Raw genomic sequence first — 72,089 nt, forward strand, 5'->3', positions numbered from 1 at the left:
GAAAAAAGTGACTATCCATATCTCAGGGTTAATTATTTGCCTATAACTCTTAGTCTATGGGTGAGGTCTTAGATTTTCTCCACATATGTTGACATGTTCACTAGTGTTGTTATTGTAAAATTCCTGTTTAGGCACCCATATTATTGAGATTCCATGGGTTCAGCTTCCCACCATAAAAAGAAGACACTATCATGCAGCAGACAATCTGTTCTCCTGGCTCTTAAATTTTTTCCACCCCCTGTTTTTCAATGTTCCCAGCATCTTACATATAAAGATTGCAGAGTAGATATATCAGATGGGGTTTGGTACTACATGGTCATTTGTTTTCTCATTTATTATTAAATGAGATACAGTGTATAAGTAAAGTCCCAAGTAAACATAAATTAAGGTTAGAGGTCTGCTTCTTTAATTTATTCAGAAAAAAACCTGATGATTTTCTTCAAATTACTTAGTAGAGTTTTGTTCAATTTAAATATTGTAAACTTTAGCTTACTTCCTTGTAAGATAAAAAGTACTATTTCTTAAGGATAACATGAAACTGTGGTTTATTGATAATATTCTGGCATGGTAGATTTGCTTTATGCCAACTCTGGTGGTTTTTATTTTAGTTAGAAAATATCTAAGATTTCCCATAACACAGCAGTAGATAATGTGTCTTGTCAGACGTAAACCACAAAAGGGGACAGGTTTGTGTTGGCGTTCATGGACTCAGAAGACTGACATCTCCCTTCTGGAATGTTCCCAGAAACTGCACCATATCAATGTGGAACTGGCTTGAACTTACAGGAATTTTAAGTAACTGTTGTTTATTAGAAACAAGTATGAGGAAATACATCAAAGCCTATTGAGATAATGAGAATAATTGTGAATTTAAGTTTGCACATGAGTTCAGTAGGGAGATATGTGGTGGACAGATAGATATAGTGGATAGATCGATGGAGACTTCACATGTACACTGGACAATAGGGGTGTCTATGGACCATCCTATGGAAGTAAAACTGAGAAAATGATGAAGGACATCACACCTTTGTTAGGATCAGTGAAATTATGCTTATCTCTTCTTCTTAGGTGTCAGATTTTTAGGATAATTTTAAAGATGATGTTTTTATCTGAAAGGTGGACTCGGGGTTACTGAATTACTTCATCTATTTCATTGTGATTATAGTTATTAAATCTATTTTTCTCTGCTCTCTATATTACCCTTTCTCTTTAATAGGATGTCGGAACAGTTAGCCTAATGTAATATTTTGGTTTGCCGGAGCTTGTGCTTATTATTTCTTAGCACAAAAGTTGCAGTATTAACTAAGGGGAACCTGAACTTTAGTAATTATTACTTTCTTTTTAATTTTTTTATTTTGTACACTTCTAATTAAAATCTAATTACATAGTTTTCAGCCTTCCCTTTCTTCTCTACATCCACTCCCAAGTCTTTTCCTCTCCAACTCCTTCCATGTCCCCTTGCTCTTAATTTGATAGCCTTTTCTTTCCTGGTTATTTTTGTTACATATGTGTGTATATGTATGCACACATATGTAAATAAAACTGGCTGATTCCACTGTAGTCTGCACTCTTAATTGATAAATCAAATCTCTATCTCCAGATATTCTTACTTTTTTAAGAATTTTTTAAATTATTCTACTGTCATTCTGCTTAAAGAGGAAGCATATCTTTTTACATGACCTAGAATAAAAGATTCAAGTCTTGTAATAGTTCTTATATTTCATCACGCCTAAATCAAATCCCATCGCAAGCATGTTGACATGGAGCTGACTTTGAGATTTCCCACTGGCCCCTGGAAAATCTCAAAGGGTTTGATATTTCATCTAGGACAAGGAGTTTACTTGCTGTCCAGCTGTAGGAAAATCTTTTAAATAGAAAACACTCAGCTGTTTTGTGGTCCATTTTTATGGTAAATGTTTCTATAAAGAAAATTTGTGAAGGTCATAGTTATGGAAGTACTCACTCTGTATGGTATATGGTATGCTTGTTATATAGTTTTATCATGATTTGAAGTTTTGTTTCAAAGACACACAGAGACAGAAACACATGCACACAATACACACACACACACACACACACGAGAAGTATCTATTGTTAGCTCTTTAGACATGGGACTTGATCAATCAGTTTCATCCATGGGTCCTATTTCTTTCCCCATAAAGGGGGACTGTCTGTCTCAGAGACCAGTGGAAAAATCCAACAAGTGCGTGTGCTCCATGACACAGGTTTGTATTTTATTGCTTGAGAATTTCTTATACTAGTATAATGTTTTGACCAAATTCACTCTTTAATCCCTCCTAAACTTCTCCAGCTCCACCTCCCAATTTCATGTATTTTTTAACCTATTGAAGACATTTAGTGCTTCCAGGATGTGGGACTTCAAAGATAACTGCTTAAATAGGATTGTGGCTGTCCATCTGAATGTAGATTACTTTTTTAGAAGTGTCAAATTAAATTTAATTAGACATATTAATATTTGAGTTTCAACAGTTCAAATAGGTTATGAGTCAGAGGGTGTTAGCTGCTGTAATAAAAAAAATCACAAAATTTCAGTGGCTTAACATATTACAAATTTCCCACTAACTTCACACTGGATTGTGAACATTCCTGATTGGTGAGTGGAAGACCTGTATGGAATGTAGACTTCTTAAACTCTGATGAGGCTGATGGGACTAGAAGGCTGCCCACTCAGCAGCAAGCAGAACAACAGTTAGCTTTAGGAGTCTGAGTAACCAGAGGAGATATCATAATTCTCATGAAGGTATGAGTTTGGAACATGATTGCCTCTTTAAGGGGCTAGACTCTAGATACAGCAAACAATCTTTGCTTTTCTCTTTACCTATGACTCATGAAGAAAATGGATTATACTTCTCTAAGTAGCTTTGAAAATCTGAATCCTTCCAGAATTTGGAGTCTTGTATTCAGTCTCTTTTGTTCATAGCACTACAAGTCTTACTACAATTGAGTAGAGATCTGTCTTCCTTGTAACAGACATAATTGGAAAACCTAGTTACATAGTCATAGGATTTTGCCCAGGATTCAGAGTTTGACAATGGCATGCACAGGATAGGATGTGGTCAGTTTTCAGATCAAAGGTTGACTTTTTGAAGCAAAAGCTTGCAGAAGCCTCATGGGAAAAGTAGTTTGTCTTACAGCATCTCCAGCTTTGAAGTGTAAGTATGAGATGTGATTTCCTGGCAGGGTCTGGAAAGCTGGGGTGTTCAGTAGTCTTTAAGAAGAGATGAATTCATCCATATCTGAAAGATCAGCAGGTTAATACTAACTTGGTTTCTGTGCTATGAGAGACACTTAGAAGTTCTAGTAGAGTATTCTTATTGCACAGAAGAGAAGTTCCTAACAGGAGAGGGGGATTTATGTCCTCAGAAACAAAAAGAAAACTTCTTCTTTGAGCAGAGCAAGGACTGACAAATTTGAGGACAGGCTCCTCTAGGCCACATTCCTTTTGAGGTCCTATCCTTGGACTCATTATTCAAATCTGTCCCCTATCTCCTATGGTAGCAGGAATTCTGCTCAGTATGAAAGTCTGTTATCTTATAATATCTAATCAACTTAAGTATCTGATAGAATTCTTCATCTCTTCCTTTGAATTTATTCTCTTAGGCTGACTTTAACGTGTGTTTTTATTTATATTATTAATAATGTTATTACTACTATTTACATGTGTCTGTAAGAGTGCACATGTTATTGCACATATGAGGCTGTCATAGGACAATTTTGGAGTCTCTATGCTGGCATCTAGCATCAACTTCAAGTTATTAAGACTTGCAAAGTAAGTAAAGACCTTCTGAGCCATCACATGGCACTCCTAGGCTGACGAGAAGTCCTTCAAATAACTTTTAGCAAGAACTGCCAAACCTTTAAATTATCTTACTTATTTTGTTCCCTGATCCCTTAGCTCTGCATTTTAGTCATAAATGTTCAGCTGTCTTTGCTGAGTTGAGAATTGAACCCATCCTCTCCACCTCCTGTTATGATATTCTTGGCACCTGCTGTAATAGCTCTGATTAATGGATTAAAGTCTTAATGTCTTCCTTGTCATTTTACTAAGTGTGAGAAAAAAATTTTAAAAAATGTTTTAATACAACATATATTTAGGTGAAATTTGTATATAAGATATATATGTGTGTGTGTTGAAAATACATTTATATTTAACTGTGTATGTGTGCATACATACTGTGTCTACTTGTATCTATAATATAGTCACATGTCTGAAAAAATTAAATAAGAAAGAGTAAAGAAGAAAAGCACTGAAGAAAGCATACTCATCTCAAAATACATCAATTTTCTATATGAGAAACTGCTGAATAAGACCAGAACTCAGGTAAGTTGCACTGCTGAGTATGGTAAATGATTTAGTAGGACTTTATAGCAGCCAGTGTTCTAAGCGATATAGTTATATTCACATATATAAACTTATTTTATTAATGCACTTCCTTCAATTTTTACAATTTAAGATCATGAAAATAGACTACATCACTGGCACTTGTTAAAATGACAAAATACTGGGAGCTGTGATGGAAACTTTATATTCTTCTTCTAGCCCATGCTTCGGACTGTTATCCCATGTGACCCTTCTGGTTGCAGGCCAATTGAACTGTTCCACTCACTCTGATGATGGAATCAAACTAATGATGACCAGAACAAGGAAGTTCTGAGATCTGGATGAGGATAATTAGGTGAACACCTTATTCATGAGGACTTCCAGCAAACTATTTGTCTTTCCCCACAAATGGTCCAACCTCCCCACTAAGTTCCGCTTGCTTTGCAGACGTACATTTTGACTTCCCCATAAGCCAGGCTATTATTCTGTGTGCCAAATATCTATGAGTTATAGAACACTCCAAGCAGGCATTGCAGCCAAACCGAAGCTGTATCTTGAGTGCTGGAAATTGCTGTCCTGACCTGTGCTACTGTAGCAATTGGGAACAAGTGTTTGTGAGACCTGGTTCACTCCACATGACTCATTTTAATAACTGACTATTGAACCTAATCTAATCATGGCAACATTGCTGTCTCTTAGCAGTTGATTTTCCTAGGAGAAACATGGCTCTTCTGGAATCATAGGCTGATTGACATCAACAAGCCTGTGGTTCTTGACAAAGTAATGATGACTCTCTCTATCTGTGAATCTTCTTTTAAGACTCCCAAACATCTCCTACTTTTGGATCCCTTATTAACTGTACATTTCCCATTTCTTCAGCAGCTATTTTGGGGAGAGTTTTCTTTAATAATATAAAAGTGAAATAGATTTCCTTAAAAAGGAGAGCATCATGTAATACAGGAATGTATAGGGAAGGTGATCTCAGTCTAGTAGGAACTTATGGAGGTTCAAACTTAGACATTGTCACTTCATTGATGTAAGTGTAATTGGCTAGGAAAATACAAAGGAAGCAGCAGCAGTTGGTGTGGAGTCACTGTAGGTGTGAATGGAAGAGAGAGAAGAGTTAAACAGGCCTTGGAGAACTGAAGGAGAGAAAGTTCTACACTCGTTCATCAAGGCAATAAAATTATCAAACAACCATACTAAATTATTTTATAAATACATATAATACTAAAATTATATGTAGTCCCACTGGGATTTTTTTCAGATGTTTAATATTCCTAGATTTAAAAAATACTAGTGTGTTTGACATTTAGTGTAAGTATTTCATAAAAGATTGCATGATAATTTATCTGTATATAATATATATGTGCATAACCATTTAGTTAATTATTAAGCATCCAATGAATAATTCTATTAATATGCAGAATTTGGTATCACATTGCAGCTTAAAAATGACTTATTTGCTAAAAAGTTGTACTTAATTACATTTATGTGTGTGTGTGTGTGTGTGTGTGTGTGTGTGTGTGTGTGTGTCTGAAGGTACCACAGGCCACAGTACATTTGCAAAGGTCAGATGAGAGTTGTGACAGTTTACTTCTACCATGTCACAGGAGCTCCAGGGATAGAACTCTGGTTGTCAGGCTTGAAGGCACGTGACTACACCAGCTGAGCAATCTCACCATCCCTAATTCAGTTTTAGTTTGTTGGATTCAGTTTAACTAACTTACAGTCAACTTCACAATGACACAGCATATACTCTGCCAGATTTTCATGACAAGGGAAATGTCAGAAATATAAATTTTTTATATTACTTTATGCAGTAGTGGGATTACTTGACAAAGCTGGACTTCATTTGGCTACAGTGATAACTTTAAGTTCAGCTGCCAGAAGTTGGTTAAGTGCCTCTGCAGTCCACTGTCAACTTGACAGTTTTAGAATCACCTGGTAGACCTGTCTGGGTAAGCCTGTGGGGAATTACCTTGATTACCTCAACTGAGAAGGGAGTGACTATTGCAGTTGCAGGTGATCTTAGTTATGTAAAACAGAGAAGGCAAGAAAATAGCAACAGGAAACATTCCTCTCTGCTTCTTGATTGTGGATATAAGGTGACTCCTACTTCAAGGTCCAGGTTGCCTGAATCTCCTGTCATGATGGACAGTGTTTGAATTTGTGTGCTAAAAATAAATGCTTTTCCCATATGTTACTTTTGTCAGAGTATTTTATCACAGCAGTAGTCATATAAATTAAAACAGGAATAATTCTAGGAGGGTTGTAATTTGGTTAGTTGAACAGGTGAATGAAATTATTCCAAGATTATGCACGTCATCACATGCTCACACCTCTAGATACGTGCAGCACTTGAGGACACACTTGTTTACATGCCTTGGCAAAGTGTGGGCATGTGACCTCGTGCTCACACTGTCAAGTGTGCTGACCTGAGATCCGGGTTAGGATATGCCAAGGTTGATTGAACACAGCCTGCCTTTTGTTTGGAGCACGCGTATCAGATGGCTCCCTCCAGTACTGTTCAGGCTTAGTCTTCCTCGCTGTCTCGCTCACCCTTTTAGCATTCGTTTGATTCAGCTCTCTAGATATTTTCAAGTCAAAATAAGAGTCTCACAGGAATCAATGATGACAGATTTCCCTGATGAATACAGCAATAAAAACTGTGTTTGTGACTTTAATTCAGCAATAGTCTGTAAGAAACATGAGACGTCAGGACTGGAAGAAAAGAGGAGAAGCTGCAAGGTGTTGTTTGTAGATCCCTAAATGGGCAAGGAACTGATGAAAAAAATGACAAAAGGAAAACAAACCAGGAAATCTTGGGTTGAGAAATGTACTATTGTTGTTCCCAAAGTCTGGACCTCCAAAACCATCAATAGACCAGATTCCTTGCAAAAGCAAAGCTTATTTTAATTATGTGTTAATGGATTTCTCCATCCCTCCAATACAGCCCGTGGAGTAGGAGGAGCCTGGAATGACAGTAAGCAAGGAATATATTGGGGGGTTACATCAAGAAGGGGTGTCTGGAGGTCTGCTTATTGCATAGTAACAGTCTTGGGACTGGCACACCTCTGGGCTAGGGGAACTGTCCTGAGTGGATTGATCAGCTGCAGCAGCAGAAAGGTTGATATGCTTGGAGGCCATCCAAGGGCCATTGCTACCTACTGCATACTACTATTATCAATAAAGGACGTCCAAAACCTACCAGCTGACTTCTGATTGGTTCCTTACCACTTGGAGGGTATCTGGCAATTTCTTCCCAGTAATTACAGCAAGATCAGGCAAGGTGGGGAGGGTTTAGCACATCCTGCTGAGTCAGGGACCTACATCTTACTGCATCATGACTGCCAAAGCAGAGGCCTGGGGGAGGGCCTGGGCCCTGCACTATAACTACAGGTGTTTTTGATTTAGCTAACTTCAAGTTAATGGTATATACACTAAATTTTAGAAGTTAGGTAATTTTGCATAATTTATAATTTTGCTTAAATAATTTGTTTACTTATATAATTATAAATTTATCTTTAAAATAAATATATTTTTCAATTAGAAATATTTAGTTCCCCAACTTGTAAAATGGAATATATATCAGTAGTTAACTTGACTCCGGGGACAAGAGAGTGAAGATTTTAGCCTTGAAACATCATAACCAAATTGAACACATTTCATCTGCCAAGGCTGGTTGATTTTAAGTCAATGTATATGGTTACTAAGTTTTGTTAGTATGCATTTAACTAAATACTATTTTAGAACCAAAGCATAAATCTGAATCTGCTACAATAGGAATTTAATTTTCCTTGTCAAATCTAATTTGCTGCTTGACTTACTGATTCATGTTGCTGATGGTGATCTCAATCTGGAAGCCCGGGGAACTATAAAATGCTGCAAATGTACTATATTTTTAGGTAATCTCTAATACTGAATTTAGAAAGCACATGGTGAATTTAGCTTACTTACAATACTAAAATGCTCCCTAAATTTTAACTTATCAAGTCTAGTTTATACTTTTCTTTCATCTTAAAGATTCTACATGAGATTTTGGTTTTGTTGCCTTTCATGTAAAAATTCTGTTACTGTGAAGCCAATCGGCAATTACTAACAAAAAATGTCTAACATCTCTTGGAAGTTGATTGTATCAGTTGCTAATTAACTGCTTGACCTAGGACTTGAAACATAGCTCAGAGATCACAGCACTTGTCTCAATGGCTTCAGATTAGATCCCAGTATCTACATAAAAAGAAGCTAGATGTAGCGGGATCACTGGGATTTCCAGCCATCTACTTAGCTTCAGGCTCACAATAGTTTAGTGGAAAACCCTGTCTCTAATCAATAAGGTGTATGGTGATAGAGGAGGTCACCTGAATCTGACTCTGGGCTCAGAACCCACATACATAGGTACTTACTTGCATGCCCTCAGAAAGATGCACACGCATCATACATATACTCCCACACACCACCACCACCTACAACAACAACAACAGAAACTAAAGTGCATGCCTCCTGTTGTTTCTGTTATTCAACCATTGCTCTGGGTTCTGCCGATTTGGGAACTGAAGCTCAAAGATTGACCACTGCTGCTTGTCCCAAGCTCAGGCTGCCTGGATCTCATTCTGTGTTAGAATAGATCATGACATCATACAGAGCTGAGAGAGCTAACATCAGAAAATTTCAATAAGGGTCTAAAAGCTTCTTTCACTAATTGATTATTGTGGTCAGGTGCTTATGCTGCAATAGTTTTCCTGTTTTCTCCATAAATCAATTATTTATTATGTTTTCAAGTTCAAATATCTCTGAGGTTAAACTTAATTTATGTATTTAACAATATTTTATAGCCAAGTATGCAATGCCAAATTAATACCAAACATTGAGACACTTATCTTGACAACTTAATATATATTCCAATAAGTCTCTGTTTATTTACTTATTAATTAGGGCCAAATTTCCCCTTAGTTTTAAAGTATTGTTTTCACTATTCTATCACTGGAAAATTTCTCCAGTGAAGTTATGGCATCGCTGTCCTTGATGTTTTGAGAGTGCAGACTGCAATAGCAGTGAAAGACAAACTAGACATACAAGCCTGTTGGGGTTTTCTTTAGTGTTTTCATAGACATCTCCTTTGATTTTAATTTTATTTTAAATCATGCTTGCATGTGTGTGTATGTATATGCGAGTGTGTTTTCATATGTCTCTGTGTGGATGTATGTATGTATGAGTGTGTGTGTATGAGTATGTGCAAGTATGTGTGTCTGTATAAGTGTGTGTATGTACAAGTGTGTTTGTATGTCTGTGTGCATTTTTGTGTATGATGTATGTATGAATTGTGTGTGTGTGTGTGTGTGTGTGTGCACGTGCATGCGCAGGTGCCTATGGTGCTCAGAAACTTCAAGCATCAGATTCCTCTGGAACTGCTGTTACATATGCTAGTAAACCATTGGATATAGGTCCTAGGAACACAACTCCAGTCCTTTTCAAGTTCAGCGTGTTTACATAATTGCTGAGCTCTCTCTCCAGCCCCAGATGCTTTTCCTTGAGACCAAATCAGTATATCTCACAAGTTGGCTTTGGAGTGGAGATCCCCCTGTCTCAGCTATGAGCCACCACACTTTCATTCCAAGCAGAAAAAAATTAAGATACAAGAGGGGAGTGGAGGGTGGGCAAACTTCAGTTGGGATGAATCATCTGAGTGAAAGAGAAATATATTTTCAATTAAAATTTTTATTTTAAAAATAAAAAATATGGGCCTGGAGAGATGGCTCAGCAGTTAAGAGCACTGGCTGTTCTTCCAATGGATCAAGGTTAAAATCCCAGCACCCACATGGTAAATCACAACTTTCTGTAACTCCAGTTGCAGTGGATCCAACAACCATGAAAATCACCAATGCACATAAAACAATAATAATTTAAAAAATAAAAAAATCCAAGCACACCAGAGTTTAATTTTTATGCAGGTAGTTGGTTTTTTTTAAAATTTTATTTTCCAGTTTAAATTTAGATAAGAAACAAGGTTGCTTCACAAGTCAGTTCCAGGTCCCTCTCCCTTTCCCTCCCTTCTTCCCGTGCCCTCCCCCCAAGCCCCCCATTATCCCCTCATTCCCCCAGGAAGGGTGAGGCCCTCCATGGGGGTGTCCATAGTCTGTCATTTCATATAGGGCAGGGCCTAGACCCTTCCCCAAGAGTTCAGGGTGAGAGTGGACCTCACATTGTTCTATGGGAGTCCAAAGTCCGTGTGTATACTTGGGATGGGTACTGATCTGCTGCCCAAGGCTCAATAGATTACTTAGGCCTCCTCACTGACACCCAGATTCAGGGGGTCTTGATCAGTCCCACGCTGGATTCCCAGGCTGATGCCTGGGATTCAAGAGTTAACCTTTCTCTGGTCAGCTGTTTCTGGGGGTTAAACCAGCCAGTCTTAATCCCTTTGATCATCAGTCCTCCCTCTCTGTTACTGGCTTTCTTGAGTTCAGCTCAGTACTTAACCAAGGGAGTCTGCCTCTTCTTCGATCAGCCACTAAATGAAGTTTCTGTTTCCCAGACCCTCTGGCCATAGGATTATAGGCTGGCACTCCCCAGATCTATGTCTAAAATCCATATATGAGAGAGTACATGCCATGTTTCTCTTTTTGTGACTGGGTTACCTCACTCAGGATGGTTTCTTCTAGTGTCATCCATTTGCCTGCAAATCACATGATTCCATTGTTTTTTTCTGCTGAATAGTACTCCATTGTGTAAATGTACCACATTTTCTCTATCCACTCTTCGGTTGAGGGACATCTAGGTTGCTTCCAAGTTCTGGCTATTACAAATAAAGCTGCTATGAACATAGTGGAACAGACATCTTTGTTGTATGAATGGGCATCTTTTGGATATATGCCTAAGAGTGGAGTTGCTGGGTCTTGTGGTAGGTTTATTCCCATTTTTCTGAGGAATCTCCATACTGATTTCCAAAGTGGCTGAACCAGTTGGCACTCCTACCAGCAATGGAGGAGTGTCCCCCTTTCACCACATCCTCTCCAGCATAAATTGTTGTTGGTGTTTTTGATTTTAGCCATTCTGACAGGAGTGAGATGGTATCTCAGAGTTGTTTTGATTTGCATTTCCCGGATGCCTAAGGATGTTGAGCACTTTCTCAAGTGCTTCTCAGCCATTTTAGACTCCTCTATTGAAAACTCTCTATTTAGTTCTGCAGCCCACTTTTTAATTGGGTCCTTTGATGTTTTGGAGACTTGCTTCTTGAGTTCTTTGTAAATTTTGGAGATCAACCCTCTGTCAGATGTGGGATTAGTGAATATTTTTTCCCATTCTGTGGGCTGCCTTTTTGTCTTGCTTACTGTGTCCTTTGCCTTACAGAAGCTCCTCAGTTTCAGTAGGTACCATTTATTAATTGTTGATCTCACTGTCTGTGCTACTGGTGTTATGTTCAGGAAGCTGTCTCCTGTACCAATTCGTTCAAGGGTACCACCCACTTTCTCTTCTAAGAGGTTCAGTGTGGCTGGATTTATGCTGAGGTCTTTGATCCATTTGGACTTAAGTTTTGTGCATGGAGATAAACATGGATCGATCCGCATTTTCTACATGCCAGTCTCCAGTTACACCAGCACCATTTGTTGAAGATGCTTTCTTTATTCCATTGTATATTTTTAGCTTCTTTGTCAAAGATCAGATGTTTGTATGTGTGTGGGTTTTCAATTCGATTCCATTGGTCTACCTGTCTATTTTTGTGCCAATACCAAGCTGTTTTCAGGATTATAGCTCTATAATATAGCTTGAGGTCAGGGATGGTGATGCCTCCAGACGTTGCCTTGTTGAACAGGGTTGTTTTGGCTATCCGGGGTCTTTTGTTTTTCCATACAAAATTAATTATTGTTCTTTCAAGGTCTGTGAAGAATTGTGCTGGGATTTTAATGGGGATTGCATTGAATCTGTAGATTGCTTTTGGCAGGATTGCCATTTTTACTACATTGATCCCACCTATCCAAGAACATGGGAGATCTTTCCATTTTCTGAGGGCTTCTTTAATTTCTTTCTTTAAAGATTCAAAGTTCTTACGATACAGGTCTTTCATTTGTTTGGTTAGCGCTACCCCAAGGTATTTTATGTTTGTGGCAATTGTAAAGGGTGATGTTTCTCTGATTTCTTTTTCAGCCCTTTTATCATCTGTATATAGTAGGGCTACTAATTTTCTTGAGTTGATCTTGTAGCCTGCCACTTTGCTTCAGGTAGTTGTTTTAAAAGTAGCATAATCTCTTTTTTCCTAATTTGATGCATTTGCTGAATTCTTGGACCTCTGTACTTAGCAATGCCACTGGCATACAGACATCCCACCTGTCATCATCTTGTCCTTGTTGGTGGTCTCCTTGTCTTATGAGCCTGACATGATGGGATGCTAACAAGGACATCCGTCATGACCTCTGTTTCATTTCTCGCTGAGGAAGATTGTGCCATAAGTTGTTGTCTTTGCTCCAGTCTCCACACCAAACTTCCTGATGCTGCTTACTCTTAGTAAGATGCTCCTCTTGCCCTCTGGTTGCAAACTACTAGCAAGAAATCCAGGAGCCCAAAGCTCCATTAATACATATAATTAATATATGGTATTAAAATGATTCCCCTTGAACATCGTTGCCCAAATTTTCTCTTTCTCAAAATGAATGGGGAAATTTTCTTGGAGCAACTGATACTCACAGTGGTAATTTTTGAGGGCTTTTCCAAAACCATTTGAGAAGGTAAACCTCCTTCTTCCCACTTTCAATAATATAGAAGTGCTATAGAAATGAACGAGATCAGTACATGAACTGGTCTGAAGAAAACCTGGGTATGAGGTGGTGGGTAGAATCGATTGTAAGCTTGACAGTATCTAGAACCACCAGAGAGATGAGTCTCTAGTCTGGGAAACTTTCTAAATTAAACTAGGTTAATTAGGTGGGGGTCACTCACTCTGTGGGTGGCACCATCTCAGTCTGGGTGTTGGATTGGGTAAAAAAGAAAAGGGCAGTTAAGCAGTCACTGTTCTCTTGGATGCAATGTGACCAGCTAGACAATCTACTGCTGCCATGATCTCACAACATGATGGACCGTATTCTCAAACTGTGGAACTATAAGCTAGAATGAGTCCTTCCTTTCAGCAGTGACTTTTGTTAGATATTTTATCATGGCAAAAAGAAAGGTAAGTAAGATGGAATATAATAACACACACAGGTGTAAAATCTTTCTATGGTGATTTTGCCTCCATTTACTGTCTTCAAATAGAACAATTCATCATTCTTTCCAGAAGAATTTAGGCCAGCTTTGTAACAGTGTCCTCAGTGCCAGGTTAAGGAAGGGGAGTGAACTAGACATTTCTAAGAACCAAAAGCACCTTTGAAGTGTCTGTGTAGCTGAAAAATACCCCCAAACATAAAAACCCTATATTTTATATATGTAAATGCTTGGGAATTGTTGAGTATAAATTAGGAAAAGCCAAATTCCTAGGTAATACTTAATTGTCGAAAATGGCAATAATAACACACATGACTCATTGGAGTTTTAAATATTTATTTCTAAATGAGTTCAATGATATCTGGAGTCAGAAGAGAGGTCTATAGTGTAGCAAGGACTGTATGTCTCAAATGGCGGAATTCAGAGTGTAGGCAGTAATAGGTTAAGAGTGCAAACATGGCTTGGCAGTGATAGCACACCTTTAATCCCAGTACCTGTGAAGGAGGCAGAAGCAGGAAGATCTCTGTGAGTTAAAGGTCAGCTTTGTCTACAGAGTGAGTTCAAGAACAGCGAAGCCTACAATGAGAAATTCTGTCTCAACCTGTTTCAATAGAGAAAGAAAGAAAGAAAGAAAGAAAGAAAGAAAGAGAGGAAGGAAGGAAGAATCTAAACAGAACTTCTGTTCCTTAGATGATACGGTTTATTGTTTCAGTTAGTGCAGAATGTTGCATTCCATTACAATCATTCATATATATATACATATATATGTGTGTGTGCGTATCATTATGCTTTGTTCATATTTACACCACACTATTCATGCTTGAACCCTCTCCCCACTTTTTTCTTTTCCCCAGTTCTTTTACTTCTGTATCAGATGGATAGATTAAAAACAAAAAGGCAGGCAAGCAGACAGACAACAGATAGGTTTTGCATATAAAAGAATATGTTTCATATATCTTTCTCCATGATTCCCCTTCTCTATTCCCACCCCCTTCCCCTTTAGAACATGTTCACTGTTTTCAGATACCCTGTTCGTGAATTCCCAGGTAATTTTCCATACCCACTTAGCAACTAAGAATACTTTTAGAATGTGGAAACTCTTAACTGTTTTCTTCTTTATCTTACCTTACTATATAGCAACAGTCCCCTGATATTTTTAAGATGCATTTAACACTTATTAGGTAAGTCTTAGAACCATGAGGTGTTAATGACTCACCTAATTAGATGGTATATCATTAGGACTCTAAGGTATGTTTTTCCAGCAAAGGAATCTTCCTTTTTCTGCACATGGCTTCATTTTCCCCTGACATTTGTAGAGGATATGAGCAAACAATACCCTAACAAACACTGCAATTTATTATGTGTTAATGATATGCCAGGCACGATGCAATTGCTCCACATATATTATCTCCAATAATGAGGCATGTTACGGAAGACTACAGAATAACTTGTAATGTTAGGGGTTTGAACTTGATGAGAGGCATAAGTGTGTATCTTGTAAACTATTGAATTCTGTGATCAACCCTAGGTGTCTGTGCTGCCACTGGCAAAGCCAAGCATCTGCATGAACCTTGAGCTTGTTGCTTGGGGCAACTGGTGGGGTACTAACTGGAAGCCTTATCATGCTCCCCCCAGATTTTGTTCCAATTGGTGTAGAAAGCACATTTATTGCCGTATGCTTACATTACACCCATGACACAGGTATTCTTTCTTTAAAAACTGTAGATGAGTGTCAGTGAGAAGGCCTGGGCAACCTATGGGGCCTTGAGCAGTGGTTCAGTGTCTATCCCTGGAATACAAACAGTCATTGTGTGCCCATAGCACAAAGAGGGATGCTCTCTCAGCCTGGACTCTTAGGGGAATGCCTGGACCCTACCCGGAGTGAAATGACAGACTCTAGATATCCCCTATGTGGAAGGAATTGCAATAGGGTGGGAGGCTTGGGGGGAAGGGGAGTGCGGGAGGAGGGGAGGGAGAGGGACTGGGATTGACATGAAAAATAAAAAAAAAAATAATAAAAATTTAAAAAACTGTAGATTTGCAATGTGAATAAGTAAAATGGAACGAATTCATGTATAATAAAAAGCTAATATAATATTTCAAATATAGGGTAGTATTGACACTAATATGATTTTATTAGGTTTTATTTCACATTGGCTAAAAGTTGAAAACAGTGAGGTGTCTTATATTTAGTGGACTGGCTTTTAGATGTGTTCATGAATTGATTTACTTAAATAATAAATAGATGCCACTAATTCTAATAGAATTAGTCTATTAAGTATGGTTTGTTAATACTGAGGGATATTATGGTGAAACTAGGATTTCTGGCTATTCCTGTAAAATCCTCGTCTTTCATAACCTCTCCATGAAGCCTAACAATATCTGCAATCACTGGTATGTATTGAGAAATCAAATTCTCTGATATAGCCAGATGCTTCCAGGATGGACTACATCACAGGAGACTCAAGGCCAGGTCACTACCCTCAGAGGCATTTGGAAGTTGAAAGTGATGGCATTCTGAACTAGAAGACGTGAAAACTGAGTCTCCTGTAGCTGTCTGAACCTGGAGAAGCTCAATTTATCATCATGGCCTAGAGTTAGAACTCAGATTTATTATATTCCTGTAGACACCCTATAACACACATTTGTAGAAGTCTCCATTTCATCAGCTCCTAGAGAAAAATCACTTCCCTTTGTGTGTCATCAGTTTGAGTCTTTTTCACTGACTCCAGTCAGCACATGAGGAAAATCGGCAGGTGTGAGGTGACGGTTCAGGTGTGCAACACTTATTAATTATTTTAATGACTCAATTATAAATCATGGTGTATATCTTCATTTGAAGAAATACCCTATAAATTAAATTGAAGCATTTATCCTGAAACGCCACAAGAACGATGAATGCCTCCACCAAAATAGTAATTTAGAGTCACCCCAGTTGTTCTTGTAAGCTAAGTGTGTCCTTTACAGGGATTCTCTAGCAATAATGTCATGGAGTGTTGGTTGTTTAGAAATTTCATCATTAACAGACTGTGTTTTATTGTGTTTATATGCTGTGTTAAGCACTGAAATTTAAGCTACCCGGTCTTGGTGCTTTTCACTTCAATCTAGTAATTTGTTTATTCCTTTAATGATCTTCTTTCTGCCACAAGAGATAGAGAGTTAAGACTGTAGCTGGCTGGGATGCTTTCTGACGCTTAAAGCTTCAGCAGAGTGCACTTATGAAGATGTTATCTTACTTAGTATAACATAAATGATGATACGACCTATTTAATTTTAGTCCAGCAATTAGTCCCTCATTGTACACAGGTTTGCCATAAATTAGCTCCTTAAAACGCTGATGAATTGCAGAAGAAAAGTGCAAAAGTAGGAAATAAGAATGAACCCCTTAGGATACATTAGGAGCGATGTGGGTATACTTTTCAAGTCTTTATGAAAAGAGTGGAGAGGGATAGGAAAGAAGTGGACAGCAAGGCTATCCTTAATAGAGGGATCATGAAGGCAGAAGACAGAGTCGTATTATTCTAAAACTATGTTGCCTACCTGAGCAGTTTCGCTAATGCACCAGGTCCATTTCTCATGGGCAAAGAGTGAAGAGGGAGCCTTTTTTAGCTTCTACGCTTCCCATCATTGGCATTTATTACAGTCTATGGGGAGAGAAAGAGCAGTGAGAATCACATTAAAATTACTGATCATTTTCAATGCTGTATAAAATGTTGAGGGATGACGGAGGGCAATTCATTTAATCAGGATGCCTATAGCTTTGCTAGCTGACAGAATACATGGTCAAGGACTGGTTCTCACCCTTGCTATGAAGCAGATGCAAAGGGCAGAGGTAAACAGAAGCTGAAGCCACTATGTGATGAAGCTGAGGACTCAAGTGAAAATGAGCTAGCAGAGACGTCAATATGACCTAGAGAGATTTGTCAAAAGTTTATAAAACATGAGGTTCTTCTGTCCTTACCAAATAAGTGACCATTATTTTATGGAAGAAAATAAAAGTGATGCAAACCCTAGAAAGAGAAATGTTAAATATTACTCTCAATTGTGGAAACTATTTGGATTTTCTTCCCTTTAGGGAAGGGCAGTGAGTTTCTGTAATAAAGTATGACCATAACTCTGAGATAATCTTAAAAGGGAAAAAAGGAGACTAAAGTATGAAGGATAACAGTGCCCAGTGAACGAAAAATATACAGAATAAAGCTGTACTTTGTTTTCTAGCTACTTATCAGTCCTTCCATGCCATAGACTTTATATCTTGGGTGTAGTACAACTCTTGAAGTTACAAGCAGATGTTAGAGATGGAGAGGTGTGTTTTCCAAGACACTCATATCTCAATTATATTTTGTAATTCATCAATGCATTACAACACCCAACACTGAAAAGGCAAAACAAACCAAGGAATACATAAAGAACTCTGTTTCTTTTTCTACACGTTTCAGTGAAATGCTTACTTGTATCCTAATCACATTTTGTCATACTCATCTTAAAACAAAACTTTATCAACTTTAGTATATGTCACAATTGTATTAATATATCATTCAAATAGAATATTTTAAAACAGGATGCCAATAATTATGATGGCTCTAAATTGTGTAATTGGGGACATTTTGAGTGTTCAAACTATGTTTACAGGCATCCCACTAGGAGGCAGGACCTGTAATTATGCAATTAGCTTTTAGGAGTTTAAAAAAACAATAATTATGTAGATCAAATAGACCAACATATGAAATAAATGGATTTTCCAATGAGCTGGTAAAATCCTAGTTAATATCTTTGTTACACTGAAACACTACACAGGGAAATGAAAATAGGCCATAAATTAACAAATTCTCCTCACAAGAACATAGTGCAAAATAAATTAGAAAATATATTATGCTTTGTTTTTAAAAACATTATGTTCAGCAGGGCAAGGTGGCAAATGCCTTTTATCCCAGCACTTGGGAGACAGAGGCAGGCAGATCTCAGTGAGTTTCAGGACAACCAGAGCTTTTAGACAGAGAAACCCTATATATATTTCAAATACGTAGAATATTTTTCCATTCTTATACTCATCAGCTTGTAGTGATTTTGGAAACAGTAATGTATTGAGGATCTTTATATTAAATGACAATCCCTAATGGTATTTTTCCATATTTTTATTCACTTCTGTGTTTGAATTAATGTCTCAATATGACTTTGCTTATTGTCATCCATTTCTGTTTCTAATGAATGAACTTAGAGTGCCCCATTTAATGGATTATATTTTATTATAGTAAGATATTTGTAAACTTTTATAAAATGGAACTTAAAAGTAGCTATAATCTGAGGAGAAATGATCCTGATGCAAGCTTTCTTAGAGAAAGCTCTACATGTGGAAAGGATCATGTTCTCACATGAAAACATAAAGGTAACTTCTCATCTGATAACATAAAGATTTGCTAAAGATAAGCAGGGGATCCCACTGTCACCCTATCTTCCATTAAGTCTGTACTTAGAGAATTTTCTGATTTAAAGTGAATGTGAGTGGATAAGTATAACTAAGCTATGTTACTTGTAATTTTTTCTATATCTCCATGACAAATATGCCACTGGTGAGATTCAAAATTGTCACCTAAAGTGAATTTACTCCAGAGCACAGGGAACATCCATGATGATAATCTCAGTCATAGCTACAGCCTTTCTCTTGCAGCTGTGGTTGACAAAGTTGAACAGCAACAATTTCTCTACTCTCAGACTTTTCAAATACATGGGCGACAGCTAAAACTGTCCAGTTGTCCTATGCCTGTTGTCCCAAGCATTTGCCCGAAGATTTAAATAAAAATGTATATTGTGTCCATTAATGTTTAAAAGGTGTATATCATGTATAGCATCTTAAGGTTGAAATGCCAAATTCAAGCATTTGATTTGTCTTGTATGGATTTTCTAAACTCAGGAAATTATTTCAACATCTATAAGTTTAATATTTTTATTTAAGAAAGCACTAACATATCATTCCCACCTGCTTAACAAAGTTTTGCTTTTGAATAAAGTCATATAAAAAAACTCAGGAGTTTACACAAAATACAGCTTCCTATAATATCATCATTGAAGTGATACCCGCTGTTTTATGGACAAACAAAAAGAAGACGACCTGTCTGGACCAACCTAGTTATGTCTTTCTCCTTTGAGGCAGACATCTCTATGTCAATCTACTTCCACCCCACTCTCTTACTTAATCGTCACCTAAGTCTGCTCCACTTAAACACATTTTTGAGACCAGTTCCCTATTTGAATTTCAATTTCTAGCTCTTTAGCTTCCACTGGTATTTATTTCCTCACAATTGAAGTGTCTCAGTCAATGTTAAACTTACAGTTGTCTCTCATTTTATGGCTTTCCCATGCAGTTCTGTTTGTCATGAGCTGTGCATACATCCCTTCTTCAATTCCTAGTTGCTGCTTACCACATACAAGTAAATAAATATGTGCCATATTGTATGTGTGTAGTATATATATATATATGTGTGTGTGTAAAATAAAGCACAATTTATATAATACCCATGCATATATATATGTTTAAATATATTTATGTATATTTAACACATGCATGTATATGTGTTTCACAACATGACTCACACACCATCAGTTTTTTATGAAAATCTGTCCCTTGTACTTTTTAATTAAGTATTCGTTGCCTTAGGTCACACTCATTCTTTCTCTTTTATAGACTAGACCTCCCACAATTCGCTCATTAGAAGAGGACTTTGAATGTCTTCTATCATTAAAGCTTTCTAACCTTCTCTGACTCTGATTCTTTTTAGAAAGTACTAGTAGCCTTCCCTACCAAGTGCAGATCAACGTGGCTATCATCATCAGGATCCAGAAGTGGTGAAGCGCTCCTGCATACACCGGAGCACAAGGCTGACCTTCTCTTTGAAGTACATTCCTAATTAGGAACATAAAATTTCAAAAAAAGCAAAAAACACATTTTGAGTTCTTGTGTAAAATATTTCAGAAATGTGGTTTTATATATCATTCTAGTCACCTTTTCAATTGCTCCAATGAAACTTGCAAACCAAGGCAATTTAGAGAAGGAAGGGTGTATTTGTCTGATGATTCGAGAAAGGTAACAGTTCATGATGGCAGGACTGAGTTGGTGGGTAGAATGTGCAAATCTCAAACCACAAGCAGGATGATAGTGAAGTAATTAGGAATATGTAGAGTCTGTTGAAACTTCAAAGACCCCTCCTGCTGAGACACACTCCTAGTAATATTTCACCTCCTACCTACAAAGCCGCCTAAAGGAGAGCTATATATGGGGACCAAATACTCAAATGTCTGAAACTTATGATGGAAATTTCATTTGAAACACCACATTCCATTCCTTGACCCCCATAGTCTCATGGCTATATCATGATGCACAATGCATTTATTCCAGCCCCAAGAATCCCCTTCATCTTTCAATCTCAATACTATTTAAAATCCAAAGTCTCTTTTCAAATATATATATTTATCTTTGAAATTAAAATATATAATTACATTATTTTGTCCTCCCCTTTCCTCCATCTAGTCTACCTCATGCTCTCTCAGATCCATTGTCTCTATTTTTAATTATATATTCCCATAAAAGTCCTGTGGAGGTCAATACAACCTGATGAGTCCGTATAATGTTACTTATAAGTATGTGATTTTAGGTCTGACTATTTGGAATTAGATAACCATTTGAGGGGAGTCTTCATTGAGGAACCGTATTCCTCTCATTCTTAGCAATCATTGTCTAGGCATGAGATATCCCTCTCCTACATTAGCACATCTATTAAAATGTTTGTTTGTTCAAGCTTGCCTAAACAAGGTCTTTTTTGAGACTGAAGGCAATCTCTTGATTTTAATACCATGTAAAATGAAATATATATATGTATATATATATATATCCACACACTATGGCACAGAATACATACTACCATTTCAAAAGTGGGTATCACAGTTTAGTAAGGAACTAGTGAACCATGGCAGGGCACACCCCAAATACTGTAGCTCTGTATCCAATGTCAAAGGGGTTATCTGGATCTTCCTTTCCAGCTTTGCTGACAGAAACACACTTCTCACTTTAGGGCTGCTTCCATACTTTGTAGGCAGCTCTTCTTGGCAGATATCTCACCAACAAGACAGCACTACATCTTGGGATCTTCATTGAAATTCAAGATAACTTTTCACAACCTTACACACGGACCTTTCAGTGCTGCTTGTCCTCGGAGGGCCTTCACACAGGGACTGGCCTGCTGCTATACATGGCCTAGCACCAGAAGCTCTTATAACTATGGAGGAAGATTCCATGACAACTTTATTCTTTGATCTTCTATGACTTGAAAGCTAGTAGCACTTGGATAGCACCTCCAAGTTAAGCTGCAAGCTTAGGACAGAGCTTGGCCCCATAGAGTCAAGTTTGCCGCAGTTTTGTTTGCTGTTACTTTTCCAAAGCAGAAAAATCCTTAGGTCTTTTGCTTTCATTGGTTGGAAACTTGTCTTGGTGGTATCTTACCTAAGGATACATGACCTGGATGGTTTTGAATGTCAACCTGACATAAACTAGAGTCATCAGAGCAGAAGATGCCTCAGTTGAGGCAATGCCTCCATTGGATCCAGCTGTAAGGCATTTTCTCAATTAGTGATCAATGGGGGAGGGCCAAGTCCATGATGGGTGGTGTTATCCCTGGGCTAGTAGTCCTGGGTTCTATAAGAAAGCAGGCTGGAAAAGCCATGGAAGCTAACCATAAGCGGCTTCCCTCCAAGGTCTCTGTACCTGCTCCTGCCTCCAGATTCCAGACCTGAATTGAGTTTCTGTTCTGACTTTCTCCAATAATGGGCTATAATATGGAAGGGTAAGCCAAATAAACCCTTTCCTCCCCAAGCTACTTTTTGGTCATGGTGTTTTGTTGCAGCAATAGAAACCCTAATTAAGACAACAGCCTTCCTGCTAATGCAGTGCAGATTTGAACTCGCTGTAATGGTGTTAATCTTCTTCACCATCAAAGAATTTCCTCCAGTTCAGTCTTTGGCTCTAATGTTAAACTAGCTAGTGTCTTGCTTTTCCAGACTGTAGACTTCTTCCTGTCACTCTTGTTCCTTTTTGGAGCAGAAATATTAAATTACACAGATTTATGGATGTCCTATGATATTTATTGAAAGAGAAACCACTTACTTGAAAAGCCAAGGAAGCTGAGAACCAAAGGTCTGCACACTGCTCTCCAGGTCAAAACTGAAACCCAAAGAGAGAGTGTCTCCTCCTCCTAGCTCTGTTTACCCTGTACACTCTAGGTACCCTTGAACACACCCACACGGGAGTGGTTAAAGATACCTAAAATCTCTCCCTATACCTTTTCATTGAAGATCCACGTGATTGCTAATACCCACATGACAGGGTAAATATTAGTCTGTCTTGAAATTTCGATATAGGTAGAAGGCAGCCACTTTTATTTCTTGCCAAAGTATCACAAGAACTCTCTTTAGTGGAGTTGCTAATATTGGTCCCCTCTGGAACCTCCTGAGCTGGATCTCTACAGTCCATTGCTCTCAGCATTGTCTTTCAAGCTCCTACTGGAATGCCATTCCTACTTAGAGCGGTCCATTAAGCCCCAATTACAGCATTCAACTGCTTTCTTTTTTCAAGGTCTGGAGTCTTTCATATTGCTTCAAAATATCGCATTGTCTTCTTCTTCAGAGCAACAAATAGCTCATTCATTCCCTGGTACCCATTTTTGTCTTTGTTACTTTGCCATTGATATGGTGAAACACCATGACTAAGGTAACTTAGAGTAGAAAGAGTGTATCTTGGGATTAAGGTTCAATAGGGATAGATAGAGTCCATGATAGTGGAGTGGTGATAGTAGGTGGCAAACTGGTAGAGTACAGCTGAATGCCCATCTTAAACAGCAAGAGGGAAACAGAGACCACTGGATGCAATACAGTTTTGAAAACTTCCTGCAATGGCCTGCTTCTCTTAGCAAGCACACACCTCTTAATACCCACCCAACCAAGGACCAAGTATTCAAATGCCTGGGATTTATGTATGACATCTCACTCAAGCCACACTACACATATTTTATTGTGACATTTACAGCTTATGATAACTATACAGCATTACTGCTCTTTAAGCTCCCTGACTTGAGTTGTTTCTGGGATTTTAATAATGTCTATTTCTAATCGCTTCTCGGCCTTTTGGCTAAGATCAAGTGTAATAATTTCTATTTCTCCTCATCATCATGTTGTTTATCACAAACACATATGCACAGATACATGTGCACACACTGCTGGGTGTTTGTAAAGTTATATAGAATTCTGCATTTAATTGAGATGTATCTTAACACAAAGAGATGGCAGTTTTGCCCTCTTGGAGCTATTGTCAAGATCTAGCACTTTCCCTGATTAAAAGCCCTTTTGTGACTGGAAAGACAGGTTTGGTCTGGCATAATGAAAACTATTAGTGATACCTGGCATTTACAACTCAGAAATACTCTGTAGTGCTATTGCTGAAATCACAGGCTGTGGTTTACACTTCATGGGTTCGAATGCCAGTTGCAATATTCAGATCACTAAAACCTTGGTAAATTTGTATTCTCCAAGAAAGAAATGTGAGTGGACTCTCTATGAGCATGGTTGTGGTACAAGATGTTTCCTGTTATCTGCATAGAGTTTTAACTAAAAATGCACCCAAACCATCTCCTACACGAGGAGTTCAGTTAGAAATGTATATATACTCAAGTTGCATTTCCAGATTAAAAAAACACAAGAAAATTGTCCTTTACTGGAACCAACTGTAATGCAAAATTCATGAGTTTATATTTTATAGACAAGAATGTAAACCACAAATTATTGATCCCTAACTGCTTTTAAAACATTTTTTCTGATTATAAATTGTATATTTTTATTGAAAATTTGTAAATACTAGAGGAACCAGGAAAAGATTGCCACTTGAAATCTCCATTGAAATTTTGTAAACTCATTTTACAGATTTCTTTTCACTATTACAATAACATAATTAAAAAATATTAAACATAGGACTAGTTATATAAAATTATATAATGATTATATCCCACTCAGATGCTTCTGTCTTTATGTACAAATCATTTCCCTTCCAGCAATCCATTTAGCTTGATACTATTATCTTTATTTTGTAAATGAACAGATCTCAGAGAAATTCCCTTGGCCAAGATCTCCAGTACCATTTGTTATGGATTTGCTATTCTCTCAAGACTGGCTGATGGAACAGACCCTTCTGTACAATCATAAGTATTTCACTAAGCTGAAAACAGAGATACCCTGGAAGATATACTGCACAGAAAATTTAAGTTTTATAAGGATGGCTGGAGACAGTCTACACCATTACGGGATTTCCCATGTTCTTTTACTCCTGCTTATTTTAGTAATAAGGAGGAATGTATTTTACTTAATTGGCCATTCCAGAAATTATATTTCCTAGCACAATTGCTAAAACTCCTCGGGAATAAGTGATTTTTGTTGTTGCTATGTTGATGTAGACTTAGGGCTTAGAATTAATGCAACATTTAAAATAACTTAATATTTTCTGTTGTGTAAGGACTGCTAGCAATATATTAGGACAAAACAAGCTTATCTAGTCTCATATTTATCAGCATGTAGTCACATATACAAGTTTCTGTGTTGTTTATTTCAGCTGGTTTTCTATTTTATTCTAGCTGGAAGCAAAATGCTTTCCCATCTTTTAAATCTGTTGTTTTGCAACTGATGATTTAAATGCTCTCTGTGTTACAAAATGTCTTCAGAGAATTCTTCATAATGGTTTTAATATCTTTCTAATAATGCTATAGGGAGTCTTTGGTCATTTTGAGTATACAGGAGGTTAGCAGCGCTGCTAATATGATTGTTTTGGAAATAAGCAATGAATAAAGGAGATGTCTGGAGGAAGAGCATAATGCAGGCACTGCTGATTGACAGCCAGTTCCTTAAGTTATTAGAAATGTGCTGTCATATTCAGGGAAGGGAATTTCATAAACCCAGAGCAATGCATTGATGTTTATAAACTTTTTTTCCTTATTTCTTATGAAATCTTATGACTCCAGTAAACTGCTTCCTTGACTACCATTTTTTATACATACTTGATTACTTTATATTGTAATTTACAACTCAAATGTGCACAATTCAACCACAGGAGCTCAGTTAGAATTTAGTGGGTTTATAGCTTTGTCTGGCCCTCAGCACAAGTAATAAGATCCCAACTTTAAGTACCACTGGGGTTTATAGAATGAAGGCATCTGCATTATTATATTAAAACGTTCCTCCGTGTAATAAATATAACTGACAGTAGTGCATGACTTTCTTTATGAAAAATATGTTGATAGCAATGCAGTCTTAAATACTGAAGAAACTGCCGATTAAATTTTTATGTGCCTATTTACCAGCTAAATGCTGAGCAGATGCCCATATTAACACTTTATTACTGGGTATCCCTATTAAACCTTTTAGTTAAAATTATTTTTAAAAACCATGAAAACAGTGTGTTAACCTCCCATTTTCTTTAATAATGTTTTGTGTTTATTATTTAATGTGCTCTTTGGCATAGTACACATGGTTCCCTGATTGCAACTGTCAGTAAGTTGCTATAAATCTTTCCAGAGCCTCTGAATCCTTCAAATAGTTTCTTGAAGAAAGAGCTTTGCACTGATGTTGGATGGCAAGCTGTGCCCTGCCATTGTATGTTCAGCTGCGCACTGGAGTTGGATGCTCAGATGTGCCCTGCCATTGTATGTTCAGCTGCGCACTGGAGTTGGATGCTCAGATGTGCCCTGCCATTGGATGTTCAGCTGTGCACTGGCATTGGATGCTCAGCTGTGCACTGGCAATGGATGGTAGCTTTGTGCCGAAGTTGGATGTTCTGCTGTGCATTGGAGTTGGATATCCAGCTGTGCACTGACATTGGATGCTAGCTGTGTGCTGGAGATGGACATTCTGCTGTGCACTGGAGTTGGATGTCCAGCTGTGCACTGACATTGGATACTAGCTCTGCACACGAGTTGGATGTCCAGCTGTGCACTAGCATTGGACACTCAGCTATGTGCTGGCATTGGATGCTCAGTTGGGCTCTGGAGTTGGATGTCCAGCTATGCAGTAGAATACCAGAGGCCTGCTCAACTAAGTCTTCTAAACTCAGTCTTATACACAGCTCACCTTGTAAAATTGTCTTAATGTGATAGAATTTGTCCAGACTTCATAGATGCTCAGAAATATGAGTCAGGAGGACCAAGATCTATCCAAGTGTGGAAGTCTGAATGTAATTGGCCCACATGATCTCATAGGGAGTGACACTGTTAGGAGGCATGGCTTTTTGGAGTGGGTATGGATTTGTTGGAGGAAGTGTGTAACTGTGAGGCCAGGATTTGAGGTTTCTTTTGCTTAGGATACAGCCAAGTGTCTGCCACTCTCTGTTGCTGCAAGATGTAAGACTCTCTGCTGCTACACCAGCATCGCATATGCCTACACACCACCAGATACCCTGTCATGATGTCATAATGATAATGGACTAAACTAAAATTGTGAGTGATTCCACTCAATGAAATTTTTTAGAGGTGCTGTGGTCTTGGTGTCTCTTCACAGCAATGGAAACACTAGCCAAGACAGTAGGTAACTTAGACCATGTCTTAGAATAAAAATTGCAGAACAGTTGAGTTAGGTAGTCAGTCAGTCATTGAGAGCTTTTGTATAGGCGCTAGGATAGTGAAATTAAAAAAGTGATATTGTTGTTTTCTTTACTTAGCTCATGTTTAGGTGGTCATATTCATAAGAATATATGGGTATAATTTCTGATGCTCCTGGGAGACACAATCTCAAGGCAAACTCCTCTGGCTTTTACAGTACCTTCATTCCCTCTTTGACAATGATCCCTGAGCTTGAGGTTTGGGATTGTTTTGTAGATGACATCTGCTGCAGACTGGAATCTATAACTTGGTATTTTGATCGGTTGTGTTTTTCAGTAATGACCTCACTCTGCTGCACAGAGAAGTCCCTTGAAGAATACACTTCCCTGTGGGTATAAGGACAACTATGTAACAAGCAGTTATGCATTGTGCTGTTTTAGGAAAGTAGTGGTTATAGTTTCTCCTGTGACAGGAAAAGCCCATAAGGCCTCAGCCCCACACACAAAAAAACTGCAGGTAAGACAGGAATGCTGAGCAAGGGAGAAACAGTTTTCCCCCGGAAATAGTACACCGATTGGCCATCTAATGTCAAATGGTCAGTTCTGGAAACATATACAAGTAACACTACGCTGACTGTATGGAGTATATTTGGGAATACATATTTCTCTATATAGAAGTACATATATATCATGTATGATTTCATGTAATAACAATTAATGAAGAAAAAGGCCATGATTTTGAAAGAGAGCAAGGAGCAATGTATGGGAGGGTTTGGAGAATGGACAGAAAATGAAGAAATGATGTAATTATATTATAATCCCAAAATTAAAATAAATAATTTAAAAACTGATGTATAATCTGGATATATTTAGCTTTATGTTATATAGGATGACAACTATTTGCATATAATTTTGTTCCAGACAAAATACCATTCATCATCTAATAAATAATGATTTAATAGATATTTGATCTTTAATACTCAAGTAAAAATTTTCAGATGACAACAGAAAACTTTAAATAAGTTTCCCTACACATCATTTTTACCATAGACTATAATTTACGTGAGGGAGAAGAGGATTTGTTGCCATCCACAGTTATTCCGTAAACTGGAATTGTACAGAACCCATTTTCTAAGTTTGGTATAGTTATTTTAAAAAATGACGCCATTGTCATCTATTTGTCTCTTTGTGACTGAGAATTTCAGCATATTCCTTAAGACTTTTACAATTTCTTCTTGTATGCATGTTTGCTTTTATGACATTTATTCAAGGATTGTGGAGGATGATAACCATGTGTCAAACACTGCTTGGCATGTGAAATATATGGATTTATACACTCATAATTAGCATGTGTTTTCTATCTTGAAGTTATGTTTTTATCTTTTAAGCCTTTTAATTTTTTAAAGGAAAATGGTATCATTCAGATATTAAAGACAAATCTCTTTGCTACTCTCTAAGATGTATTGTAAGAGTTATTACTTCTTTGAACATTAGCCAGAATTCACCTTCTATTTTCATTGTTCCTGTTTCCTTTGTTGCCTTTAGGATAAGATTTCTCATATTATTTATGTACTGAGTTACAGTTAATCAATTATCTGCTTAACTTGAGCAGAGTGACTTTGTGAAATTCTTCTCTATGTTGAATAAATTAGGTATTCCATACTTGGGTATTAGTCAAGTGGATGATATACAGGATCTAGCACAAACATGGAAAAGAACACAGAGACATTAATTTTGTCTGTGGATTTACAAAATTACTTACGTTATAATCCCATAGTGGCTTCTGAAGATAGTCTGCCCAATACATAAGACATCAACTCTAGAAGTTAATTTTGTGGTAAAATAGAAACAACTTCTATAATTTTCAGGAAATCTATATTTGGCATATTTGAATTCACTGAAAGTCACTATTCATGGATTTCATCCTCAGTTTTGACTTCCTAAGATTTTCCATTGTAGGTATATGTATATGTGCTCATTAATGTACAGGTGACTATGCATGCATCTGCATAAGTGAATGCACATGTGTGTATATGCCTGCAGAACCTTGGAGAGAGATTGCTGACTGTAGGATACTTGCCTAAAATACAGAGGAAATCAAAACTCAGTCCATAACACTGCGAATTGAAAACAATTAAACAAACAAAACTTCTCAAGTAAATAAATTTCCTAATGTTGGGTAATATTATAAATGTATAATTGAAGCAGAGTGAAAATGTTTGGTTGGGTCTTATTTCATCTTTCATAAAAATAACCATCTGGACCTTTGTATATATGTTTGTCTGTGTGTGTGTTTCCATGTATGCTTCACTTTGTTTTACTGTAATCACAAATAGAAAAACTGAACACCAGAATTATACTACTCTGTGGCTGAAAATATTGTCCCTATTTCCATAACTCATTGCACAGTCAATGCCACTGGCCTTAGCAGCCAGGTGACTCCCTCAATCCCACATCTGTATTTGGTTAATTTTGCCTCTACCCATCAGTTCACCTGGCCTTTTTGCAGCTCAGTGGAACCACGAATCTTCCTGTCATCTTATTTCCTGTTATATAATGCATGCTTTGCTGCCTTCTTGACATTTAACATCGGACAAGTAATATTTCCTGGCATTGTGGCTTGCTATGTGTATCAAACAACCCTCCTATAGAATATCTGAATAAGACAATGAATGTTTTGAGTCACGATGCCACAATATTTACTTACTTTATTTACTTTAGGATGAGATAATGGAAAGCAGAGTCTACAACAATTTTCTCAAACCCATCAGTCTGAGGAATGGCTCCAACTTTATGAGCAAATCAAAAAATTCTATCCTGTACCCTGAAAACCTTCCTGAGCTCTCTGTCATTAAGATAAGGCACTGTCATTCTGTATACTATTTCTACAATTACTTATGAGATAAATGCCCACAGCAGACATGCATTCCTTTGTGATACATAATTTTATGTATTTATTGTCTAGGCAATGGGACTCTAGCCAAACATTAATTTAGACATAGTAGTGAGTGAGCTTACATATAAATGTGATTCATGCTTACAGTTATCTAAAAAACACTATTATTGTTGGTGGTGCTCATAGTGGGGATTTGAGTGTGTGTGTTGTGATGTATGTGTCCCAGTTAAGGCGTGTGAATGAAGACCATCAAAGGGAGACTTTTAGAAGGAGATTCTTACCTTCCACCAAGTTGAAGCAACCTTTATTGTTTCTGCTATGCTGCATATTCCAGACTAGATGGACTGTAATCACATTTAAATACTGAACCATCTTGCATATCATACTCCTATGATTTTAAGGGAAAGAAAGAAAGAAGATAAATGAAAAGATTTTTCTGTCACATCTGTAAGCTTTATTCATTGTATAGAAAACCCTCAACAGTAAAAGGACTTCTTGGTTAGCAAGCAGTTCAGCATGAGTTGTAGCAAAACTGATTGCCTGAGCTTTCAGACTGCTGGCTGCTTCATAGAGTTCAGATTCCACACCATGTGAAAGGTCAGGTCAAGGAGCACACAGACACCAAAACAAAGAACAGCAAGGGACTCATATTATTAAGGAAGCAAAGCATAGAGTCTTGGTTCTTGACCTTGTTATATTGTTACAGCTTTGATTACAAAATGCATAGTTCTCTCAGCCTGGACACATGAGGAAGAACCTGGGCCCTTCCTGGGATGATATGACAGACCCTGAAAATCCCTCATGGAGACCCTTGCCCTCCCTGGGGAGCGGGGGGAGGGGGGGTGAAGTGGGGGTAATGGGTTGGGAGGATTGGAGGGTGGGGGAGGAGGGGAGGGAGAGGGAACTTAAAGTGACATGCGTAAAAAGTTAAATAAAAAATATAAAAATACATAGTGTGAAAGACACCAATCTGTAATGCTTGGCTTTTTCTTATCATACAAAGAACAGTTTTTTATTCATTACTAATTGAACCATTTTACAGCAGGTAAATGTGAAGAACAAGACATCTGGTCAAGGAATGGTTGTCAGGGTATGAAGGCAGTCTTCTGTGCTAACTCTGCAAACATTCTCTTGTTTTCAAGGGACTCCTGGCAAGTGAATCATCCTGGCATGACATCAGCACAGAAAATCTCCTTCAACACTGCATCAGAGAGTTGTGTGTAATCTCTGCACTTAGGAGGCTCAAGTCAGTGTATAGCAAGTTTGAGGCCGACTTGGCCTCCATCTTGACAGTATGCCTGATGTCTACTATATGGTAAGTCTCTCTCAGACTTAGAAAGCAAGTTGTGAATGTGGTAACTTGATATAGTGGTTTTCTATCATGAATAAAGTCCTGCATTTTATTCTTGGTTCCATAAAAAGAAAATTGATGTCAGACCTCTACTAAATAAATCATAATTAGTCATCAAATGGAAAAATATTCCACATGGATGACTAGCTTCACATTCCAAAGGACTCCAAGTTTTGTTTCTTCTCTTACTAATTATAGAGTTGGCACATTTTTCATCAGTTTTCTAAAGTGGGTGATCAACATGGTTTAACAAATCAACACTAATCATTCTCATTTTATCTTATAATCAAGCAAAATGGTATACCCCCAGCATAGCCTCTTAAAGCTACAATTAACTGAGTCAAACTCACTGAGAAATAGAGTAGGTGGCAGCTTGTTGAAGGATCAAGAGAACGCAGAGTTTGGTTTCTTTTCTAAGTTGGGCTGCCTAGGGTCAGCTTTCTCTTCTCCAGGGAACAAAGAAGAATATTGATGACTTACCCATGTGTTATCATAACAATGAACATTAGTCTGGGAGGCCCCTCTTACTTACTTGGTGCTAAACAATATTACAAGCATGGGATTATCAGGTTTCTCAAAACCAACCACCAGTCTTAAGAATGTATTTGAAAAATACTTCTAAAAGTTTATTTCAAAGATTAAACTCCGTCTAATGGAAACGTCTCCATTTTATGGGTATGTGTGTGTCATAATTGAATTGTTTTATGAAGCATTTCAGACCTTCATTCAATTACAATTTAGAAAATGCACTGTACATCAAATTATGTTAATAAGTGCTTTAGGTTTTAAAACAACTAAAATCCTTTTGTATGTTTCAAACATTTCTTGTGCAGAATGAACATTGAGGTTGCTAATGCTGTTTATGAGATACATTTAAAGAGAAAGCCTATTTTACATTAGTGTCTTTAATTTAAATAAAACAGCATAAAGAAACCTAAAATAGTTAAACATTACTGTACCTTTAGAATTATAAGAACCAAAGACATTTGACAATACCAAGTTCTGCTAAGAAGGGAGGAATAAGTAAGAGCTGGTGGGATACAAAATGTAGGAATGGCTGTTGGTCTTTTTAAATTACTTTGGTTGGTGTTTGTTGATTATCTGTTTTTGTTTTTCTGGGGGGCAGGGGCTGTTGTGTCAGATTTAGAGAAATGTAGATAGAAGGATCTCTAGGAATCTCTGGGAGTCCTGCCTAGTATAATTAGTGAGCTCCAGGTGAATGGGAGAACCCATACCATAGGAGGTAGAAGAATTTCTAAGAATGACAACTGAGAATATATCTAACACATATACACCTGCAGGCACATACATATATCTGTATACATTTGAACATGTACATAGAAACACCCACACAGACATTATATATATATACACATATATCCTTTATATAATCATATTACATAGAAAGTATAATAAAATATATATTTATATATTATCCGCCCATGAGTAATTATTAGTAACAATGAAACTGTGGTAACAACCAATAATCTATTGTTCAGCAAGTGAATTGGAACACAAACCAATGTAAAGCCAAAGAATGAATCAGTATTTCTCAGTGATTAAAAAATTCCTCTTGTACCCATGAAAAGACATGTTGAAAGATTCAACACACAATAAGAAGCTAATTGGTGGAGGCTATGTATTATAGGATCCAATTATATTACATTCTAGAGACAGAAAAGGTACAGAAAACAAAACCATCCCTGGTTTCCCAGTGTTAGAGGGAAGAAAAGAGTGGTGGGACACAGAAGGTTGTGGGGGTGGTAGAGTACTCCCTGTGTAACTATTGTGGTGGGTATATATATTTATACATTTACCAGCCTCATATATCACACAGCAGAAAGAGCGAACTCAATGTCAAGTGTGCAATTGAGTGATATCAGGATGCCAATGGTAGTTTATCAATTTAACAAATGCACAACTCTGGTGAAAACACATAGAGATGGAAATATTGGAGTCTCTTGGTGAATGTCACTATTAGAGAATGACAAGGTCTATTACTGACATCAGTGTTAGCATTAGCTGATTATTATTATAACCCAAGTTGCTGGGCACCTTTGTTTCTACAGTGAGTGGTTTGATCAAAATCCAGAAACGATATGCAAAGCAAAGCATTGAAAGGCCTGTGCATCCCAAGATACAGTGTCTGGAATAAGGTCTTCCCTTGCCTCTGGATGCTGGTGCACTTGGGTATGACACATGGAACATTTTTTTAAGGAGGTATGTTGCTGGAGGCCTAGATGAAGGTTGAATGAGCTGCCAGGTTCAAAACTTGCACTGCAGTGAGTCAGCAAGTCTCTATAGCATACTACTTTGAATGGGACCTTCCCTCCAGACACAATTTATGAGATAACACTTTTGTTTATTCTCATAAACAAAACTTAGGGGTTGGATTCTTGATCCTTGAAGCAATAGAGTTCCGTAAAATTATACTCCCCTTGACTATACTTGCATTGCCAATTTAGTTATTACTATTTTTTAACATAGGATTATGCTTAAGAAATGTACATGTTGGATAGCTGATTATACTGCAAGGCAACATTATAAAAACTAACAAACTATAATATGTTGACTCATTCATTACTCAAGATGCTGGGAATAATAAAAGCAATTCTTTATTCCAAGTTTAATGCATTCAGACTGTGATCTCAGTGCTTTATGTGAAGTGCCTCATTTAATCCTCATGACAAGAGGAAATAAGTACTCTTACTAATCGAATCATATTCTTGACAAATTAATAGTTAGAAATCTAAATATTATGGTCATATCTGACTTCTGGCTCAGGCTGTCTAGATAAATTACCAAAGCAGACGCACAAGGATATGATAATATTTCATTTCAAATGAAAGTAGTTAAAGTTTGATCATTTACATATTTTCATAGCTAATTATATAATTAGTTATTATAATTTTTATTCTTGTTTGCAAACTAAAGACCTGGCACATACTAGACGCCTTCTTTTTTACTTTGCATTATCAAGTATTGTGTGTTTGTGTGTTTGTGTGTGTGTGTGTGTGTGTGTGTGTGTTTAGGCAAATACGTGGAATTCTAGAGGAGTTCACAAGATAATTTAGCGGCTGGGTTTTCTTTTACAATTGAATCCAAGGATCTCTAGCCATCAGGTTTATGAAGGAAACCCCTTTACCTGCCAGTCTTCTTGATGGCCCATGTTTTAACTTTTAAAGCAATCAGATGTTTACACTTCTAAAATGAATTATTGGCTTTTAACCATGGGACATTGTTTGGAATCATTCAGTACTAGCAATTGAAATTGTCTATAAACAAGCAACAACTGATTGTGTGACAATACCATTAGATAGTGTTGCTAGAGGCCTGTGCTTTTGGGACTCTGTTCTGTGAATGACATATATCCTTGCTAATCTGATGTCCAAAAGACACCTTGAGGGATGTGACACCATGTCACATTCCCTTTGAGGTAGATGTGGTCCTGACAAAGTGGGGAATGTAAAATGTGTTATTACATGGCCAAATCTAACTTTCCATGAGATGCATTCCTCCACAAGAAGTACAGACCCAGTTGGATCCTCTAACTGTTGTTTTTATACAAGAGAATGAATAGCTACTAATCTCTAAATCCATCATGTTCTTTGTTTCTTAAACTGATAATTTGTGAATATACTCTTATGCTAAAATTTAAGTGTGAAATAACTTCATCACATTTTACTTAATCACTTTGTAAAGGACATGTAAAGTTTAAAATGTCCTAGTGAGAAACTGAGCTATATTCTGTTATATTTTTCAGTCTCCAAAGACTCAGTGAGTTTATTTCACTGAGAAGTTGTGGTGGTCTATTATACATAGACAGGGTACTTGAGAGCCTACAGACTTGATGTATTGTCTATAGAGCCATGCCTGATGTGTGCTATACAATGTCACACTTTAAAAACATGACTAATACTGAAACATTATACAACTGTAGGAGCCGATAGTGCTTGCATTTCTTATACTGCATCAAAGATGTCTGTTTAATTGAAGACAAAATAATAAGGACATCTTTCCTATGCCCAACTTCTGCATGGCTTTCATGCCAATGCCTCCTTCTATATCATTAGGGGGAAGAGTTCATTTGAATGAGTATGGATATCTTCTGTACAGTTTCACAATAAATTAAGGGCATGCTAGTTTGTTACTTACATAAATATTTCATAAAAGTCAGTATAGTACATAAATACCATAGAATAGTATTAATTGTGCCAAGTTGGTCTGTGGGGTATTTGTAAGCTCAGCAGATTTTTTTTATGAAGCCAAGATTGAGTCACATGGAATCTATGGATACCATGGGCTCACCTCAAAGAGACTAGCCACTATGCTTTAAATAACACTCAGAAAAATTTAAAAATCACTAAAGTAATATTGCTATCAAGTCAAATCTTCGATTAAGTAAATTGTGTAGGATTTATAACATAGGAAAACTAAACCACACAATTTTTGAGGTTTCTTACAAGATTCACAGACAAATGTAAAAGTAGGACATTTAATGAAAAACAATCTAATTAATAAAAAGGAAAATATAAGAACTGGAATGACTTCAGTGTCCCTTTTCAGGGTGATGATTAACTTAGGATTTTTAGGGTCCAGTCACTGTAGAAGAACTGTTTGCCCTTACATTGCCCTGCTGCGGAGTAATGGCATCAAGATGGTTTCCAGGTCTAGCCTTCTTCCATACAGTATCCGAGAACACATCCTGAGTGTTGATCTTTCTACCTCTTCCTCCTCTTCTTCAGAAAGACAGTTCTGGAGGAAATGTGCTAGAAGCTGAGACACACGGACCTCAACAGATAGGCCTCTGAGGAAGGAGTTCATGGACTCTCCATGTGTTTACACACACACACACACACACACACGCACGCACACACACACTCATGCACTCATTCACACACTCATGCACTCACGCACACACATACACACACACACAAAATACAATGAGATATACTTCCAAGTAGATTTGAGAATTACTTTCTGTAGATAGTGCTTCATCTGTGAAGATGTCTTAGAAGCCTAGAGTCTGCTTCTCTGTGCTGTCTTCCTTGAGTGTTTTCACTATAGCAGCAAAAGTAAGAATAGGCACCCTTGTCACAGTAAGTTCAGCTTGACTCTGATACCCCCAATTCAGGCCTCCCTGTACATTTTTGTTGATGTGAGCTACATCTGGAACACAAAATTTCCTGCCATAGCCCTTGGAACACATGCTTCCCTTTATGTTTTTCCACTAGAAAAGTGGCTTGTGCATGTTGCTGTTTGGTGGTGATCCACTTCTTGTGTAGTTACTTAGTAGCAATCTGTTTGGGTTCATCTGGACAACAACACTTTCTTTTTGTTGACTTTTATATTCACATGACTTTACAACTTCCAAATGGTGTTCATATTGTTTCTGGCATCATATGTGGTTTTGTGTTTCTACAAATCTCAACATTCATCTTCTTCCAAATAGATTATTAGCATCTTCAGTTCAGAAAGAAAATACAGACTATATTGGTGTTACTGTCAACACTCCTAAAACCCCATTATCACTTTACATAAACATGTGGGATATTAAGTAGAGAAAAAAACCGAGAATCTTATCCATAAACTTATGAACAAGAAGAGAGCCCAAATAAATCATTAGAGTTGAAATTTGGAACAAGGAATTATATTCTGGCTACTTAGCGACCCACAAATTAAGAATCATGGAGAGATATCAGATCTGAAGAGATGGAACCCAACATCTAGATTAAGGGGGCTTCACAGTGTATGAGAAATAAGACATTTCACCATTCCTAATGAGATCAGATGCTAAGGTGTGACAGCTGCACAATGAAGTCACAGCACATCCACTGCAGCTCTCTGTGCTGGAGTTGGATTTGAGGGTAATGGACGCAGCACTCTGCTATAAATCCTGCTGGTGCTGCTCAGCATCCCTCTGTGAAGGGGGTTCTGGTTTTGAGCTGACATCCAGTCCCTTTTATGGATGTTGACTGTTAAGTTCAGCCTTTAGTTAATTTCAACAAGTCAGCTCTGTTGTTTTTCTGTTGGTTTAGTGGCTGCACATGAATGTACTGATATTTTAATTATCACCTGTGGCCCCGCAGCCCTGTAGTCAGTGCTCTGCTGGCCACTCAAGTAAAGGCCTGTTAGGGGCTTCTGGTCCCATGGCCCTGGTTCTTCCACAGTCTTGATAAAGTCGCTATTGTTCTATTTATCAATAACACTTGGTGGTCAAAGACTGGGGTGGAAACCTCCTGAATCAGAGAGGTTGAGTGGCAGCCAGCTGACCTTTTCTGCTGGCATTTCCAATAGAGAGCCACACTCCTTCCACTCAGCCAAAAAAAAAAAAAAAAAAGAACCCATGCCACACTAATTCCCTGCCTACTACTTCCTGTGCGTTTCTCTATCCATCTTCCAGACTACCTCTGACTCTCTAGGACTAATTTCTCTCAACTAGTTGCTAACTCAGTCTCCCGACTCAAGTTTGATTTTAGTTGATAATTGCAAATGCAAAGTTGGGGTTCACTGTGTGATCGATTATTCCATAACACAACTACCTATCCCATCTGTAGGCCATGAGGATCAGGTTCTCAAAAATACAGCTTCTCTCACATTCATTATTAGCCATATGAAAATGCTGATGTTTGACTTTACTTTTTTTGCTTATACAACTCAGTCCTGTAAGGTTCAGTCTAATTGTTATAGGCAGAATGCACATGCATATGTGTTCAGAAAACTGTTAAGAAAATTAGAGGACAATTAGAGAGTTACTGGAAATAAGTTATTGGCATAATTTGAAACTTGTAAAAAGATAGTCTCTAGGGTGCTTGAAGCAAACTGAATATGTCTCAAAAGCACTCATATGTATTTTGATTAATTTTCACTTCAATATTTTTTTCTTTTCAGACTTTAAAAAATATATCTAAGCTCTCTGAAATGTCCTCAGTTTTATCCTCAAGGACATGGACATAAAATTCTGGGAAATGTAAAGATCATACACAGACTACTCTTTTGTTCGCATGCCTAAAAAACCCACAGTAGTCCTCTAATAAAATTCTGGTATTAGGCCTGACCATTTCCCAACACAGGTACATTAAAAACCACAGCTCATAGCTGGAAGCTAAACTACCTTTGAGAAAACCATACAGAGCTGAGTCCTTACTACAGAACTTTCTCTTCATCTACTCTTTCTGTGTAGTCAGGATAAAGGAAAAGAGAAAAAGAAAAAAAAAACTACCAACCAACAGGGACTTTCAGAATGACAGTCTAGAGGGAAATTCACTATCAGTTTGAATAGTCTTTCCCTGATTAGACTAGATTGGATTTAAAAATGGTTAACTGAATATTTCCTTGATGTTTTCAGAGATACTAGGCTTAGGTGAGAAATAAGGCCAAGTAAGTGGTTGAGTTTGATCTCTTGAGTAGGTAGCTTAGCATGTGGGTTATATACCATGTAATTCAATATTGAGGTGTAAAGTGTTCCTTAATTAAGCCAGCAAGGTAGGACATGCAAGACCTCACTCAGGCAAAACAGCAAGAGTTTACTTTTTATTATATGAGTTCTCATTTTTTCATGCATGTGCATAATATTAATTATGTAAAAGGCATTTGAGTTCCTCTTTCTTTCCATGAGGTTCCCAAAAGCCTTAAGTACCTCAGATTTCTGATTCTTGTTTCAAATCAAGTCTTTGTTTTTGTGCAAAATATGGATTCTCTCATAGTCAGGATAGAACCATGCTATATTGTGGTAATAAATTTAGTTATATGCAGTTACATCCTTTTCCCAGAAAAAAAACATATTCTTATAAGTTAAATTAGCTTCTCAAATGATCTGAGAATAAATTTACAGTCAAAATGTACTTAGCTATAATAAAACTTCCCCCAAGTAGTGATCTTAAAAGCCACATTTGCAAACCACTGTGAAACAAAATTACATATTAACAATACCAGGAACAACTAAAACTTCTAAATATTTTTAAGTGTACGGTAAAGAAAATCTGATTAACAACTTACAAATCTCTGAAATAAGTCGCCTACATAATGGTGATAAAATACTATTTCAAATATTTTATTGTTTAGGAAACACAAGCAAAGGATAAATGAGAACACAGTTTCATTAAAAGAGAAAAAACATGATATACATTATAGCTCCAAACAGCAAATTAAAATTAAAAATCATATTATGACTAATTTAAAGTTGGCTATTTGAAAGTAGAAAGGAAAGCTAGTAGCCAACATGAGAAATACAAATTCAACAGTAGTAGTAAAAAATAATGTAGACAGATATATTACTAGAAAGAATGACATAGTGAAATAGATGTCCTCATAATAATTCACTTCTAATTCCAATGGAAACATGATTCCCACAAATTGTTCAAATGAATCACATAAAAATATAACACTTTAAAATATTCTATACAAATGTTGTGGAATGTACATTATAAAATGTGGGACCATGTGGCTTCATTGGGAAATATTAACATTTAAGTAACAGATGGTTGCTTTTTACTTTTCTTTTACCATGATGACAGAGAAATCCATTTCAATTTAAGAATTTTTAATTAATAAGCACATAATTATTATTTATAAGGACAAAGATAAAATTGTATATCAGTATAAACAAATCAGTTGTAGAAAAGATTATCAAGTATTTAAAAATAATTATGAATTTATTAAGATAAAGTGGGGATCAATCCATGAGAGCAGGAAAGGTTCAATTTTACTTCATTATCAAGTAATCATTTTATTGACAATTTAGGTGGACAATTATAGGTAGTCTATTGTGGAGCTCCTTTTTCTCATCTGTCTGAGATGGGAATGAGGTAGAATGGGCAACAGAAAGCTTTGTATATAACTATGAACACTACTGGAGACAGCCCTCCAGTGAATCATCTCAATTCTATTCCACAGTATAAGGAATCTATAGGATTTGGAAGCCTGGGGAGACACCCTAATTTGCATTAACAGTATGCTCATATCATAAGGCTCCTAGCACAAATCTTATTTATCATAATTGTAGCAAGGGAGCCTTATAACAGGGATCTGTGCCAGGGTTCAAGCTAAAGATAAGTCAGGCTTCTGGTTTAGAGACAGGTATCTGGTTTCGAAGCAAATTTTAGATATAGCCAGTCTTCCAGGGTCAGGGGCATTCTCCAGATAAAGCCAGGTAGGAAGTTCTGCTGGAGGGAGAGAATGCCATGGTGCCCAGCTACTGAGAAAAGCTGCTTGGCCATGGGAAGGCTGCAACCTTTATGAATCAGCAAAAACCTTCCCAAAATATACCAGTAGATATTAAGAATATAAATTACTGGTGTTGGTCTATAAGCACTAAACAAGGAGAAACAGCACGAACTACATACAGAATACCAGAAATGTAACCCGAGTCTCTAGCCAACATGTATAATGACAGAGGCCAAGCCACATGCCAGGACTTGGCAGAAGAAACTTAAAGAACAGATGGGCAATGTGGCTTGATTTACTGGATACATGGAAGTTTATGTGAGCTTTGGGGTAGACCCACAGCCTCTCTTGGAGAGTGTGATTGTAACACCTTCCACCTGAGTGTTTATGTAGAAGAGTGCTGTTGTCAGAAACAACTGCCAGAGTCCTTTGGACAATGTGAATAACTAAAATGAGTAATTGTCAGTCTAGGGTGTTTGCTGAGTTGCAGTTGAAAATGAAGGTGTTTCTGAGTGATGTAAATGTGAAATGAAGAGAATTTTCAAGTAAGTATTTTAGGACCTGCCCCTGAGAATTTTTTAAGTTAAAAACTATGAAATTTCTTTTATATGATAATTCAAAGAGTTCGCACTGATCATTATTTTTGGTGTTTTGGATCAGTTGTTTTAGGATTTTGTCTATCAGCTGTAATCAACTATCTATCTATCTGTCTGTCTATCATCTATCTATCAACTACATTGTAAAGGGAAGCTTTTTCTTTGAGAGAAGCTTTCCCGCCAGCCTGGTTCTAGAGCCGCATCAGTCCCAAATAAACACACAGGAGGCTATATTAATTATGAAGCTGTTGGCCTTGCTTGTTTCTTACTGGCTAGCTCTGACTTAAGTAATTACTCCATAGTTGTTAATCTAAGTATTTCTGTTACCAGAGAATAGTTCTGGGCTTCCTACCCCATGGCGTTACATCTTGACTCTTTTTGTTTCTCCTTCCCAGAGTCCTTCTGGACTCCTACTCCCACCTATCTTGATTACCTATTGGCCAGCAGTGCTTTATTGACAAAATCACAGGACTTCCCACATCATCTCCTCTTTTATGTCTAAACAAAAAGAAAAGTCTTAACTTTAACATAGTCAAAGTATATATAAAAGAACAGTTATCAAGTAAGAACATAGTTACAATATTTTGTCTATCAACATTTAGCAAGATTTAAAGAAAATATCTATCTCATTCTTGTGAGTCCAAAGTCCTAGATGTAGCTTATCTCTTATCATAACTAGGAAAACTATAATATAACTATCTATCTTCAACTCCATCAAAGACCACAGAAGGATAATATATAAACACTAGGATTGACAGAGACAACTTACTGCCTGGACAGTCACCCGAAGTTCCTCTGTAATGTTGGGGCATCCATCTTCAGCCCATAGGCCACAGTGTGTCTAGAAGATTTCTCAGCAAAGCAGGAAATTTCAAACTGTCCATCTGCATCAGCAGTCTGTCAGTCATTTTTATGTGTCCTGCAGAAAGCCTTGTAGATACTTCCACAAATCAGGAACCCTGTAGGACTGTGTGAGTTCAGCAGTCACTTTCCTGTGGGTCCTGCATATCCAGATTATACAACAACAGTCAAGCATTCCAGGCAAAAGCAGTTTTTTTGCCCAAATGGCTATCTATAATCTGTAGTTAATTACGCATTACATTTTAAAAGATCAGTATAAGCACAATACTTAATCAAGAGGAGAAATATACATATCACAAAATTGACCTTGAATTTGTATCAATAAATGAAAAACCATACCCATACCATAATTCCCCTTTTTTCCATTAATAAGAGATCGGCTGTGATCATTAGCCAATTATAAACAACCCCATTTAAATGAAAGCAAAGATTAATAAACAAGATGGGAATTAGGATGTCGCTCATTCCAAACTACTTTGTGCTGGAAGGGGGTGCTGTTCACACCATGGGGATCATGACAAAACTCAGAAACCTGTATAAGTCCTTATTTTCGTGGTCTGTAAAGCTCCATCATCTTAGCTGTTTCAGTTGTTGGAACACCTGGTCCACTGCTTCCGGGGGTCTTGGTTCTTCAAACCACAGAAGCCTGGAAGGAATCCTCAGCTTTTCATTTTCTGTAGAAACATAAATAAAAACTCCTTTCCCAAGTAACTTATTTTTATACTTAAATTTTGAAGTCAAGGCATTTTCAAAAGATATAAGTTAATTGATTTAGCAGCATTTATAATCAAGTGTATTTTAGCAGTTGTTCCTTCCTGAGCAATCAAAAAACTGAAAAACACAATAGCGTACAGTATCCAGACTCTCTGTGTATTTTCCATCTTTACGTGTCTTATTTATTGATCTATTATTACTTTATTGCTTTTACTTTTATTTATTTTTCTCTGAGACAGGGTTTCTCTTTGGAAATCTGCCTGCCTCTGCCTCTGCAGCAAATCCTACCGGTGTTTGCCACCACAGCCAGCTTCTCTATTATTTACTACTTTGCCGTTTCATTTTGTCTCTCAATCTTACATATATTTTTAAACACACTGTAAACCTTTAGAAGTCTTGTTCATCCAAGTCTGACTTTACTGTAAATCTTTATGTTTTTCTGGCCATGTGTATTATCTGTTAAAACCGCGTCTGTTTTAAACTGCTGTTTTTCCAAGATGGCGGGCATAAGCGTGATTCCAGCTTACTGTCTCAGTATGACATCCAGCAAAAGCTGCCGGCTCAGAGATGAGGTCACTGCCACTTCCAGCTGTACATATAACTTTTCAATTGTTAGCAGAGTCTCTTAAAAGAACCTTGCTGGGTTTTTTTTTCTTTTTATGCCGAGTCAGGAGGCGTGTGAATCTCAGCTTGGGGCTAGCAAAACAGAGCCCACCTGAGAAAAATGCTATCAAAAATCTGTGCTTCTCTCCATTCTCCTGTTTCTAAAATTCCTTCAAAGCTTTTGTCATTCTACGTGGAAATTCATCATCACACTTCTGACACCATTATGTAAAGGGAAGCTTTTTCTTTGAGAGAAGCTTTCCCGCCAGCCTGGTTCTAGAGCCGCATCAGTCCCAAATAAACACACAGGAGGCTATATTAATTATGAAGCTGTTGGCCTTGCTTGTTTCTTACTGGCTAGCTCTGACTTAAGTAATTACCCCATAATTGTTAATCTAAGTATTTCTGTTACCAGAGAATAGTTCCGGGCTTCCTACCCCATGGCGTTACATCTTGACTCTTTTTGTTTCTCCTTCCCAGAGTCCTCCTGGACTTCTAGTCCCACCTATCTTGATTCCCTATTGGCCATCAGTGCTTTATTGACAAAAATCACAGGACTTCCCACATCACTACATAATACATTTATTTACCTAATCTATGTATGAAGAACTTTCCCTTACATTTGCACTATTTATTCTCAATATTTCCAAAAAGAACATGCTTCAAATGAAATAGTTTTGCAACAAATAGTTGCTGCACCAAAATATGGAAACAAAACGTTTCATTGAAAGAGACTAAGGAAAGGAGGACTTTTGTGACTTCTTTACTTTTTCTCAAGCAGGCTCCAAACAGTGGCCATAGACTTACAGTGTGTAAGACGTGGTCTCATCTGCTGCAAAGACTGTTGTTAATAACATGGCTTCTTATACTATTTCTGAGCCCAATGACCAAATGTTAAATCAATGATAATATTCAATTTTGTGAAAGATAGTGTAGATTTTGGTGTGCCCATTCTGGAAAAGAATATTTCTAATTTGACAAGTTTACTGGCCACAGGAATTTGTGCTAGAAACTTCCATACCCCCCTTTATTTCTAAATTGAATTCTAGTCAGTAATACAAATGAAGGTATATTTGAATTTCTAAAGCTGGGGTTTTACCATTTTTGTCCTATGTCTTCTAGATGCCCCATTGAAGACATGAACTCAAGCTCATAGATTCAGCCTTAGAGCCAAACAGAATGTGGTTGGTCACTCCCATGACATCTGTGCTACAATAGCACCAGTGGTGTATCTTGCCAGAACATTTTTTGTTATAGCTTGTTGGGTTCACAGCTGGGTGAGGTTGTAAATTTCTTTTCTTCTTTGGCAACATGCATAGCACTTTCCAGCACTAGCTAGCCATCAGAGACAAAGCTGGAGGTGAGTGTGAAACAATTTCTGTATTTTCTGTGACTCAAGATGCTTTCAGCAATGGGATATGATCTTACTGTCAAGTTCTAAAAGGTAGCCAAGAGGAGTGGCAATAACTCCAAGGTCTGTGTGAATCATTATTTACCCAACAACTCTACAAAAGCTAAAAATGTTTTGTTTTGTTATCGTGAAATTTCTGATTGGGGTATTGTTCTTCCTTTGTAAGAAGAATATTTAACGTGTGTGTGTGTATGTGTGCGTGTGTGTGTGTGTGTGTGTGTGTGTGTGTAAGTTTCTAAGTTTCTGCAGTAGTGTGTTTTCATGTATCTTTTGAAAAGGTCTTTAGAATTAGCTGTCTCTCTTCATAGTCTTTTCTGTAATATTCTTTCCCCTTACCTCACTCCAACTCAGTTTAACTGTTCCTGTCCCATTATTCCCTTTAAACCCTTTATATCAACTTGTCTTTTCCCCCTCCTTCAAAAGTCTCTTCTTCTGTTTAACTCTTACTAAACTGCTGATCTCTGTTGGTATTCCACAGTGAATACATGCATCTGTAGATTCAAAGCTAACATCCAGAAATGAGGGAAAATGTAGAATTTTTCTTTCTGCATCCGGACTACTTCATTGAGAATGACTGATTCTGCCTCCATCCATTTAGCTGTGGATTTCATAATTTTGTTTTTCATAAAAGCTGTGTAAATATATAACGCTTTTATTGTGCATTCATCAGTTGATGGGCATCTAGGCTGTTTTCATTTCCTGGTTTGTGTGGATAGGGCAGGAATCTCAGTGGATACATAGTGCTCTAAGTATATGTCTAAGAGAGGTTTGACTCAATCATGTGGATCAGGTGTTTTCAGCATTTTAGGAACCTCCCATTGATTTCCCTAGTGGTGGTACCAGTTTGTACTTTCATCATCTGTGAATAAGTGTTCTCTTTTTCCCCACTGCCTCTCTAACACCTTTTGTCATTTGTTTCTTTAACCTTGAAAATTCTGAATAAGATGAACTCTCAAAGAGTTGTGCTGGTTAGGAAAGTTATTCTTTCTATGGTTACAGCCAGTTGTCGAATAAATGAAGGGATGACAATGAAGAGAAAGACTTTTTATCTGTTTGATTTAATAGAAGATAAAATATAAGCAATCAGGGGCAAATTCACTTGAAGAGCAACACAGATTTGTCTTATTTTCTTTAATTTTAATTGCCTGAGATGATTGATTTAACCCTAGACTTCACATTTCCCCCCCCAGGTCAAGTGTCACACTCACAAAATACATGTCATTTATTCCATCCCACGTTCATTTTGCAGGATAATTGTACAGTTCTTTTGTTCACACATGTTGATACAACAATGAAATTAGCCCTTCAGTTGCTTCCTTCTTATAGCAATTTGCATAGCATTAACAATAAAATGACTTCACTTTTAGAGCAATCTCTTTGGCAGTCAAATCAATGTAATTAGATTTCTCCCCGAGGAAAACTGTCAGTCTTTATTACTAAGTAATTAGCTTACAATATAATATTAAATGCTAAAAAAATCAACCACATGATTTCCTGTTTAGAAACTTAAGTTAAAATTCATAATACTCAGAAATGAAATGTGTAAGGCACACATAGTCCCAATCGAAATGTGATATCAGCTTTTATTTTTTTTGCCAAGAGTGCATTTTGCATTTATTACAAAAGAGAATGCATATTGTTCTTTTAGAAGTGTATATAACTCCCATGAGAGTCATTTATAAAATCTAATAAACTCCTCTGTAGTACTTGTAAATCACTGGAAACTTGATGTTACTCCAAAGATGGATACAATTTAGCATAACTTAAGAATCCTGACATCATTCAGCATTGTTTGATTGTATTGAAAATGGTCTATGGGCATATGAAATTAATATTGCTAATAAATTCTAAAGAATGCACTTTTCCAGACTATATGGCTTCCATTTCTTATTTTTAAATTTATTATATAATATTTATTACTAAATCACTTAAACACCTTGCCAATTCAATAGGAAAATGACCTTAATTTGTATTTCATTCTTTAATTATAAAATTAGATAAATGATATTTGAGTTCTCATCAATTATTTTGTAAAGAGGCTGAATGGTATCATTAACTGAGACTGACTCTAAGCCTAAAGAACAGAGGCTGTTAGAACCAGAAGTAAACAAATCCAGAGGAAATTTTGTTTGTTTGTTTTTTGTTTTTCAATGCAAGCTTTCTCTGTGGCTTCGGAGGCTTGAACTCACAGAGATCTGCCTGCCTCTGCCTGCCGAGTGCTGGGATTAAAGGTGTGAGCCACCACCGCCTGGCCAGAGGAATGTTTAATGAAGCTGCAGTGAGAGGGAAAGGCTAAGGCCGGATGGAATTAGAAGATCATGAATGATATCCTGAAGATGTGTATCCCTTGGTCAGTATAAAATGGTATAGCTGAGGCATGCCTGAGTGTAAAGCCTCCTCAAGCCAACATAGCCAAAGACAAAATGCTTTGACTGAACCAACTTCCTAAATTTGATGTTTATCTATCTACTAATATTGTCCTTAAAGTCTACCATACAGCAAACCCTCAGCAACTCTCAATAGATTTCTCTGGTTCAGATATGGTAGAATCTGAACCCTTGTCTGTTGATATCATGAGAAGAAAGTGGGCATAATTATGACTTGGCATACAGAAATTTATCTCAGCATGTCTTTGTTGATGCCAAGAATCCTGAAATTTCTGTTGATGAGAGGAAAATTGCAGGTGTTTGCCATGTTTAAGGCTTCCTGACTATCTGTGAGATGGCTGTCCTTGAGTGTAAACTGTGACTTTCTGTCCATCAGTTTATAAGTTAAATGACTTAACAAATTACCAAACACTGTAGTATGTCAGTATTTATGCATAGCCTTGGTCACTAACTTCAAGTTTGTCATTTATTAGCCAATACCAGAAATTTCAATTTAAGAATCAGAAAGCCCATGAAAACTCACTCATAAAATACAAGCAGTTAATAAATACTAAAATCATTGTCCCTAGAGTCTCAGAAACATCTTTTCCAATCACTTCATTTTATTGTCTCAACATCCTGTTGCTTTCCTTACCTGGTAAAATTGACAGTCTGCTTTTTTTTGTCTTCACTGTGTCTAGAAGATAGAACTGAACAGTACTGAAAAAGAAGGTTATTGAATGAGGCACCCAAGGTGCCACCATCTATACCTGCCTTCTGGTTACTGGCTGTTAGAGGTCTGACTCAATAAAGATCTCAGTTAATTCATATATTAAAATAGGAATAACAAATTGGTGTTCCCTTCCTTGGGAAGATTATTTTTGGTGTGCTCAGCATTCCTTAGTTGCCTGTAGCCCTCTGTCTATGACTGAGGTTTCTTGAGCTTTCCCCCTTCTACATTAACATATTTATTGGTGTTGCCCTCATTCAGGTGATGTTTAGTCAGACTTTTGTCACATTCCTATGGTTGTATTTTCTGATATGTTTTGGAAACATAATCTCATAGATGATTTCCTCTTTTTGTGGCTCTTTTAGTCTCTCTGTCCTCTCTTATGCAGTGATCCTTTAGCCTTAGGTACAGGACTGTGTTGTAGATGTATCAGTTGAGACTGGTCTCCACAGCTGTGTATTTTAGTTGAATTTTGTTTGCTTTTATCTGTTCCAAAGATCAATTTCCTTGGTGAGAGATGGTAATTACATTTTTCTGTGGGTATAAGAACAAATGATTGGCATGTAGCTAGGAATTATACTTCATTATTGAAGTAACATTTGTGGGTTGCATTGAGTGAAATTTCAAGTTTAGGAGCATTGATGTCTCATCTACCTGCTGGTCTGATCAAGGAACAAGCATTCATAATATGTCCAAGACAACCATGATTATATCATTCATACCTCTCAGGTCTATGTAATGTATTATTTTTACTCTTGTAACTGATAGTGCAGCTGTGCCAAAAGATATGGTCATAAAGAGAATACAGTCCTACCTGTGATAATAACTGGCTTATAGATATAAATAATATTCAGAACATGGAAATTCTCCCAAATAGTTGTCTCATTCAAGTTGAATCCTACTCAGAAATCAATTCAGAGAACATGGAATTAGTAATTTTGTGTAGTTGGAGTTGTCTGTCCACTCTCCCTTCTTTGAATAATTATAGCCACTTCATTGTCAAACTACCAATAATAATGACTTTTGTTTCCAAAATTAAAAAAATACATGTCAGATTACTTGCTTAATGTGTTGCGGAAATGAAATAAAATAATATTTTACCTCTTAAGAAGATAGTTGATATTGCTAAAAACAGTAAGACAAAACACAAAATCAGAAATGATAACCCAGCTGAAACTCTATCCATCTTAAGTTAAGAACCATGACAGTGGCTTTCTTAGTTCTTGTGTGGGTGAGAAGTTGGCGAATGGAACAAAAGGATGATATTCTTTTTTTATTATTTTTTATTTTAATTTTAAATAGCTTGTTTTACATGTCAATCCCAGTTCCCTCTCCCTCCCCTCCTCCAGCACTCCCCTTCCCCCCCACCCTCCCACCCTATTGCCAAATCCTTCCACATAGGGGATATCTAGAGTCTGTCATTTCACTCTGGGTAGGGTCCAGGCACTCCCCTAAGAGTCCAGGCTGAGAGAGCATCCCTCTTTGTGCTATAGGCACACGAAGACTGTTTGTATTCCAGGGATAGACACTGATCCACAGCTCAGGGCCCCATAGGTTGCCCAGGCCTTCTCGCTGACACTCACATTTGGGGGTCCAGATCAGTCCCATGCTGGCCTCCCCACTGTCGCTCTGGGGTCCAAGAGCTCTCCCCTGTTCAGATCAGATGTCTCTGCTGGTTTTGCCAGCTCATTCTTTGCCAATTTGCTCATCACTCCTCTCTCTCTGTCACTGGGTTCCTTGGGTTCAGTTCAGTGATTAATTGTGTGTTTGCCTCTGCTTCCATCAGTCACAGGATGAAGGCTCCCGGATGGTTATAGACATCAAGTTCATTATCAGGAATGGGCATTCGAGGTGGTCTCTCCACTATTGCTTAGCTTGCCAATTGGTGTTATCCCTTTAGATCACTCGAGGTCACTCTGGTGCCTGATCTGTATTCGAGCTTCTGTAAGGCAAAGGACACAGTCAAAAAGACAAAAAGGCAGGCCATAGAATGGGAAAAGATATTCACTAACCCTACATCTGACAGAGGGCTAATCTCCAAAATTTACAAAGAACTCAAGAAACAAGTCTCCAAAACACCAAAGGATCCAATTAAAAGGTGGGGTACAGAGCTAAATAGAGAATTCTCAGTAGAGGAGGCTAAAATGGCCAAGAGACACTTAAGAAAGTGCTCAACATCCTTAGCCATCAGGGAAATGCAAATCAAAGCAACTCTGAGATACCATCTTACTCCTGTCAGAATGGCTAAAATCAAAAACACCAAAGACAATTTATGCTGGAGAGGATGTGGAGAGAGAGGAACACTCCTCCACTGCTGGTGGGAGTGCTGACTCATACAGCCTCTTTGGAAATCAGTAGGGAGATTCCTCAGGAAAATGGGAATAAATCTACCACTAGACCCAGCAATTCCACTCTTAGGCATATATCCAAATGAGGCAAGTTCATATAACAAGGGCATCTGTTCCACTATGTTCATAGCAGCATTATTTGTAATAGCCAGAACCTGGAAGCAACCTAGATGCCCCTCAACTGAAGAGTGGATATAGAAAATGTGGTACATTTACACAATGGAGTATTACTCAGCAGAAAAAAACAATGGAATCTTGAAATTTGCAGGTAAATGGATAGCACTGGAAGAAACCATCCTGAGTGAGGTAACCCAGTCGCAAAAAGACAAACATGGTATGTACTCACTCATATATGGATTTTAGACATGGTTCAGGATAGTGCCAGTCTGCACTTCCACTGATAGAGAGTCTGGGAAACAGGAAAGAACCTAAAAGATATGCATATATGCATAGTACCCAAGAGAAGAGGATTGAGACAAAATCCTCTGAATGAATGGGGAACACGGCGAGGGGTGGGGGGGAGTTGGACCTGGGAAGAACAGAGGGGGTGGGGGTAGAATAGGGGGAAGGATGATATTCTTATTTCTAATCCTATAATGATAGACAGATATGGGCTATGGAAGTGCAGGAAGATCAAGGAATGCCCATTGAGCAAGATTCTTGAATTACCCAGGGTATTCTACTACAGGGGCCACCAAAAGGCTTTTAAATTAATCACTCTCCTTGGTAGGTATCAAAAGTCTCCCAGCCAACACACATACACACACACACACACACACACACACACCAATTATTGGTGTAGGAGAAGTACAAAAATTATATATGATTAATGCTAGTTAATTTTCTCTATAATTAAACTGAATTTTAAGAGAAAATAGGTGTTAAGATCAAAGATCTAGGTTTAACAGTAAACCATGTTAAATGCTAGACAGAATTCACTCTGAGTTCCTTTAAAGTTGATGATGAGATAACATTTTAGAAGCAATAAGAACAAAATTTTCACCAATCTTCAGTTACATGACAAATAAGCTGCCGGGGGAGGGCGGGAGATAATCATTAAAAAGTTCACAATAATACCTGCTTAAGATTTTGCATGTGGGAATATCCTAAAAAAAATGTCTTGTATGATTTGCAGATTTTGTGGAAATACTGAAAATATTGAAATAAACAGAATCACATGGTAAGTTGTATGCATGAATCTATAGAGATACATTGCTTTTCATAAACTTCAGAAGATTTTTACTCATTTTTCCCAATAAATAGCTCAGAAGAAGACAGCAGTTGGCTCTGTGAGAACTGAGGACATAGTGGTCCTGTGGTCTGACATATTCAGATGCATTACTGCCTGGACATCCTATCTCAGATTATTCTGGGATCATCACAGTTGAACTTTCCTCTATTTCTCACCTTGTACGACGCTCAGCCAAAGTGGATGCCACTCCTCATTCTCAATCTTGGCTGAGCGGCTTAAGCTCATCATGGGAGCTTCAGAATAGCAACGCCAGTCTTTAACGGTATACTAGATATACCAAATAATGAATTTCATAGTTGTCTTGTGAAGGAGGCACTTAGTAGAAGCTAGGTATTGTTGGCTGATTTCAAACGTCACTAGCAGGGGCTAGAGGGATGGCTCATTTCTAAGCATATGATGCTCTCTTGGGGATTGTTTCCCATCACACATCAGGCTGCTTACCACCATGTGCCACTTCAGTTCCAGGGCTTGATTGTATCTAACCTCCAAATGCACCTGGGCTCACATTCAAATATCCACACGCAGGGAAACAAGCACAGTCATTGTATATCTTCTCACAAATAAAAATAACCCTTGCAAACTGATTGATATAGAAGAGTTAGAATTAACTGGTTCCCCACTTTATGCTATCTGATGCTATGTGTGTGTCAGAATTGTATAAGTTATTTGCAACATAAAAAAAAAATGACCCAGAGCCTGATAATGGGGTTCAAGCTTTGTAGGTAGAGATCTCACATACTCACAGCACTGACCATGCCCAGTTGGGCATAGTCACAGGTTACATGGGGGGAGGCAGAGATAAAGGTCAAGGAAGGAAGGATCAGACACTCTCTTGGGGTTCCCATAGAGGTTAGAGTCTAGCAGAGCACTGACCTCAGTTCTCGGCTTCTCATGTAAGTGACTTTTCTCAGTCTACACACAGACAAACACTGAACTGAATTAGAATCCAGTGTCAGAAAGAGAGAACTGATGGGCAAAGGAGTTAAGACTGGGCTGGTTTAACCCACAGAAACAGTTTTCCTGAATGAGGGGGAGCTCTTGGACTCCAGATTGATGGCTGTGTGGAAAGCATAGGACTGACCCAGACCTCCTGAATGTGGGTGTTAGTGAGGAGGCCTAGGTAATCTATGGGGCCTTGGGTAGTATTTACCACTGGCATACAAATAGACTTTGAGTGCCCATGTGTCTCTCTGATAAAGTATCATACCACTTCCCTTCCCTGTATACTTGGTGTGGCTTGATAGCACACATCAAAGCTTCAAGCTGAATATCAGAAAAACAGAGCAGCTGCCACTAGCTCTTACTCTACCTCAGACTGAAAGGTGATGCTGGCTCCACCAAACCTCAGACTGCAATCCTAGACTGCTGCTATGCTCTCCTCATCATGGGTGGAGAGTCCTGAGACTGAATGCCAGCTCTGAGACCTTGCTCCTATCTTTTATACCCACCCCCAATACTGGGATTAAAGGCATGGGATCCCAGGTGCTGGGATCAAAGGCACGAGCTCTGTTTTCTTCACTCTTGCATAAGCCATGGTGGCCTTGAACTAACACAGATCTGTCTACCTCTTAACCCTGAGCCCTGGGATTAAAGGTGTATACCACCATTATCTGATCTCTATAGCTAAAGGCTGACTTTGCTTTCTGAATCCTCAGGCAAGCATTGATAAATCATAAATATTAATTATTAAATTATTGTATGTTGATATTATAAATTATGCAATTCGTGATGTCTGAAAAAATACAAAGAAAGCACTATAATGTCATGCTCTTCAGTAAGCAGATTTCTTTTTCCTTAAAAATTAAGGAATCAACCTAGTATCTTACTATCAGTTAAGTTATAAATCTTGATTTCATTTTTATTTTCCCCACTAATATTTTCTCTATTGTAATAGTCAATTGAACTCAAAATCCCAAGTGGCATTTAATCTTGTCTCTTTTCTCTGAAAATCCTTCACAGCTTTTTAAAAGTGGTGTTTATTCTGTTAATAGAATTATAACATTATTTTGATAATTTAAAAAGAGGTCATGGACTTGAAAGGAGACAGGGGAGCACAAGAGAAGGTGGGCATGGGAGGAGAATGGTGACAAATGATGTAAACACAGCAATCATGTGTGAAGTTCTCAAAATAATGATACAATATAATACACATACACATATATTTGTCTCTAAGTCCAGTGTAAATTTAGGGAACTAAGAAGTGGAGAAAGTTTCATTTCTTCAGAGGAATATAAAAGTCTATGTGTGTATGTATAAGATGCCATCCCAGGAATCAGACACTTTGAAACCTCATGGTCTTAAATGTCGCCTCTCTTTGCTGGGGATGTACTGTAGTTGGTGGGGTCCTTACCTAATGTTCACAAAGGTTCATGTTGTGTACAAACACCGCATTGAAAAACAGGCATTTTGGTGCATGCCTGTGATCCAGCACCTAGATCAAAAGTTCAAGGCTGTCATGAGCTACATGGCAGTTTAAGGTCAATTTGGACTACGTGAGACTTGTATCAAAAAATAAAGAATCCCTTTCACCTTAAAGTTTCTCTCACTAATGTCAGTGTTTATCAATAGACTTTTCTGTTACATCAGGTATATAATTGACTGTAGTTTCTAGCCACAGGAAATATGACCTTTCTGTAGACCTCAAGTTCCCCAGACAATCAAAGGACCTGGCCATTACTTAAATTTGCTTTTGAGGGGTTTGTGGAGGAGAGTTGCAGTGTGAACACTGCTGATATATGTGTAACTAACACCCATTTCTACCCTGTACACATGCATGCCTTTATTTCACTATGTCCTCTAGAAGGAGGTGCTTTTCAAGTTAATATAGGACACAGTGCACTTCGTTTATACACATTAAATATTCATCATTCTGAGCTCATTTAAAAATCTATGACTTGACTGAGTAGTAAATGGAGGATTTTAAAACAAAGGATAGACATTCTAGTACAAATAGCTCCTTACTTTTTCCTGTGTGACTTAGTTGTGTGGGGAGGTATATACTTATATGTTAGGAATGTTTATAATTCAAATTAATTTTGTGAAATGATAGCAATTACAAAGACATCCATTTCTACCTTGTAAAACCATTTACCTCCCTGATAACACGTTCATTAGGTAGCAAAACTGAATATTTCATAGTTAAGGACTCTGAATAAGAACACCACTAAAACTGGTAAGCACTGACTGAAGATTATTTTAGTGGATTTATTAGCGCTAAATGAAACTTAAGAACTTTGGGGACATTTCCAAACTTTTATAACCACCATGATCATTTAAATTAGCTTTTTATTGTCAAAATATTAGGAAAGTAAATACTGAAGGGACAGGATAGCTTTATTCTAGTTCTGAAATCATCCTCCTTTCCCATTTCATCTTGGATAAAAAAGCCAAGGTGAACTTGGACACTTGCATACTGAACTTATCAGAAAGAGCTGTGGGAATTGACCAGAAAATCATTCCCAATCTTTTCCTGTCCCCGCCGAATCAGCTATGCACGTGTCACCTTTGCATATAATCTCTCTTGTTGAAATCAATACTTGCAGACTGCATTAATGAGGTAAGTTATAGGTGGATATACTGTGGATCAACAATGGATGTCACTTTTCATTGCAACCTCAAAAGCTAGCACAATATTGTGGCTATAACCCAGCTGTTAATGGTGTCTTAGATCATTACTTTTTTGTCAGAAAACTACGTATTTATTTTGATTTTGAGTATTACTTGATTTTCAATATTACCAAGGATACATGGTAAATGTTAAAACATATCTAGACTGGAATAACAGTAGAAGAACCTAAAATGTTCCTGTTACTTTAAGAGCAGAAACTGAATCTTTTTTGTAGTATAATACACGGTTATTTTATGAGGCCCAAACTACTGAAAGATATTGAATAATGTGAATTAATGAGAATAAAGGGTCTTCTAAGTGTTGTACCTAACTCGAGCTTCAATAACTGCAGAATCAAGGCATGTGTAGACAGGTAACCATAGTAAGAAACTGTCCATATTATATAGTTAGCGTGTGATGGACAGATTTAAAGTATAAAAATTAAATCTACAAACACAGCAGTCTAGCACATATGCTTTCCACTGGAGGCTCTACTCTATGGTCAGATTTTTCTACCTCTGCTATTATCCTCTTGGTGATGGAATTATTGTCACTGTTATTTAGTATGTTCTACATTGTAGGTCATTCCTTCCCATGTGCTACTTTAAATATTATATTCAACTGTATGCACCTTTTAAAATCTAATCCAGAGGTAAATGTCCACTCAAGAATGTTTTCCCTGGAAATGTAGCTTAGAGGGAGAGAGTTTGTCAGGTATGTGTAATGCTTTCATATTAATGTTCACCATGGTAAGAACAGTGATTGGTCAGTCCATCAATGTTTTACTTATCACCAAGGTAAAAATGCATGTCAGAGGCTTTAATGAGATAAATATATAATCTTAAATTGCTCAATATTATAAACCAAAGACTAGTAAGCTGGGCCTGATACTTGTGGACTCCAGAGGAGACCCATAACCTTGCCACTTCTATATCTAGAGAACTGCTTTTACTGTCTGTTGGTCCTCCACTACCATGATCTATGCTTTCTTTCTTACAGCTTCCTGTCTCCCTCTTTCACTAAGACCTTGGAACCATCCAGAGACTAGACAAGTCCTCATTCACCCTAATAAGGTTATGTGGTCAGCAACTTTAGCTTAATTTGAAAGGTTAACTTGTCATGTCTTAGTACGAAGCAAAGTCAAAGGACACTGAGATTCAGAAAAGCATAGGTTTAGGATTTGTTATTTTGATTAGCTTAGTTTCCTTGAAATATGATTGAGTTCCTGAGACTACACAGAATCATGAGTTCAGAGTTTGAATCCCAGTGCTAATGCATAGAGATGTGTGCCACTCAGTATATTCATACCACTCACTGTTTCTTAACTTCTGTCCAATGAACATAAAAGCAAACGTCGTTGGTGTCAATAGGAGTAAATGTGATAATCTTTATAAACACTGCCTCCTGTTTAATATTATTATATAATTCTCACCTAAAAATAAGAATTCTTTTTCTTTTTATGAGATATAAATTTCAAAGTTTAATATTATATAAATCATATAAATATTTGATGGTGTTGGTCTAAGGTACATCATTATTCAGTTTTGATAAGCTATGCATCACTTTTAATTCTGAATTAAATCTTGTATGTTGGTCTAAGGTACATCATTATTCAGTTTTGATAAGCTATGCATCACTTTTAATTCTGAATTAAATCTTGTACTTAAGAAGAAGCAGTGTCTTCATAAAAATATTTATAACTGTTTTGCCTGCTTTTCAAAGGGAAGTAAAGAGATTTAGAAATATGAAACAAAACTTTTATGTACACACATACACACACACAAACATGTGAACGCATATGTATACACACAAAGGAGAAAGAGTTCATAAAGAAACACTAATTGTTAGGAGGACCAGGAGTGGGAGAGCTAATGAGAGTTCTAGCCTGGAACAAGACTACTACATTGAAAATATGGATCACCCCCTAAGTACAGACACCAGCTGTGGGTATAAATCATGTACTGACATGTACACAAGAGTTGCTTTCTTACAGAACAACACAAAGTTGTTTTATATGGGAAGTTGGGGCTATACAAAGGCTAGCATACATTGTGGACTTACGATTTAGGTAAACTGCCAATCATTGAGCCATCTTATATTTTTAGATCTGTGGTTTAAAGAGTCCACTCTCATCCTCTTACTGTATATATGGGACAATGAATGGCTAGACTGAAATGCACACAGATGCCCATTCCTGATCCCAAAACTACTTTCCGGAGGCCTGCCAAATAGTTGTCGTAACAAACTGGTTTCATTCAAATTGTTCCTTTTAGTGGGAATTCACACTGTAGAGAAGAGATATCTCTTTGTCAGACTAACCCCAGATCATGACCTGGTTGTCACAGTACAACATGATAACTTTAGACAAGGAAAATTGTTGAAAATCTTCCAGCCTGAGTTTCCTATGTGTGCCAGGGTCAACGATGTCCATGTGGCTGAGAATTACAGGTTTGTAGTCCATCTGTGTAAAACATCCAAGGTACCAGACTATGAAGACCTCAAACATGTCATCTTCTCTGTATTTTTTTTAAATTAGGATAGTTGAAAAAAATTCCCAAGTAGTAGGTAGACCAGTCTCTTCCATTGTAATGAACCTGAGTATGTATATAATTGTGTACAAATTGTAAGAAATAATTTTGAGTGATATATACATATATAATTTATTCACATATTTATTTATATATTTATGTAGCTATATAAAGGGTCTATTCATGTATAGTAGCTCCTAAAAGTTTTCCCATAATACTGCAAGCCATACTAGTATACTACAAGAATTTTCTGTTGGATTTCATTTGCCTGTAAGGCTCTACCTAATGAATTTCTAGGAATTTATAAATCCATAAAATGATAGGCAAGATCTTTGAGTCAAATATTTTAATCTCCATTCTATATAAATTGTCTACTATGTAGCATTATACATTTATACATATATACACATATATATGTCATAGAAGCATCTACATCTTTTTTTCCTATTGAATTCTCAATTTGACTCTGAAATCCTTGTGCAATTTTAAAGAGTTCTGGTTATCAGGTTTTTACATATCAAACATAGAAATTGTTTTATAGATAAATGCTAAAGCTAAGTGTAGTAGTGCAAGCCTGGAATACCTAGGATCTGGGTGTTTGTTTAAGGGCAAATTAGTCTATATGAGTTGTGTCAAAGGAGAAACAGATGCCAGGAAAATACCCAAAGCTGATTCTGAGCCAAAGCTGTCTTCAGAATAAAATCTCAGCATATAGTTAGAGAAAGCTCAGGGTGTCTCCTATTCTCAAGGAGTAATGCACTTAAGTTCAGTGTGTGAATATGAGTTATCCAGATGATCACAATGGTGTCATAGCTATCAGACTCTTGGTTCCCATGTCCTCTCCTTTCAACTTCCTCTTTGTGAATATCTTCAAATATGCACCCAGACACTTATGAAAAGTTGTTGTGATCTTAAAGCAATATATGCTAACATAGTTTTAGATTCACATGTATAAATACAGCTACAGTAGTGTGGAAAGCAGAAGGAAGTTTGTGAATGTCTCACAAATTAGCAGTTGACAATGCAAAGTGCCAACTACTGCTAGTTTCATTTACTGTAGTATTGTGAATGATGTATATATTTGGCAGGCTATGACTTACCATCTGGCTTGAGAAACACATCCTTCATTCATACAACTAGACTTTTTAAAGTTTTATGTTGCTTTTGGCTTAGAATGTCTTGGAAAACTGTTTGGGGTTTGGAGAGGGGTCATCTGAAGCTCTTCACTCTGAACAATTGAATCTGGACAGATTCTGCAGCTGGACATTTGTTACGGGGATTCTGTTAAAGTCTGCTATCCAATTGAAAACAGGATTTTAGACTGAAAAGTGGGGTTTGCTCTGGGAATGGACATCACTGAGAGAGGGGCAGTACTTTACAACAAGGAGCAAGCGATAGCTGGTGTAAGTAGTAGCTTGGCACTGGGTTTGTTCTTTAATATTTTCGCATGTATTTTGTTTGTTAATGAAGGATAAAGAAATCATATATAGACATTGCCTCTGGAAACTGATATGAAGTCCATATTCTTTTTTTTTAATTTGGTTTTACAAGGCAGGGTTTCTCTGTATTGTTTTGGAGGCTGTCCATTCAGCCCGGCCTCGAACTCACAAAGATCCGCCTGCCTCTGCCTCCCGAGTGCTGGGATTAAAGGCATGTGCCACCACCACCTGGCGAAGTCCATATTCTTAAGAACTAATATTTTAAATAACAAATTAGAATTTTTGAATTTTGGCTAAGGAGAACAAAGTGGAGGTTAGGCTATTTGGGCAAGGAAAGGGACCAGCAAGAGAGGGCTGTTGGGGACAGAGGAAAGCAGTATGTGGGGTGAATAAGAACAAGATTTAGCAATAAATGCATGTGATAAATGTCAATAAAATGAACTATGTCCCCCTCTTTCTTTTCCTTGACTACAGAAATTTTTGAATTCATGACGCATGCCACTGGACAGGTGAGACTAAGATGGGTTCATTGCTGGCATTAACTGTAGTCCTGTGTGTGGGTAGATACATGCTTTTCAATGTCACACTCAGATACAGAATGGTAAGATAGGAATGTTAATGCCACACTTTGCAGCGGGAGAGAGGTGAGTGTGCTTGGGTTCCCATGGGACGATGTGATGTGCTGGTCTGAATGACTATGTGTGCAGATGAGAAACTGAAGACTCACAATTAATACAGATATGGAAACAGATGTGATAGGAAAAAGTGGTGTTGGGCACGAGTTTATAATCAGGGAATTTAGGAATTCACAGAATCACCTTTTCCCCCAGATAACCAGGAACACATAATAGTGAAGCATAGTTTAGGTCTCATGCAACCTTGTGCCATAGGAATATTCATCTTCATACACAATTCACACCTGTTAGCAAGTCACAGTACCTGCCATTGTATTCTGTCATGATACAATTGGTTATTAAGGCTTTTGTTAAACCACACAAAGCTCTTGTTTCCAGACTGTTCTACCTTTGTACATCTCATGTCATCTTAAGCATTTACTCAAACTTAATGTGAAGTGGGACAAAAAGAATTTACTAGATATTTTCATTATTTCACATACCTCTGCAGTTAAATTTCAACTTGATGAATTACCCAGGAGGACTAGTAAGATATTGTAAGACGTTTATGAACATTATTTTGTTCATGAAAAACTTTGGAGGATATTTCCTTGCAATGTTGACACAAAGGTTAAGGAACAGGCAGAGGCCAAATGCCACAGAAAACCCCACAGAGCATCAGGGGCTCATCCCACAGCTAGGAAGAAAACACAAATTTGAACTAATCCTGCATCTCAAGATTACAAAGGAATAGATATTTAGCTATGAACTGCAAGCATCTCCCATTATCTAACCTATATATCAATCTGCAGAGTGTCAAATGGCATTTTTAGAAATATACATCACTATCAATCTTGACACTTATTTCCAGGATGTAGACACATAGGAAAAGGGAGAAGTGAGCACCTGAGGGATTTTCTCAGCTGTAGCTGTGGGCAAGCATAAAATATGCTGCCCTCTCCAGCATAGAAGAGGCTGCAAGAGGAACAGTTCATCATAATTGTGAGAAGATAAAGTCAAAAGAATAAAACCAAGAAACAGTGTATCAGCCCGTGCTTCAGCTGGAACCCTGTCCTGGGGACTTCAGTGTTGACATCTGATTGTATGCAGAGCATTCCACTAATTACTGGCTAGACCATGCAGCCTAACCTACAATACAGAGGTAAAACCCTGATTAAAAATGAGTGCCCTGAAGGCAACCCAGATAATACACTTGGGACCGGGAAATAAAATGTGAGAAGTGTCACTCCAGGTGCCATTCTATTGAAACATTTCTAACTTATTATAATTGAAATACAGAAATTGACCATCTAGGGCAGAGGAAAAACAGCCAATTCCTGAGAATAGAATCTCAACGAAGAGGCGTTGGTAAAATCCTGCATCAGGATTCTTCTCCCTGCCTGGTCTTGCACCCTTGGAGAAGCTTTAGGGTATGTGTGGACTGCTATCACACATGAGTTAAGTTCCCAAAGCCTGCTAAAGGGAGTCTTTCTGAACACCCCAGCCAGTGTCAATTCTGACCAAAACAGATGAGAAGAATGTAATCTCTGTAAATGTTTTATTCATCTCCTGGGGCCTCCTCGAAACCCAGAATGGTGTAAGCTTCTTTAAGAAGTAAATAATGCCATGTAAATTTCATGACTTGCTAACAAGCAATGAAATAAAGGGAATGCCAACTGAAGTGTAAACTGAAGGGGGTTGAGATGGAAAAGGATGCTAGAAAAAGAGAAGTAGACAACAGTTGGTGCTGAGATTTCTTGTGGTTAGAGTGTTCGTTATTCAGGGTGTGGACCATGTTCAAATCCCCAGCAACCACAGACCATTAAATGTGGCAATGCCTTATAAACTCATCACTCAGAAGGCAGAGATAGTACCCTCAGGTTGAGCTGGATAGCTAGCCTATTTTGTATCTGCCAGTTCAATTCAGGGAAGTGCCACCTCAGCAAGAGACTCCTAAATAAAGCAGATTGAGATTAAGGGAAGGGTCCCATGTCAGTCTGTTCCCTCCAGATGCATATATGTACTCAAATAGTCACACACATGCATGAATCTGCACAGATTCAAACAAACATGCACACATGCAAACCACATACACATGAAAACAGTGAAAAATAAAACAGCAATGGGATGAATATCTAGGGGGAACAGAGGGTCACTTATGAACTTTAAACATTGTTTAGTAATAGTGGTTGTTGCATGTTTTTATTCATTTTTTTAAGAATGTATTGGTAAGCCTCTATTGGGTTCCATTACTCTGTTGCTGTAGTTTTAAAGATTTTTCACTACAGGCATGATTTTTATGCAGGTGTCTTTCAGAGTTTTAGCTTTTCTTTCTTCTTTTCCATTTTTAGTCTTCATTATTTTTGAGAGGTCTTACAATGTGTTTCAAGTTGACCTAAAATCCATTGACCCCCGGCTTCATCTTCCTCAGTTTTTGGACTACTGGCAAACGCTACCACACGTGGTCTTAGCTTTTTATTCTATACATTTAAGTTATAGAACTAGGTGAGTGTGTATGTGTTTGTCTATGCTTTGAAATAATAACCATATTGGAGATAGAGTAAAATATCCAGAACTCTACCCAGAATACTTGGTCTTTATGCTTTTGTTTTTGATGCTGAGCACACCTGGTGCCTACCCTTTAAATAAGTCTCATTTACATAGTGCAATATTATTACCCACAGTCAGCTCATTCAGAAATATTCATCATGCATGCTGACCTTCTTTGCTATTTGAGTAATCATTCCACTCCTCAAATGCTAGGCACTGGTAGCTATCTTTCCATTATTTACTTCTGTGAGATTTATTGTTTATAGGTGGTAAACTCACACAGTGTTTCCCTTTCTGTATCTGGATTGTTGTACTGAGAAGAATGTCTTTTGTGTTTTTCCAATGGCAAAGGGCAGGCTTACCTGCTTTCAGATTGAAAGCTGAACTTAAAATTAAATAGATATGCACTTGTAGCATCATGTGTGCCATTGTCTGTATGCTTTCTATATATTCATATCTTGACTAATGTAAATAAATGTTGCAATGAAACTGAAAGCAAAATCCATACCTAGAGATCCAAGGATTCAGGTTTTATTTCTTTTTGATGTGGTCTTTCTGGGTCAGAGACCACACTGTAAAGAATGTTTGACCCCAGAGTGCATGCACTGGAAATTCGGTCACCAAACTCAAATTCATGTGTTACTAACAGTTAGAGATAGGAACTTTGTAAAGTAATTCATGCTGTATACAGTCATTGTGGTGGAGATGCCAAAGCAGTATCATAAGAAAAGGAAGAATGATCTAAGCTGACCCACTCCTCTTCTTTCTGTGGATGATTCCCAGGGCAACAATGTGAGACAGCAATAAGTCCTTTGTTAGGTGCCAGAAACTTGAAAATATAATTCACAGCTTCTAGATATGTGAGAAATAAATTTATTTTCTTTATTAATTACCCAGTCTGTTGCTTTTTTTCATAGCAGAAAACAGACTAAGATATATGGTTGATCTGTTTTAATTATTTTCAGCAGCATACAGATAAAATCTCCAATGTCTGCACTCAGGATCTTACATTTCACCAAGAATGGACAAAGATTCTGGATCCTCCATATGCTCATTAATTTTAGTTTTTTAATATATTCATTAAGGATAGCTTTTTTAAATCAAAACTTATTGCAATGGATTAACATCTTTAAGTAAAGATCTGAAACTGTAATTCATAAGAGAAAACATGATAGAAAAATCTGTTACAGAGGTGCTACCAATAGGTATAGCAAGAACTTTAGCAACATAACAAAAATGAGTTAGACTACAGGAAAGAAATTAGTTAAAAATAGACAGTTGTGGAATCTGAGGAAACATTTGAAGAACATATGTATGACAAGGGTGAAATATGTATGTAAAACTCTACAGCTCACTGGTGAGAGGGGAAATAATTACAAGCCAAGCAGTCAAATAACTTGAATTAAAGATGGACAACTGTCAACTTCTCAACTTAGGGAGTTGTATGCTCAAGGGGAAGCTCACTGCTGCTGTTTAATTAAAATGACATGTTATCACCTGCCTTTTAAGTATCTATGTTTCTAGCCATGGACAAAAGCTTCTGGGAACCTTCATCAGTGAAGCCTCTCTTTGTAGCTAATAGTGGATTCATGTAGACTTCTGACTAAGAAATACAGAGAAACTCTAACCTTAAGTCATCCATAACCAAGACATTTATATCACTCTCTCCAAGGATCAGTGTACACTGCAGAAGGGGGCAGGGATAATGTAAGAGCTAGAAGGTAATTTGAATGACTGCAAAATGCTACCCTCTAGGTATGTCATAGTCATTGGAATCATGAAAGCAATTACTTGAATGAGCCTCAAAAAAGACAGTCTCTGTCATCTGTCTAGGAGCAAGGACCTGTGGGGTTCTTTCTATTACTGCTGAACCTTTGGATATGCATAGATTCTAGGAATTAAGGGTTCATTTTCTTCTGTGTTCCCACCACTGAGCACCAGTGATACATCTAAACCTATTGTCAACTCTGTCACAAACCAAAACCAATGTGAGAAAGAGATTTATAGTGAAGGGAGTGGATAGATAGAGATGGGGGAGGGATTAGTTGTTGAGAGTAGTCAGTACAAACTTCATACATTTGTGAACATTTCAAAGAAAAAATTAATTAGGAAAAAAGGTGGGCAAGGTAATCTTTCAAGGATGACATAAAAATGACTAACAGATACATGAAAAGGTTTTTGGCTTTGCTCACTTTCAAAATAATGTTAATTAAAATTGCAATGACAGATATGTTTATTTTGATATAAAATTTAATCTACATGTTCATACATATCTATGTGTATCAGTGTACATGCACATGTGTACATTAATTTGGAGAACAGAATTCAGTGTTGGTATTTTTGTCAATTACTCCCCACCTTATATTTTGAGACAGGGTGTCTTGCTGTTGATGGAGCTCAATGTCTTGGCTGAATAAACTAGCCAGTGAACCTAAAGGGATACATGCATACATGCATACACACACACACACAATATATATATATATATATATATATATATATATATATATATATTTCCAGGATTATAGGCCAGGCTTGTGCTCAGAGTGTTTGTAGCCATATCGAGGATGACACTTAAGCTCTCATTCTTGTGAGCCAAGAAATTTTTTGAATGACACATCTCCTTAGTCCCAGAGCTATGCATTTCTTAAGAGTTACTGGCTTAGGATATGGGGGAAGAAATCTTTGATCTCGAATCAAATAATTATGCTAATAATAATAATATTTTGGGTTTTTTTGAGACAGGGCTTCTTTGGATAGTCTTTGCTGTTCTAGAACTTGCACTGTAAACTGAACTGACCTCAAACTAAAGGAGATCTGCCTGCCTCTGGCTTCTGATAAAGTTAAAGGTGTGAGTCACCACCACCTGACATGATATTTTATTTTCAACAAAGAGAAACACTTCTATTGCTACTTCCCATTTGGATATTTCAAAAGTAAATGGGGGAAAGAACTTAAAAACTTGAGTATGAGCAAATAAAGGACAGAGAGATTCAAACATCTTAAGACTTACTTTCCAGGACAAAGATATCTGAGTCCTAACCTATATATATAAGGAAAATCACTACTTCAGTCACTGTGTAAATGAGTAATCATGAAATTTGGAAACATGAGAGCTGGATTAAAAGTGTTTCAGAAACTTGCTATGGTAACACAGATATAAATAAATCATTATTGTTAACACTGACAAGATAGTATTCAATGGGCCTGGTTCTAGTTTCTATTTTATTAGCTGTTATTTCTGTCACTTTTGTTGATGTGTCACCTGAATTACCTTTAAGTAAAATCAGAAATGAAAATAAACCATACAATTATAGAAAATAGAAAACATATAAAAGAATATAAAATTGGCCTTTGATAGGTATAGAATGTAGTCTCAGCTGTTGCATGTTGGAATTGTGATGTTCCCAAGAGCTGTTCTAAATGAAACTGGAGATGTAGGAAAGCTTGCTGCAGCCTTACTGAGAGCAGCTGCTCTGCATGCAAAGGAAGGAATCACATTTTATGAACCGTAACACACACTGATAAATTCAGCGTTTGCCAACTTCAGCATAAGCAAGAGATACTCATATGCCAGGAATCCATTTTTAATTTCCAGTCTTCAGAGGTAAGTCCACTTTCATCATTTGTAGACCCAGTGGCAGAATAACATCACATTTATTTCTTTTTGCTTCCAGAATGTCTTGAGTTCCCTCAGTCCATTCCCTTTTTGTTGCAGTGAGGTTTAAAAGTTCTTTTACCTGCCTGGGGTCTAAATGTTACATATCTTGTTTCTTCTTCTATTTATTGAACACAAAAAGGGCATCACATTGACTTGTAAGTCTTCTCAAAAATATTGTATCTATAAGATGTTGGAATAAACATAACAATTTAAATTAGTATTCAATGAATTTTAGATACTATTTAATAAATAGGAGAAAAGTTGATGTTGGGTTTTGGTATGGGGATTAATTATATTTTGTTTTACTAACACAACTAAAAAACACCATTTCACATTACTTCTGACTTTTTAAATTCAGGAAATAGTCATGGAAATCTCCTCATGTGCTGCACAGTGTTCTATGCACAGGTGTCTGGTATCTAGTAGAGAGATACATCCCTGATGCTCACGTTTCCACTTGGAATGACAGACAATGAACAGATAAACAAAAGCACAAACAAGAGCTTACCTTTAGTGACATATGAAAAATAACATGCAGAGTAAGATGATAGTGAAGGGTTGCTGTCTAAATAAGGCAGCTACACACCTTTGAAAAAAGAAATGGAAATAATGAAAAGGCACAAGCCAGCTAAAATACATTGAAAGTGTCCAGGCAGGAGGAACAGAACTATGAGGTTTCTGATTTGTGACACCTGGAATCCATGAAGAACCAGAAACAGAACAGTATTGCCAGAAATGAAGAAATATACTGTATGGGGCCCTGGGCAGTAGATCAGTGTTTATCCATGGCATACAAATAGTTTTCATGTGTCCATAACACAAATAGGGATGCTCTTTCAGCCTGGACTCTTAGGGGAGTGCCTGGACCCTTCCCTGTATGAAATGACATACTCTAGATATCCCCTATGTGGAAGAAAGGGGGGATAGGGTGGGAGGTGTGGGAGGAGGGGAGGGAGAGGGAACTGGGATTGACATGTGAAGCAAGCTATTTAAAGTTAAAATAATAAAAAAGGAAAAAATAAATGAAGAAATATGTGTGGGCCTTGTTTTACAGAATATTGTGAGCTGGGTCAAGGAGTTTGAATCTGATTCAGAATGTGATATGAACACATGGAGTAAGAATACAATGAGTGAGGAATTATCAATATTGATTGGGTGGTCTACCACTCTAACACAGAATAGAACAAAACAAACAAAAGGAAAAGAGCCTAAGAAATAGCACAAGAAACAGATATAGATGAAGATATATAATTCATTCATACACTGAAGAATCACATAAAAACACTAAGTGGGATGCCATAATATATAAATATAAAGGTCTTGAAGGGTAAGAAGAGAGAAAATATGTAAATAAATGAAATAAAATGAAAAACTAAGATAAAGTAAAAAATAAAAACAAAACCAAAACAAAACAAAAATCCAAAGCCCAGACAGGATGTTATCAGACAAGGAGCATCCAAAGATGGAGTATGGTGGGATAAGGGTGGCTCAGAGATTATGGGAGTGACCAGGCAACGATTAGTCCAGCCTCATGATTTGAGAGTAAACCCACTCCTCTGAATGTCTGGAGCACCGTGACCCAAAGGCACAACTGGAGGAAAATAATGCCAATGTAATGATACCTAATGATGTTCTGCTATACTCGATTGGTGAATAACCCAATACTCATCAGAGAGGCTTCATCCATCAACTGGTGGAAACAAATAAAGAGACCCACAGTCAATCATTAGAATGAGCTCTGGGAATTCTGATGAAGAGAGGGAGGAAGGCTTGTAGGAGACAGAGAGGTCGAAGACATCATAAGAAAATCCATGGAACCAACTAACCTGGGCTAATAGGAACTAACAGTCAGTGAATCAACAACCAGGGAGCTTGCATGGGACTAACCAGGGCTTCTGCATATATGTGTGAGTTGTGTAGCTTGGTCTTCTTGTGGAACTCCTAATAGTGGGGACACAGGCTGCCTCTGACCCCTGTATGGCTTTTAGGGCCCTATTTCCCAGTCCTAATACAAAGTGAGGTGCTTAGTCTTTCTACAACTTGCTGTGCCATGTTTTGCTTATGTCCATGGAAGGCCTTCCCTTTTCTGAGTAGAAATGGAGGAGGAGTGAATTGGGTAAAGAGTCAGAGGGTAGGTGTGGGGAATGAACTGGGAGGTGAGGAGGGATGAGAAATTGCATTTAGGATATATATAGTAAATGAATGAATGAAGAAATAAAGTAAATGTAATGCTTAAAAAATGTATCTCCCATAGTACACACTTCATTTATTGTCTCTGAATTGTATGTATGGTAATTATATTGTTGTTTTTTAAGTAAGAGAATTATTAACATATTAATATTAAAAATATATATAATTAATATTTAATACCTAGTCATGCTTCCACTCCATGAAATTTGATTATCTAGAGACAAAAGTAGGAATATTTGATTTTTTGACAGTTAATTATACCAGTCAAGATGCTGACCAAATCAAACTCTGAGACTTAAATTTTAAATGTTTTCACTTTCATATTTTTCAGTAAACAAAACATTAATTACTATCATAACAAGTGTTAAAATGTTTAAATTAGTTTAATTAAATTATGCAATTTGGCTTTGCTTTCTCGAATATTTTTGTTACTATGGCTTAGGGCCATTTGCACTAAGTAAAATACAGTCTTTATGAGATTTGTTAATTGTTAGGAGAGAGTTAATTATCATCAAAACTAAAACTAGTGATAGACATCAAGGCCTTGAAATTAACATTCCAGCTTGTTATTTTGTGGCATTTATTTAGAGTGCAATATACAAATCATCATAAGGAAGTCCTGTTAACATTCTTTTTTTTAAGTTTTCATTTATTTTTTAAAATGTATTTATTTAAATTAGAAACAATTTTATTTTACATATCAACCTCAGTTTCCTCTTCCTCCCATCCTCCCATGTACCCCACTAACTCCCCATTCCACCACTATCTACTCTCCAGGGAGGATGAGGTTTACCATGGGGGATCATCAAAGTCTATCACATCTTTTGGGGGAGGGCCTAGGCCCTCCTCTATGTGTCCCCCATGGAGGGATACTCTCTCAGTATTGTAAACACTCTATTAAGATTGTTATTTGAAAAAGGTGTCTCAGGGTTTTATCCCCGATTAGCCTACTAATGATCAATGATCAATGTATAATTGTTGCTCTTTATGATGGAAAATCTTATCTTTTTAAAAATATTTTTTAAGTTTATTTTTTGTATTCAATTTGGTTTGATCTTTTTCTTTACTCTTCCCCAACTCCTGCCCCTTACCTCCTCACCCACATCTTTAGTTTATTTCCAACCTAGTTTCATTGATGAATGTTCTTAGTTTTTAAATTTCTGACTTTTAGAAAATTACCAACATTTCTGAACTTTAATAAATAAATATAGGTGGGGAGATACATTTTGAATCATTTATTGTTGTTAAAGGCAATACAACCACAATTATGTGAAACCCAAAATGTACTTGGAAACTCTGCAGACATTAGTTAGGAGGAATGGGAAGGAGGAATCCTGTCCTCGTGGGCTTGCCTGATTGTGGCTGAGCACCAAGTGTGATGGTTAACCCAGGTGGTCAGGTTGGATGAATGAGAATAACCAAGGGACCAGCCCTCTGAATGTGCCTGTGAGGAATTCTTGTTAGTTCATTGAGTTGGGAACAACAACTCTTTTTTTTTTTTTTGTTTTGTTTTTCGAGACAGGGTTTCTCTGTATTGCTTTGGAGGCTGTCGGTCCAGCCTGGCCTCAAACTCACAGAGATCAGCCTGCCTCTGCCTCCCGAGTGCTGGGATTAAAGGCGTGCGAGCCCGGCGGGAACAACAACTCTTAATATGGGCAGTATCCTCTATGGGCTTGAGTTCTTGACTGCATGGTAACAGCAAGTGAAACCAGCCTAATAAGCATTCATCACTCACAAATTGTTGACCTAGGACACAAGTGACTTGCCACCTCAATCTCATGCCACCAGGACTTCCAGCACAATGTACTTGAACTGTAAGCTCAAATAAATCCTTAACCTTTTAGCTTCCATTGTCAGAGCATTTTATCATCTCAACATAAAATGGACTTAATATAGCGTACATGACTGAGCCCTAGCTCTGTCATGTGACTAGCCCTTGGGCTGCAACCAAAGCAGACCCATACTACCACATTTATAATGAGATTTATATTCCAATCCCATTTGAACCAGCTGGAGCTAATTGAAAATCTCTTAAGCCTGAACATTGTTTTCATAAAAATGTAGTATTTCCTCTCCTGCAAGTATATGGTTAAAATGAAATATGTTATAAAAACAAACCCTTTAGTAATTTCTTCATACATTAGTGTTGTAAAATTGATTAGAAGTGTTTTATTGAATGAATGAGATCAGGATCCCATCTAGAGTAAAGCATTGATCTATGGGTATAGCAGAGTATCATTATGAGTTTTTTTTTTGTGTGTGTGTGCTATGTTTCTTTAGGAGAACAATAACATTTTGTTTTCCTCTAGGCCCATGGACAATATAGTCTCAGGCTCTTGGCCATACTAGCACTGTTGGACATAGGCTAAATCTCTTGGAGTGGACCTTAAATATATTCAGAGAGTAGATAGTTACTTCAAAAACATTTGTGCTCCTATTGCACTAGTTCATCTTGCAGGCAGTTTACCAATGTATATAACAGGGATCGAAGTTGAGTAGATGTTTACATTTCTCATCTGTTATCATGCGTGCAGAGTAGTTTTCATTACTATGAATGCTACTCAGTAGGGGCGAAGACTCTATTTAGACACTAGCTCTGTTTCTCTGTGCTCCATAAGATATGTAGGGTCATTTTTTCCATCAATAGTTCCTTATTATTGGTTTGTGTAGAGAAAACAATAAATAGCCTTGGCAATTGTCTGAGTTAATAGTGCTTTCCTTGGGGTTCCTTTGATCAATGACTCAACTAGATGCAACACATTCCCCATATGGAGGGTTTTATTTGGTGGCAGAGATCTACTTGGGTCATTGTCTCTGCATTATTTCATGATTCCATTTCTGTCGTATTTGTGTGCATTTTAGAAAGCTGCTATAGTAACAAGTTTCCATACGGGCCCTCAACTGGTCCTTTGTGTTAGATGTTATTCCCTATGTTCCCTCTCTCACCAGTCTCTTCCCTGCCCTCCTTCCAGTTTTCATTCTGTCTCTCCATAACAATGCATTCATCTTCTACTTCCTTGGGAAATCCTCTCCCCAATACTCCCTTATAAGTACCTAACCTCTGTAGTTACTCAGATTGTAGTGGGTCTATTGAATGTTTAAAAGCTGGGTCTGGTTTATTTACTCAGGATGATTTGTTTTAGCTTCAGTTATTTACTTGTAAGTTTCATATATTTAAAAATAGGTGAATAATATTATATTGTATAAGTATACTGCATTTTCATTATCCATTCATCATTTGATGGCCCTCTAGACAGTGTTCAATTTCTGGCTATTATAAATACTGTAGCAGTGAACATAGATGAGCCAATTTCTCTAGAGTAAGATAGAGTTCTTTGGTTATGAGCCCAAGAATGGTATAGCTGGATCTTGAGGTCGATTGATTCCCTTCTTCATTAGGAACTGCCTCACTGATTTCCATAGTGATAGCGCAAGTTTGCACTCCCACCAACAATGAGTAAGTCTTCCCATTTGCCTACATCCTTAAGAGCATGAGCTGTCTTTCGTCTTATTGATCTTGTCAATTGTGACTGATGAAAGCTAAAATCAAAAAGTAGTTTTGATGTGCATTTCCTTGATGGCTAAGAATATTTAACATTTAGTTAAGCCAATTTGTTTCCTTTTTTGAGAATTCCACTTAGTTATATGTCTCATTTTTAGTTGGTTCATTTGATTTCTCAGTGTCCCTTTTAGTTCTTTATATGTTTTAGATATCAGCTCTATAACAGACATGTAATTGGTAAGAGGTTTTTCTCATCTTGTAGCCTGCTACTTTTCCAGGATTATGGTGTTCTTTGATGTAAAGAAGCTTTACAATTACAAGAGATCCCATCTATTAATTGTTCTTAGTACCTCTGTCATTGATATCCTATTCAGAATATCTTACCCTGTGCCCTTAATGTTAAAAGACTATTCCCCATTATCTCTTCTATCAAATTCAGGGCATTTGGATCCACTGATCATCATGTCTGTTTTTATGCCAATACCATACTCTTTTTATTGCTAAAGCTTGGTAGCACAACCTGAATACAGAGAGCTGACAACATCCA

General features: G+C 37.3%; 1 pseudogene; it reads left to right on the plus strand.

Annotated features, from left to right (window-relative positions):
- Positions 1 to 23,691: 23,691 nt before the first annotated feature.
- On the plus strand, positions 23,692 to 23,857 carry LOC121144410 (annotated as a pseudogene).
- The last annotated feature ends 48,232 nt before the right edge of the window (positions 23,858 to 72,089 follow it).

Source organism: Mesocricetus auratus, unplaced genomic scaffold (assembly GCF_017639785.1).
Source record: "Mesocricetus auratus isolate SY011 unplaced genomic scaffold, BCM_Maur_2.0 Super-Scaffold_100015, whole genome shotgun sequence".
NCBI lineage: Eukaryota > Metazoa > Chordata > Mammalia > Rodentia > Cricetidae > Mesocricetus > Mesocricetus auratus.